This window comes from Bombina bombina, chromosome 3 (genome assembly GCF_027579735.1).
Source record: "Bombina bombina isolate aBomBom1 chromosome 3, aBomBom1.pri, whole genome shotgun sequence".
Taxonomy (NCBI): Eukaryota; Metazoa; Chordata; class Amphibia; order Anura; family Bombinatoridae; genus Bombina; species Bombina bombina.
The window spans coordinates 544417893-544489981 of record NC_069501.1 but is presented as its reverse complement, the minus strand read 5'-3'; the positions used below and the strand labels follow the sequence as shown (position 1 = coordinate 544489981).

The following is a 72089-nucleotide window of genomic DNA, read 5'->3' as shown; positions in this document are numbered from 1 at the left end:
TGTTTTGTCAATATGTAAACAGCTAATGAAACTTTAAAAAATACATCTACATAGACATAACTGGTTTCACTACTTACAACTTAGGTCAAGGGTTCAGACGATTTTACACTCTAAGCTCCCTCACCCCCTAACGAGCTACAAGACAATTTGTCTCTCTAAAACCAAAGGGCACTATTGCCAAGTTATACCCCTCCTTTATATCCTGAACGCTGAGAGCAAAGACCACTTTATGTGCAAATGGGAAACTGATCTTAACATGAACTGGTAATAACTGTATGTTGTTGCATATAAAGGGCAGTGATTGTTTCAAAGTGTTTTCTTCTTTCCCTCCCTTCCTCTCTCCCTTCTTTCCCTTTCTCCCTCCCTCCCTTCCTCCCTCAACTCACTTCCTCCCTTCTCTCTTTCCCTACCTCCCTCCCTTCTTTCTTTCCCTCCATTGCTCCCTCTTTCACTCCTTTCTTTCTCTCCCTTCTTTCCTCCCCCCTTTTCTCTTCTCTCTCCCTCCCTCCCTTCTTTCCTTTCTCTCCCTTTTCTCCCCTCTCCTTCTTTTCTCTCCCTTCTCTCAGGGAGAGCATGGTATGAGATGCATGCAATTCAACCCACATATATGCAAGTGTTTTGCTAGCCCATTTTCTTTTGAATTGTTATGGAAAAAAAAAACATTTTACACATTGACCCAAAAAAATATTAAGGGGGATAAAAGGCCTAAAACCTTTGGGTGTGTGTGTGTGGGAGGGGGGCAACACAAAACCTAAATACGCCACTGCACCACATAGCTGAGAATAGGTTAATACCCCTTGTATAGCAGCCTTTTTAACAGGCAAGCCCATGGCTAAAAATGGATTATTACTATATGTGTTAGGTGCCCGATTGGTGACACTGGTTTAGCTGAGGATGAGTTAAAACATCTTTGATAATTATATTATTCCATGACTGTTAATGTGTTACTATCTAAAGGCAGCAAGGCCTTCATTAACCCCTTAATGACCACAACACTTTTACATTTTCTGTCCGTTTGGGACCAAGGCTATTTTTACATTTTTGCGGTGTTTGTGTTTAGCTGTAATTTTCCTCTTACTCATTTACTGTACCCACACATATTATATACCGTTTTTCTTGCCATTAAATGGACTTTCTAAAGATACCATTATTTTCATCATATCTTATCATTTACTATAAAAAAAATTATAAAATATGAGGAAAAAATGGAAAAAAACACACCTTTTCTCACTTTGACCCCCAAAATCTGTTACATATCTACAACCACCAAAAAACACCCATGCTAAATAGTTTCAAAATTTTATCCTGAGTTTAGAAATACCTAATGTTTACATGTTCTTTGCTTTTTTGTAAGTTATAGGGCCATAAATACAAGTAGCACTTTGCTATTTCCAAACCATTTTTTATCAAAATTAGCGCTAGTTACATTGAAACCCTGATATCTGTCAGGAATACCTGAATATCCATTGACAAGTATATATTTTTTTTTAGAAGACATCCTAAAGTATTGATCTAGACCCATTTTGGCATATTTCATGCCACCATTTCACCGCCAAATGTGATCAAATAAAGAAAATTGTTCACTTTTTCACAAATTTTTTCACAAACTTTAGGTTTCTCACTGAAATTATTTACAAACAACTTATGCAATTATGGCATAAATGATTGTAAATGCTTCTCTGGGATCCCCTTTCTTTAGAAATAGCAGACATGTATGGCTTTTTGGTAATTAGAAGGCTGCTAAATGCCACTGCGCACCACATGTGTATTATGCCTAGCAGTGAATGGGTTAATTAGGGCGTATGTAGGGAGCTTCTAGGGTTAATTTTAGCTGTAGTGTAGTGTAGTAGACAACCCCAAGTATTGATCTAGGCCCATTTTGGTATATTTCATGCCACCATTTCACCGCCAAATGCGATCAAATTAAAAAAAACGTAAATTTTTTCACAATTTTAGGTTTCTTACTGAAATTATTTACAAACAGCTTGTGCAATTATGGCACAAATGTTTGTAAATGCTTCTCTGGGATCCCCTTTGTTCAGAAATAGCAGACATACATGGCTTTGGCGTTGCTTTTTGGTAATAAGAAGGCCGTTAAATGCTGCTGCACATCACACGTGTATTATGGCTAGCAGTGAAGGGGTTAATTAGGTAGTTTGTAGGGAGCTTGCAGGGTTAATTTTAGTTTTAGTGTAGAGATTAGCCTCCCACCTGACACATCACACCCCCTGATCCCTCCCAAACAGCTCCCTTCCCTCCCCCACCCCACAATTGTCCCCGCCATCTTAAGTACTGGCAGAAAGTCTGCCAGTACTAAAATAAAAGGCATCTTTGAATATTCTTTAAAAAAAATTGAGCATATTTACATATGCTGCTATGTAGGATCCCCCCTTAGCCCCAACCTCCCTGATCCCCCCCAAAACAGCTCTCTAACCCCCCTCTCTGCCTTATTGGGGGCCATCTTGGGTACTGGCAGCTGTCTGCCAGTACCCAGTTTGCAACAAAAAAAAGGGTTTTATTATTATTTTTTTTTTTTTTTCTGTAGTGTAGCCTCCCCCCCACAGACTAACACCCCACCATACCGATCTTGCTACCCGATCTTGCTAAATTTTAAATAATATCCCCCTTTTCCCCCACTTCTACATAAAATATTTCTGTAGTGTAGCGGTTCCCACCCGCTCCCTCCCCGTGCACGCTCCCGCCCCCGCCTCCCCGTGCACGCGTCTGTGCGCGCGCCCTGACATCGCCGCCCACGATCCCGCCCCCCTCCGCATCAACCAGGGCCATCGATGGCCGCCACCTGCCTCCCGGTCCTGCTCCCACCCACCAACGGAGTAAGTCACCGATCTCCGGTGCATAGAGGGCCACAGAGTGGCTCTCTCTGCATCGGATGGCTTCAAAAGGTTATTGCAGGATGCCTCCATATCGAGGCATCACTGCAATAACCGGAAAGCAGCTGGAAGCGAGCAGGATCGCTTCCAGCTGCTTTCCACACCGAGGACGTGCAGGGTACGTCCTCAGGCGTTAACTGCCTTTTTCGTTAAGGGGTTAAAGGGACACTGAACCCAAAATTTTTCTTTTGTAATTCAGAAAGAACATACAATTTTAAGCAACTTTCTAATTTACTCCTATTATCAATTTTTCTTCGTTCTCTTGCTATCTTTATTTGAAAAAGAAGGCATCTAAGCTTTTTTTGGTTTCAGTACTCTGGACAGCACTTTTTTATTGGTGGATGAATTTATCCACCAATCAGCAAAGACAACCCAGGTTGTTAGCAAAAAATGGGCCGGCATCTAAACTTACATTCTTGCATTTCAAATAAAGATACCAAGAGAATGAAGAAAATGTGATAATAGGAGTAAATTAGAAAGTTGCTTAAAATGTCATGCTCAATCTGAATCACAAAAGAAACATTTTGGTTACAATGTCCCTTTAAAGAACCCAAAAGAGTTAATAACCTCAACTGACACTATTTCATTAAAGGGACATGAAACCCCAAGTGTTTCTTTTATGACTTAGATAGAGCACACAGTTTTAAAAAACTTTTCAATTGTCTTCTAATATAAAATGTGCTTCGTTCTCTTGGTATCCTTTGTTGAAGGAGCATCAATGCACCACTGAGACCTAGCTGAACACATCTGGTGAGCCAGTGGCAATTTACCAATATTTTTGGCTTTACTGTCCCTTTAACAGATGGCTGTGTATAGGTTAATATCCTTCAACTGCATAGCCTTATTGTACGATTGTGACAAGATAGTAGGTAAAGTAGTACTAATGGTACTGTAAGTACCTATAGGTGCCAAATATTTTTGTAATCAACAAGCACCTGTTAGGGGGGCAATATAGCACTAAGGAAACTCATAGATAAATGAGTTACACAGACTGTAACAAAAAAGAATGCTTTACCCCTGCAATTATTTAGGAAAAATTTTCATTGAATAATACAGGAACGATTTTTAACCATTCATACTTTATATTTATTGGTTTAACTATTCAATCATACATGTTTAGAAACTCTTAAACTCTCTAGATATCAATATATAGCATAGATGTGTGAATACTTCCTCTGATAATCATCTATCTAGATGTGAAACATTGTACTTGGTTTGTATGATATCAAGCAGTCAGATACAAACATTATATTTTGTAGCCGGCTATTAATAAATTCAGAAATATTGCTGTAACAAGAGGACCTGTTAATATGTGGGATGTCAGATTATGAGATTAAAGCTATTTAGCTAATACTCTATCTGTAATTATAAAGTCCTTGCTTGCACAGTTAACTTTAGCACAGCTGTTCAGTGTAATAGATTCTAACTGCTTAAAATCTCTAGATATTAAAGGGACATGCCATCCACATTATTTCTTTTATGATTTAGAAAGAGAATGTAATTTTAAACATCTTTCTAATTTACTTATATTATCTAATTTGTTTTATTCTCTTGCTATTCTTTGATGAAAAGCATATCTAGATATGCTCACTAGCTGCTGATTGGTTGCTGCACATAGAAGCCTCGTGTTATTGGCTCACCATGTGCATTGCTTTTTCTTCAACTAAGGATATTTAAAAAATGAAGCAAAATAAATAATGGAAGTAAATTGTAATGTTGTTTAAATTTCTATTCTCTATCTGAATCATGAAAGAAAGATTTTGGGTTTAGTGGCCCTTTAATATTTAGTATAGGTGTGTGAATAACACCTCTGAGAATCATGTATCTAGATATGAAAAATTGTACTTGGTTTGTGTAATATCAAGCAGTCAGATTCAAACAATATCTTTTTTAGCCGGCTATTAATAAATTAAAAAATAATGCTGTAACAAGAAGACGTGTTAATATGTGGAATGTAAGGTTATGAGATTAAAGCTATCTAGCTAATACTCTATCTGCAATTATAAAGTCCTTGCTTGCACAGTTAACTTTAGCATAGCTGTTCAATGTAAAAGATTCTATCTGCTTGAACTCTCTCAATATCAATATATAGCTTAGGTATGTGAATAATACCTCTGAGAGTCATGTATCTAAATATGAAACATTGTACTTGGTTTGTATAATATCAAGCAGAAACATTGTTAAATACAAACAATTTGTTACAGCCGGCTATTAATGAATTCAGAAATAATGCTGTAGCAAGAGGACCTGTTAATATGTTGGATGTCAGATTGCGAGATTAAAGCTAATAAGCTAATACTCTGTCTGTAATTATAAAGTCCTTGCTTGCACATTTAACTTTAGCACAGCTATTGAGTGTAATAGATTCTGTCTGCAGTTTACTTTTATTACCAATTTTGCTTTGTTCTCTTGGTATTTTTAGTTGAAAGCTTAACCTAGGAGGTTCATATGCTAATTTCTTAGACCTTGAAGACCACCTCTTTTCAGAATGCATTTTAACAGTTTTCACCACTAGAGGGTGTTAGTTCATGTATTTCATATAGATAACACTGTGCTCGTGCACGTGAAGTTATCTGGGAGCAGGCACTGATTGGCTAAACTGCAAGTCTGTCAAAAGAACTGAAATAAAGGGGCAGTTTGCAGAGGCTTAGATACAAGATAATCGCAGAGGTTAAAAGTATATTAATATAACTGTCTTGGGTATGAAAAACTGGAGAATGGGTAATAAAGGGATTATCTATCTTTTAAAACAATAAAAATTCTGGTGAAGACTGTCCCTTTAACGTTTAACTGACTTGTTTCACTAACATAGCACCATATCTGATCACAGAATATAACACACATTTACAAGCTATTGGCAATCAACAGTTATCATAGAGAGTAAGCGGTTAAAAAATGAGAGTATGAACTCTCTGAAGCCAGACCCCTTATTGTATGATTACCTCATGGTACTGTATGGGTTAATATTCCCACGTGCATTGCATTATGGTCAATTCAACCCATGGCAATGTATTGTTTTATACAAGATAGCCCCATGTCACTAAATGAAGTAATTTTAATATCCCAAAGTGCAAAGTTTTATTGTCAGACTGACCTATAGACAGTACCTGTGATCAAATTACTCCATAGCACTACAGGGTTTCATATCTCTACATGCACAGTGTTTATGCCCCCATCACCCCATCACCCATGGTGCTGCAGCATCCTTTCAAAAAGTGATTTGATTGATTTCAGCTGTGTACAGCAATGCACCCCCTATCCCATCAGGAGCTTGCCCTTTATATTGGTTATTGGATCTTTTCATAATACAATATTTGATTTATCCATAGGAGAATAAATTCCATTTGGAGAAAATTCATTTTCAGAGTGAAAAAAACAAACATTTTAGAGTTATATATCTTCAGAAATATTGAACATATTTATTTAGTTTATTTAAAAGGAATTGGCAGCTTTTTGGATCTTCCTCTGTGCCAAATGTCAAACAAAACTGTTATGTTTTTCACACTGTAGATTTCACTAAAGATTCTCATAGTACCATAATAAAAAAAAAACCTTGAAAAAAAGAGCACTTTTTCTTTTCAACTGTGAATATTTACAAAAATATGGAACAGATTTTTTATTATTATTATTTTTTTGAGCAAATGACAATAGATATAAAGACAGAATGAACTTTACAATAAGTTGTCATATCATTTTGAAAAAAACAATTCTAACAGAATAACAAATTTATGATGAAAACAAAGAATTATTGCTCACAACAGTAAATCCAACAGAGTGTGAATCGTACCACAAAATATATCCTTAGAATGAGAAAATGTTCGTAGTAGAGTTAATGTAAAGTTACAGGGACTTAAATTCAACTTTTGAATACTGAGGAAATCATTGATTCAAAAAACGCATAAATATTATAAAGTGATGTTTAAAGAGGAGGGTAAAGGAGTGGAAAGATAAAAGGAAAGAAAATGGGGAGTGGGGAAGAGGTGTGCAATAGAGAGGGTGGGGGAGAGGGCAAGGTGACCCTCTTGACTCCTGGGGAGTTATGGAATAGATTTTATTGATTGGTAATTCTAGACAAATTGGAAATTTCAATCCAGTATTAGTAGCATTTGGGAAATCATGTGAAATTAAAGAGAAATTTTACACTAGATTTTTCTTTGCATAAATGTTTTGTAGATGACCATTTATATGGTCCATCTGGCAGTGTTTTTTGTAACAATGTATAGTTTTGCTTATTTTTGAATAACATTGTGTTGATTTTCAGACTCCTAACCAAACCCAAAAGTGTCAGATGTTTACTTGCGTTTACAGACTCCTGTAGGCTCCTGTTCATGTTTTCTGCGTTTTCATATCCAGGGAAGGGGTGCGAGTTGCGGGAGAGTGTCTGCTCCCAGCACCTTTCATTGGGTGTTCCAGCCTAACCTCATCAACAGAGCTAAATTTGGAGCTTCTAAGTAAGTTTTTTAAATGTTTGATACTGGATTTTTAGATCAGCATCTGTGCATATTATTCTGTATAGTAGTGTCTATTACATGCAGTTATATTAAAATTGTTGTATACTGTCCCTTTAAAGGAAACTAGCACTTCTCTTTGTTAAATCTAAACAAAACTATTTTGAACAGGTAAGCAAAACGTACCTAAGCACCAGATGTACATAAACATGGATTTTCTGTTCGCTTTAATTTAAAGTGACATAATAGTACAGTAATAAAGTGTTCTTTTTGGAGTATTTTGATATTGCACCTATGTGTGCTAGCAGTGTATGTTGTGAACAACGTGCATTAGGAGCAGTGCAGTAGCTTTAAAGGGCCATTAAACCCAAAATTTTTCTTTCATGATTCAGATAGAGAATACAATTTTAAACAACATTCCAATTTACTTTTATTACCTAATTTGCCGCAATCTTTAGATATTGTTTGTTAAAGAAATATCAATGCACATTGGTGAGCCAATCACATGAGGCATCTATAGGCAGCCACCTATCAGAAGCTACTGAGCCTATCTAGATATGCTTTTCAGGAAAGAATATCAAGAGAATGAAGCAAATTAGATAAAAGAAGTAAATTAGAAAGTTGTTTAAAATGGAATTCTCTATTTGGGTTTAATGTCCTTTTAACCACTCTATGGTAAAACCCTATGATACACTAAGTGAACATGTCAACTGCATATTTCGAAGTACTGTTTAATAAAGAAAACTGTATACAAACTGAGAGTTCCTCTGACATAGGAGACACACTAACGTGCAGTAGTAGTGAAGCCAGAGCTGTGGGTGTTATGGAAGATAGCTCTATTTAGTGTGAAAAAAACAACAACTCATAACCAGAGGATAGTAAACTGAATATTCTCCCTCTCAATTTCAGTTATCGGGGCCACATCAAACATCTTAAAAAAAAAAAAAAAAACTAAAACACACAATGCACAGTTCATTTGGATGCTTTATTTATTTAGGAAAAAAATGCAAGTGATAGGGAGAATATGCACAGAACTGTTAAAATAGCCCAAACACTTGCAACCCGCAATCTCACAACATTTCCTGCAGTCCATGTTAAAAACTAACCCAAATGGCAACACTGACTATTCACTGCTGTCACTCAGCACTGTCTGCTGCAGCTAAAGCTTCCTCTATATAATATTACTACACACACTGCTGTGCATAGGGTGACCATATTGCCGCTTTAAAAAGGGACACATATGAAAAATACATATGTCAGGGCGGTTTTCAAGGCTGTTTAAAGAACCCTGACATATGTATTTTTCATATGTGTCCCCTTTTTTTAAAAAATAATTTATTATTGAGGTTTACAAACATGTACAACATCAAGTTTGCACATTACAAATATTCATCCAATAAGTAAAACAAAAAAAGATTGGATGAGTTTACAACATATTGGAATGTCAGCTCACCATCCAAAGCATCAAATATAATAACCCTGAACTGAAGGCGCACCAAGCCTCTAGTCTATATAATGAAGGCACACCATAACTAACTCATTATAATTTTAATAAGCAGTGCCTCATAGAAGATACCTAAAATGAAAGGTGCAAACTAAATATTAAACCTCATTTTCTTTTGAATACTATAGTAGCGGACCCCCCAAAATATGACAGAATAGACATAAGCAACACCCTAGCTAAGTAATAGTGGCCACTCTCGGACCACGGATATAAGATACAAGGAAGGGGTGGGGAGTAGGGGGAATGCTAACATGGCCACTCTTGGGCCCTATATACACCCAAGGAGCTAGTGGTAAACGAGAAATCCCCCTAAATATATAAAAATTAAGGTATAGCGTACCCCATTTAAGCAGTGGTGGCCACATGCAAACCAAAGACGGCAAATATAAGTAAGGGGAAATGCTGGGGGGGGTACCATAATAGGGTGTTGTGCTACATTTCTCAATGTACCTTCTAAAGTGCTATAGGCCTTTATAGGGCCTCAAATTACACAAAGATCAAATATTATACTAACATCAGCATTTAGGATAGGGCGGAGACTCCCTAACTCTGCCTGGAACTGCGTAGAGTATTAAATACCCCTATTCGCACTAATTCCAAATGTGGGGGCGGAGCTCAGGAGAGCAATAGTCAACTAATGCGATAGTGGCGATATGAATAATCATCTGTTAGTGGGACTAAGAGAGGAAGTTATAACTACTCGCTGAGGGGGAGTGACATGGAATTAATTGAAGAGGTCATTCTCCTTTCATGATAAGCTACCTGGACATAGCAAACCCCCATACCTGAGTATAGACACATGGGTAACCATAAACCTTAATTTAACTAAGATAATAACAAGTTGCCTGAAAAGACCTGAATAGTCCCTCTCCCCCCTAGCCTTTACAAGTGGGGGGTCAAGGAAGTTCCCAATGTAGAAAACTGTGACATGGTCTGCCCTCTACTACTAACTAGACAGCATTATCCCCCTTTAATATTCAAATTGAAGATGTGTACAATATATCAATATGAACAGTGCTAAAGAATCTGAAATAGAGTTTAAGCAATATTTATATATGTCTAACCTTCCCCTGGACACATCAGCAGGAATATTTAACAGAAATAACCCTAGGGGCCTAGACTCCATATGGAAATTATCCTTATACAAACTGTACATTATAGCCACGCACCACCCGTAGCTGAGAAGAGCGTACTCAAAATTCTGAAGGGCTTATTAGACTGTAGGTAAGCAGCACAAGTAAAGTGTTCAGACTCCCTGTTTATATAACTGCTCTTGTGGTCATGAGAACATGGTAACATGTGGGGTAAACCATCATATAGAATAGCGTCTATGCTATATCATGGAGCTAAGTATTAAAACCCGTCTTGAGCCCTTACACAATATTCTCAAGCAAGGAAATAAAGTTATTGAACTCCTATTAAGTGTTCCTAGATAATGATTTACTATATAATAATGCCAGAACACCAGTTATTATAGTTTATCATCTTAATGCTAAAAGCTAGGGGGCAAAAAATGAAAGTTCCCCTTAAAGGGACACTCAAGTAAAAATTAAACTTCATGATTCAGATAGAGCATGCAATTTTAAACAACTTTCCAATTTACTTCCATTAACACAATGTGCACAGTCTTTTTATATTTACACTTTTTGAGTCACCAACTCCTACTGAGCATGTGCAAGAATTCACAGCATATAAGTATATGCATTTGTGATTGGCTGATGGCTTTCACATGATACAGTGGGAGTGGAAATAGACATAACTTTGCAATTTATTTAACAAAAATCTACTTCTCATGTGAAGTTCAGACTAAGTGCTATTGCATTGTCTTCTTATCATGCATTTGTTGATTATGCAAATCTACAGTGTTGATTGGTCCTTTAAATAACTGATTTGTTAGTTCTCCACCGTAATCCCAGGAGGCAAGCGATATACTGCGGGTGCGGGCTACTAACTAGGGGAAATATTGCTCCAAAGTGGTATGTGAAATCTTAGGAAAATTTGTGTAAGTACTATACCTTAACCCCATATAAGGACTGCATGTAAGGGACCATCCAATCACCAAATAAACATATTTCTCATCTAACCTGGGCCCACATACTGCAGCCCGTGCATCTAATACATCAGAATTGGTAGAGTGGGAGACACAGAACTGCCATACAAGTAGGCAGAGGAGGGAGAGAAACAAACAAGAAATAACAGTAATGGGCTACTTGTTGCAAGAACCATATAGAGCGGCTATTTTGAGAGACAAGTCTGCCATTAAGTCCCCAATTTAAGGCGTATAAAGGAGGTGGGATACACAACATGTTTAACCAAATCATATCCAACATTTATCCCTCGCCTGAGCCTCTACGCCAGATTGCCATATCCTCACACAGTAAAGTAGGTAAAATGTTCCTCTGACTTTGCAGCGAGTGCAGAACTCTCAAAAAAGAGCACAGCATATGGGGGACCGGGGCAATGGAAAATAAGTAAAAGTCTACAGATAGCGGACAACGGAATGAGGAAAGGAGGGCGGAAGGTGGTATAAGCCACTTAGTAGTTCAGAATGCCCCACTTCTGTGTAATAGAGTCCCCGGCAGGAGAATCACTGCTAGTTGGTGGTGTACAGATCCCATTTGTTTTTCTGCTCGCTCTGACTCTCGGCGGGCCTAGACCACCCTCCGGGAGATCGGCCGCAACTCCCAGGATGTCAGGCCAGGACCCGCCCGTAATACTCTCCTCTTCTGTAGAGGTTTCCATATAACAAGCAGGTAAGTTCTGTCGGGAGGCACAGATTACGTCGCGATCCAGCCGGATAGGCATTAGAGACTCTTGCGATGCAGAGAGCCACACGCAAGCCCGCCATGTGCCTTTCTTTGGCGCAGCTTCGATCAAAGGTTGCGTATTTGAGGCTATCATAATTCTGTCTATTCTCTGGCATTTGATCCATTCCTGCTCCTCCAGGAATCCTTGGAGCACAGCAAGTAGGTCCTCCATATTCTTGATGCCGCTTACAGATCTGAACAGCCGCCAAACTTTGTCCAAGTAATCTCCCTGTAAAGATGGCGCCCTCAGTGCGAGTTACTTTTGCCTCCTGTTCTAATAGGTGCAAAGGGTGCTCTCAGGCTCTCAAAAACTGTAGGTCAGGTCCTCGATTAGGGGTTGGAAAAGTATCTCACAGATATTTCAAGGAATTACAAATAAAAAAAACCCAAACAACTATATATAAGCCCGGAGCTTTTGCTCTGTGCATCCGTCCACCTCGGCAGTCAGCTCTGCCCCCCATGTGTCCCTTTTTAAAGCGGAAATATGGTCACCCTATGCTGTCGTCATATATTGCATATAGGTTAATGCATGCTTCTATGCTTACTTCAGTATGCGCTTATGAACAGTTTCATCAAAGGATATCCCGAGAAGTAGGTAAATGTTATAACAGAAGTAAGATAATAGCATTAAACTGACACTGGGCATTCTATCAAGTTAATCCTGAGCTGGATATTTTAGCTATGTTTATTCCACTCAATATATTAAAAAAAAATTTGCAGCAATTATTTTTTAACTGCCACAGTGCCCCCACCCTTTGTTTTATTTGTAGGAGTCAATCCAGACTTGTTATTGAAGCTTACAAACCTTGCCCCTGTTATTATGTTAGTAAAAACGGCTTTGTTTTGCAGTATTTTACTTAATTTACCCCTAGTGAACCCAATTATGAAGAAACTGGAAACCCCACAAGGTAAATTACAGGAAAAAGGGGAAAAATGGATATTAAAAATATATTTCATTTTTTTTAGTACACATAATTAAAATTTGATATTACAAGTTTAATGGACCTCTAAATACAGTAGAAGTGTATAATCGACAAATACACAATAAAAAGACAAGGCAATAGCACTTATTGAATTTAAAATGAGCAGTAGAATATTTTCTGCCAAATTTCAAACTTAATCCAAATTTTCTTCCCTCTTTATCATGTGACTGCCATGAGCCAATCACAAAATGCATATACTGATATACTGTGCACTTTTAGCACATGCTCGGTAGGTGTTGGAGCCTCAGAAAGTGTGCATATAAAAAGAATGTACAAGTTTTCATAATAAAGTATATTGGAAGGCTTTATCTAAATCATGAAACTTTATTTTTTACTTTAGGGAACTAATGTGTTTTAATATCATGATATAGGCATTGATTATTTAATAATACACAATGAAACGAATATCTTGCAGGAAATTTTTTTTGCAACATTGCAACTCGAAAATTACTAGAGGGCTAGATTAGGAGTGGTGTGCTAACTATCTTGCAAGCGATATGGGGTATTTTGCGTCTCTGTGCACAACGGAAATAGTGCGCGTAATATGAGTTTAAAGCAAATGTGTTCACTTGAGCGCAATCAAATTTAACGCGCATTGGGTTAGAGCGACTTCAAAGCTCTGGTTAAAGGGACAGCCTAGTCAAAATTAAACTTGATTTAGATAGAGCATGTCATTTTTCGTGACAAATAAAGTGAAGATTGGAGTGAGTGCTGAGTACAGTGTACTTCATTTTACATATATATGGGTGTTCGTCTTTTTTGAAGTTTGTGTGCTCCATCAAAAGTCTATAGCAGAAAATGTTTCCCAATTTGCTTCTTTATCTGTGGCTGCCAAGATATAAAGCACAATAGGGAAGGGATACTACTCTCACACACACATTGGTTATACGGCTGTGTTTTCACAAAATTACTTCTGCCTTCCCTCTCACTGACTGTTAGCTTCTCCCAGCACTTCCTGCAGAGGTCTGATGATGTCATCATCTCACTTCAGCTCTGTAGTAAGTGGGCTAGCAGGAGGAGGGGCATTGCAAGCCCTAGGTTAACTGTGAGAGCACCAGCAGGGAAATGCAACTTTATTTGTTATCTGGTTGTAAATAGAGGAGAGTAAAGAAATTAGCTGGGTCCTCCAGTGGCAGATCTCCAGTGGCTGCAAATGGTTGATGCGACATTTGGGACCCTGGACGTTCCGTCACTTTTAAAATGTAAAAAAAATAATATTTTTTTTTTATTTATTTTTTTAAATCACTTATTTTGCCCTGGGGGGCACAGCATTTCATTTGGGGGGGGGGGCATTGACCCCCAATGCCCCCCCTTAGAGCCGACCCTGGTTAGCTATGCGTGTATTTTTCCTCCCGCACCTTTTAAATACTGCTGGTATTTAGAGTTTTCTGAAGGGCTGCGTTAGGCTCCAAAAAGAGAGCGTACAGGCATATCTACCGCCACTTTAACTCTCAATACCAGCGGTGCTTACAGACGCGGCCAGCTTCAAAAACGTGCTCGTGCACGATTCCCCCATAGGAAACAATGGGGCAGTTTGAGCTGAAAAGAAACCTAACACCTGCAAAAAAGCAGCGTTCAGCTCCTAACGCAGCCCCATTGTTTCCTATGGGGAAACTCATCCTAAGTCTGCAAATAACACCCTAACATGTACCCCGGGTCTAAACACCCCTAACCTTACACTTATTAACCCCTAATCTGCTGCCCCCGCTATCGCTGACCCCTGCATATAATTTTTAACCCCTAATCTGCCGCTCCGTACACCGCAGCAACCTACATTATAGCTATGTACCCCTAATCTGCTGCCCCTAACATCGCCGACCCCTATATTATATTTATTAACCCCTAATCTGCCCCCCCAACGTCGCCGCTACCTACCTACACTTATTAACCCCTAATCTGCCGACCGGACCTCGCCGCCACTCTAATAAATGTATTAACCCCTAAACCGCCGCACTCACGCCTCACAAACCCTATAATAAATATAATTAACCCCTAATCTGCCTCCCCCAACCTTACCTACACTTATTAACCCCTAATCTGCCGACCGGACCTCGCCGCTACTCTAATAAATGTATTAACCCCTAAAGCTAAGTTTAACCCTAACACTAACACCCCCTAAGTTAAATATAATTTAAATCTAACGAAATAAAATAAATCTTATTAAATAAATTAATCCTATTTAAAACTAAATACTTACCTGTAAAATAAACCCTAATATAGCTACAATATAACTAATAATTATATTGTAGCTATTTTAGGATTTATATTTATTTTACAGGCAACTTTGTATTTATTTTAACTAGGTACAATAGCTATAAAATAGTTAATAACTATTTAATAGCTGCCTAGTTAAAATAATTACAAAATCACCTGTAAAATAAATCCTAACTTAAGTTATAATTAAACCTAACACTACACTATCATTAAATTAATTAAATAAACTACCTACAATTATCTAAAATTAAATCAACTAAACTAAATTACAAAAACAAACAAACACTAAATTACAAAAAACAAACAAACACTAAATTACAAAAAATAAAAAAAGATTACATGAATTTTAAACTAATTACACCTACTCTAAGCCCCCTAAAAAAATAACAAAGCCCCCCAAAATAAAAAAATGCCCTACCCTATTCTAAAATAAAATTTTTACAGCTCTTTTACCTTACCAGCCCTTAAAAGGGCCTTTTGCGGGGCATGCCCCAAAGGAAACAGCTCTTTTGCATTTAAACAAACATACAATACCCCCCCCAACATTACAACCCACCACCCACATACCCCTAATCTAACCCAAACCCCCCTTAAAAAACCTAACACTAAGCCCCTGAAGATCTTCCTACCTTATCTTCACCACGCCGGGTATCACCGATCCATCCAGAAGAGGGTCCGAAGATTGAACTTGAATCTGATTGGCTGATTCAATCAGCCAATCAGATTTTTCCTACCGTAATTCCGATTGGCTTATAGAATCCTATCAGCCAATCGGAATTTGAGGGACGCCATCTTGGATGACGTCTCTTAAAGGAACCTTCATTCGTCGGGAGTCACCAGAAGAAGAGGATGGATCCGCTTTGGCTGCTTCAAGATGGTCCCGCTCCGCGCCGGATGGAAGAAGATAGAAGATGCTGCCTGGATGAAGATGTCTACCTCTTCTTGCCAGATAGGATGAAGACTTCGGACCCTCTTCTGGACGGATCGGTGATACCCGGCGTGGTGAAGATAAGGTAGGAAGATCAAAGGGGCTTAGTGTTAGGTTTTTTTAAGGGGGGTTTGGGTTAGATTAGGGGTATGTGGGTGGTGGGTTGTAATGTTGGGGGGGTATTGTATGTTTATTTAAATGCAAAAGAGCTGTTTTCTTTGGGGCATGCCCCGCAAAATGCCCTTTAAGGGCTGGTAAGGTAAAAGAGCTGTAAAATTTTTATTTTAGAATAGGGTAGGGCATTTTTTTATTTTGGGGGGCTTTGTTATTTTTTTTAGGGGGCTTAGAGTAGGTGTAATTAGTTTAAAATTCATGTAATCTTTTTTTATTTTTTGTAATTTAGTGTTTTTTTTTTTGTAATTTAGTGTTTGTTTTTTTTGTAATTTAGTTTAGTTGATTTAATTGTAGATAATTGTACGTAGTTTATTTAATTAATTTAATGATAGTGTAGTGTTAGGTTTAATTGTAACTTAGGTTAGGATTTATTTTACAGGTAATTTTGCAATTATTTTAACTAGGTAGCTATTAAATAGTTATTAACTATTTAATAGCTATTGTACCTAGTTAAAATAAATACAAAGTTGCCTGTAAAATAAATATAAATCCTAAAATAGCTACAATATAATTATTAGTTATATTGTAGCTATATTAGGGTTTATTTTACAGGTAAGTATTTAGTTTTAAATAGGATTAATTTATTTAATAAGATTTATTTTATTTCGTTAGATTTAAATTATATTTAACTTAGGGGGGTGTTAGGGTTAGACTTAGCTTTAGGGGTTAATACATTTATTAGAGTATCGGTGAGGTCCGGTTGGCAGATTAGGGGTTAATACTTGAAGTTAGGTGTCGGCGATGTTAGGGAGGGCAGATTAGGGGTTAATAAAATTTATTATAGGGTTTTTGAGGCGGGAGTGAGGCGGTTTAGGGGTTAATACATTTATTATAGTAGCGGCGAGGTCCGGTCGACAGATTAGGGGTTAAAAAGTGTAGGTAGGTAGCGGCGACGTTGGGGGGGGCAGATTAGTGGGTAATTAATATTATGTAGGGGTCGGCGATGTTAGGGGCAGCAGATTAGGGGTACATAGGGATAATGTAGGTTGCAGAGGTGTGCAGTCAGCAGATTAGGGGTTACAAAAATGTAATAGAGTGGCGGCGATGTGGGGGGACCTCGGTTTAGGGGTGCATAGGTAGTTTATGGGTGTTAGTGTACTTTAGAGCACAGTAGTTAAGAGCTTTATGAACCAGCATTAGCCCATAAAGCTCTTAATTCCTGGCTTTTTTTGCAGCTGGAGTTTGGTCGTTAGAGTTCTAACACTCACTTCAGCCAAGACTCTAAATACCGGCATTAGAAAGATCCCATTGAAAAGATAGGATACGCAATTAAGGGGATCTGCGGTATGGAAAAGTCATGGCTGGAAAGTGAGCATTAGACCCTTTCCTGACTGACTCTAAATACCAGCGGGCGGTAAAAACCAGCGTTAGGACCCCCTAACGCTGGTTTGGACGGCTAACGCAGAACTCTAAATCTAGGCGATAGTTAAATCGACGCCTAAAGGGATATAAAATAAAATTCTTTCATGACTCAGATAAATAACATTCTAATTTACTTCTATTATCATTTCTTCGTTATCTCTTCACATCTTTTGTTAAAAAGCAGGGATGTATGCTTAAGTGTTGGTAAACCTTAACTAATCGAATGCCATATATTTAATCTTTGCCATTAAAAAGTAAATATGTGTACCTTTTCTGTTTTTAATCCATCTGTTAAAGGGTTAAATTAGTGCATATAGTAAAGCTTCTATTGCAATGTTATGCCGGCCCACTTGGATGAACTCTTTTTTTTTTTTTTTAAATGACAATTCTAATGAACATCCAATCAGCATGTGTATTATTTGACAATCTTTAAGTCCAGCCCATTTAAAGCCCTTAGAAAGCCTGTGTAGAGAGTGGATTTGACTGCTCTAGTACAGGGCTTCTTAAACTTTTTCCACTTGCGACCCCTTTTCACGCGATACATTTTTACGTGACTCTGGGTATATAAAATAGGTATACAAATCAAACATTTACTGATAATAAATCATACTTGCTCCTTCATGCTTATACTCCCCCTTCCATGCTCACACCCCTGCCCCTTCCATCCCCACTTACATGCTCACTCCCAGGCCCTTCCATACTCCCCCTTCATATTCACACCCCCTTCATACTCCTCCCCTTCATGGTCACTCCCCTGCACCTTCCATACCCCCCTTCATATTCATACCCCCTTCCATGCTCATACCCTCCCTTCCATGCTCATACCCTCCCTTCCATGCTCATACCCTCCCTCCCATGCTCATACCCTCCCTTCCATACTCATACCCTCCCTTCCATACTCATACCCTCCCTTCCATACTCATACCCTTCCTTCCATGCTCATACCCTCCCCTCCATGCTCATACCCTCTCTTCCATACTCATACCCTCCCTTCCATACTCATACCCTCCCCTCCATGTTCATACCCTCCCTTCCATGCTCATACCCTCCCTCCCATGCTCATACCCTCCCTTCCATACTCATACCCTCCCTTCCATACTCATACCCTCCCTTCCATGTTCCTACCCTCCCTTCCATGCACATACCCACCCTTCCATGCTCATACCCTCCCTTCCATACTCATACCCTCCCTTTCATACTCATACCCTCCCTTCCATACTCATACCCTCCCTTCCATACTCATACTCCCCCATGAGTTTCTAACGCACTCATCTTTGCTTGTATATGGATATTCATAAAATCTGGTTTGTTTCCTGCAAGGAAGGAAAGAAAAACTAAAAAGACCTGGTCTGGGAGATTTTGATTAAATATTAAAGTATTTGTCTTCACAGGATCTCTTAAAACCCAAGATTGGAAAACAAAAACTGTAGAAGGCTTTATGAAGTAGATCTGATAACACCTGAAAACAATTTTGCTTACCCAGGGACCAGGTTGATATGGGAGCCATGGTGACAGGGGAAAAAACAAAAAACCTTCATGGGAGTTTGACACTGATTTCTAAGAGTAGCTACCAGTACTCTCCCTTACAATTCCTAAAAATATAGGCTTCCTACCATACCTGCTGAGCAATGACCTTCTCAGCAGGGCTCCCTCTTCTCTCCTGAGCAGCACAGTGCACTGGGAAGAAGTGATATCTGATCACTTCCTCCAAGCGCTACCATGGAGGAGGGAAGAAGGAGTGCTGGGAGGAAGCAGGCAGCCGGCCAGCGCTTGGAGTGTGTGCCCTGTGCAATAGCACAGGTCGCACACCCCCTAAGACCGGCATTACGATCGTGGGATGAAATATATACGAAATATTACACAGGCCTCCCTGAATTTTTTGCGACCCCCACATTAGGGTTATGCGACTCCATATGGGGTCGTGACCCACAGTTTAAGAAGGGCTGCTCTAGTATACATCACAGCCCAGCCAAAAGAGGAAATGAAGGGGGTGAAGTAACAGACAATACCAATTAGGATTATAAATCTTTTATTATAAAATATATATACACTTTAAAAAAACAAAAAAACAATTATTTGGTTTTACTTGCAAACTAATATATTTTTTTATTGCAACATTCTTATAGTCTACCATTTACCATCACTTTAGCCTACCTAGATATGCATTTCAACTGAGGTTACCAGGAGAATGAAGCATAATTATAATAAGCATAATTAAAATAGGCAATTATATAATAGAAATAAATTGGAAAGTTGTTTAAAAGCACATGCTCTGTCTGAATCATGAAAGAAAATGGTGGGGTTTTATATCCCTTTAACAACATTTAAAAGGACATATAACTAAGTCATTTTTTTATGTACGGTTTATTAAAGAGCAGCAGTTAAGCATGTTCAAAATATGATTTTGCATGTGAAAGGTTAGGTTAAAGCTGCGTAACCTATGGCAGAGGTTAGTCTTACATAGTGGGCCTCTGCTTTCGCAAAACTTTTAGGATGAGGCCCTCTGCAATAGATCTTATTACATTTTTTAAAGAATGTGCATACACACACGCACAAACACACGCGTGCGCACCCTCACACGCGCACAAACACACATGCGCGCACACAAACATTTTCATACATACACACAAGCACACATTGGCACATTGTTCATATGGTGGCAGCTGGAATATAAAATATAAGGGGGATAACAGAGAACAGTAGGACCCTAATATAGGTCCAGTATAAGCTATATATTGCTCACAATGGGACAGTGACAGGGCTGCACATGCAATTTAATTATGTGAAATAAAATAAATAGCTTGCCAGTATTACTGTCACTACTGTGACTATTAACACACCTGAGGAACAATTTCTTCAGAGGGCTGCTTTCACATCGTCAATGCTCCTTACACATCTGCCCAGTCTTCTCTGTCAAAGCCCACGCGCTGTAGCACTCACTGTATTGCGGGCAGGCGTTTAGAGAGAAAATAATGCGGAAGTGGAAGAAGTAGTAGCAATGAATGGTAATTTTAAATATGTATATTTATGTATAAAAGTACTTAGGGCCAGATTATAAGTGGTGCATTATTTTGCATTCCCACTTGAACGTAAACTTTGCTAGAAGTAATCTTCTAAAAATATTAATCATAGTGTAATATATATATATATATATATATATATATATATATATATATATATATATACTGTATATTCTATGGATTATTTAGAATTTTCTACAACATGCATAACATTTTTAATAATTATTAAATAAATATATATATATACTGTATATGATAATGTTAATGTAAAATAGATATCTATACCAGGTATAGGTATATACAGATACATATAGAAATATGAATTTACAATAAAAATGACATTTTCCTGTAAGTGAAGAACATTGGAATGTGAATATACAGTAATATACAGTAAAACACATACATACATATGTACATATATATATTATATATATATATATACATACACATATTTAGACAAGTATATGTATGAATATATATCTTATAGCCCTTTGTAGTCAAACACCTTGTCACATACCATATACCTTTAAGCCCATATAACTTTTTATTTTTAATATTTATATGAATAATGTTTATCAGATAGTTTTTATATGGGTGTATATGTAATTTTAAATGTAATTATGCTGTGTCTAGTGCAATGCACTACCCCTTATGCGAAGTTGTCAGTCACGCAAACTTGATGAGCGTAAATCCCGATTGCGATTTTCCGATTGCTTTTACTTTTAACTTTAGTCGACCAACAGTTAGACGATATAGCTTGCGCGCAACAGTTAGCACACCACTTGTAATCTGGCCCATAATAGATAGTATCATAATACAAGGTATACCTTTTTACTACTTATCAGGGACCCTTCATAAACACTGCTAGAGCCAGCAGCAATGTTGCTGGTGACCTTTTGAGCACTGTGATAACCGTTCATGACCCTTCCCGTTAACAGTCTCTCAGGTGTCATGTTCTTCTGTCACTAACAACAACTGTCACCCAGAACTGATGTCTCTCTTAACTAGCATTGGTTTTCTTTAACAAGCGCCTTCTGATGCCTGCAACAATTATCAATAAATGGTTGCTAAGGGCAATGGGTGGCCATTGGTCAGAGGAAAGGACAAGGGAGGGGCTGAGCAAAGGGGATATAAGGAGGGAGCCAACAGGAAGTGGTCACTAACCTTTTTTCTTTTGTTTCCCATTCTCCCACCCTAGAAACGGCAGAGCATGATACAATAATCCGGAGAGGTCACATCGAAAGATCAGTAACAGCACGGCTAAGGGCAGGACGTTAACTAATTGGTTGAGTTGCAGTAAGACCGGCCGTGCTCCTCCATTAGGGGAAGAAAACAGCACAACCGAAGGGCAGCAGGTGACCTGGTGGTCTATGCTGGCTGGAGGATAAGAATACGGCAGCTGTATATATTATCAGGTTATACAATCACAAGCAGGAGGGGAAGTTTTGGTCCGGCACGTGGGTGGGGCAGAATGGGGGCGGGAGGATCCCGTGGCATACTTGGTCCGGAGGGGTGATCCGATGGTCTATCTAGGAGTGGGCTATGCTGTGGGTTCTCCCTCCTCCACCTGCCCTGCCGGGGGGGTATTTGTGGTCACCCGCCCCCTAGGCGTGGGTCCCAGAAAACTTCCTTTGGTTAATGTAGTGGCATTATTTGGTGTTGAATTTGAATTATGGCTGAATTTTGCATAAAGGGAGCAAAATTAATTTAATAAATTGTGACCTTTCCACATTTCGCCATAACAACTGTGTCCGTGTGTTTATTTTAGATAAGAAGGAAATATGGGGACATGAGTTGTGAAGTGGGGTTATGGGTATTGGTAAGAGGAATGCAGCATCCTGACCTCACTGCACCCACAGCACTCTCCTTAGTGCGGCCATGTGCTACTCACTCACAAGACGCGCAGTCGCCAAATAAAATGTTGCACAGTAAAAAAAACAAAAAAAACATAATTGTACTCCCAGGAACATTTATTTTTCAAAAAAAACTAAGTGCTGTAATATGATCTGAAACATTCTCATTTAGATACGATTTTATTTTGAGTATCCTGTTCCTTTAGCTATGTATTTAACGCTTCATCCCCTTTTGCCCACAAGCATTTACAAAAAATAGGAATTAGAGCATTTTATTATTATTGCACAAACCTACCCCTTTAAACATCTTTTACGTCATCTTTATTCATATTAATATTTTTAATTTATGCTCTTTCATATTCATGGAGAATTTGTGCCTCCAATGTATTTATTTTGCTAAACTGCTATATGTTAGGAGATATGGAATAAGATATGGTAATTAGCATTCTGAGAAGAAGAAGAAGTGAGCCTAATTTGCAAACTGATGCTGTTAAAGGTCAAGTTGTTCCTGCAGTGACACTTCAATCTGATCATACCAGAGCAGAAGCCCTCTCTGCTGACACTGCACCTTTATCCTAACAAGTAGCTATTGCTGGTTGCACAATACACCATGACCAGAACCCACTGTTTCTCAGATTTTCCCTCAGCTAATTCTGTTTTTTTTTTCCTGGAATATTGTTATTTCATCTATTTGGTTTCTGCAGCTACACATCTGATAATGTCCATCTTCTGATTTCTGGTGTCATTGACACATGTAAAGGTGAATTAAGGTGAAGACCTGGTTAATTAAGATCCTCTGGGAGTTTCAAATGAGAAAATCATGCAGCGTGACAGCCTGAGGGTCTAAGTAACCCATTATCGGCCATAGAGAGAGCCATGCAATGTGTCATAGGCAGGGCTAGATTTATTGGCTAACTTTGCATAACCAACACAGCTATATTAATATACTTTTAACCTCTGTGATTATCTTGTATCTAAGCCTCTGCAAACTGCCCCTTTATTTCAGTTCTTTTGACAGACTTGCAGTTTAGCCAATCACTGCCTGCTCCCAGATAACTTCACGTGCACGAGCACAGTGTTATCTATATGAAATACGTGAACAAACACCCTCTAGTGGTGAAAAACTGTTCAAATGCATTCTGAAAAGAGGTGGCCTTCAAGGTCTAAGAAATTAGCATATGAACCTCCTAGGTTAAGCTTTCAACTAAGAATACCAAGAGAACAAAGCAAAATTGGTGATAAAAGTAAATTGGATTTTTTTTTTAAAATTACACGCTCTATCTGAATCATGAAAGTTTATTTTGGCCTAGATGTGTTCTATATATTTAGTTAATCAGTTCTGGAGAACATGTATGTTCCTTTTAGGCAGATATATATTTGTGGGCAGGCAATGGTTAGTGTCCATTTTAATGGGGATGTCACTAGGTGCCATATGGACTAAAAAGTTAAAAAGACTCCTTATACATGCAGAATGTGTCCCTTTCCTTATCAGGGAGAGAAAATACCCTTCCTCAGATGCAGGGAGAGAAGAAGCCCTGCAGAGTCATACAGTGTATCCCCTCTCCTGCAAATTATAGAAATGTAATCCCTTCTCTGCCATAGTAAGCCCTGCATTGCATGACAGTCTACTCCCTTTATTGCAGGAGTGATTGGATTGTAGATTGTGCAACTGAAACTCCTTCCAGAGGAAGAGAATCTTGTAGAGTATAACTATAATCCTTTCCCTTTTTTAAAGAGAGAATGAGAGAGAGCCCTGCGGTGTGACAATATAACCCCTTCCCTGCCAGAGGGAGTGCCATGTAGAATGACAGATTATCCCCTTGTTTGCTAGAGAGAGCGTACTGTCGTGTGACTGACAATGTGACAGCATAAACCCCTTCACTGTCAGACAGATAGAGTCTTTAAATGTAACATTGTTACACCACCCCTGCCAAAAAGAGACAGCCCTGCAATATGAGAGAGAGAATTAATATGTAACCTCTTTTTTTGCTGAGAGAGAAAGGCATGTAGATGTAGTGTTCCAATGTAACCCTTTCTCTGTTAAAGAGAGAGCCTTTCTACTCTACTGTGATAATGTAACCCCTTCCCTGTTAGAGGGAGCCGTGCATTGTGACAGTATATACCCTTACCTGCCAAAGAGAGAGAGTCTTGCATTGTGACATTGTTATTCCTTCCCTGTAAAAGACAGTGTGACAATATAACCTCTTCCTTGCCAGAGTGATATAACCCTGTAGTGTGACAATGTAACTCATTCCCTGCCAGAGATAGATAGAGAGAGAGATAGAGAGATAGAGATGATAGAGATAGAGATGATAGAGATAGAGATAGATAGAGAGAGAGAGAGAGAGAGAGCACTGCAGTGTAGCAATGTAATACTTTTCAAGCACAGGGAGAAAATAAACGGTAAATTAACCCCTTCCCTGTCAGAGCGTCCTGTAGTGTGTGACAGTGGAATCCTTTCCCTGCCAAGGATAGAGATAATCCTGCAGTTTGTGACAGTGTAACCTCTTCCCTGCTATAGAGAGAAATAGTGTGTGACAATGTAACCCCTTCCTTGCCAGAGTAAGAAAGCCCTGTAGTGTGACAATGTAAGCATTCTCTGTCAGAGAATGATTCATATAAAAGGACAACACATAATCCTATTTATAACAAATAACAGATACACACAAACATTTTTACACAATGTGCCAAATTTCTTGCCCAGGCAGAGCATATTAGTGTTACCCCTTTCTAGGCAAAAATAATGCCCTGCAGATTGTGCCATTGTATCCTTTCCCTGAAGTAGAAAGCCCTGTAGACCGTGACAGAGTAAACATTTGGCAGCCATAAACAGACTCCTGCAGTGTGACAGAATAACCACTTCCCTGCCAGAAAGCCTGTACTTTAGTGTGTGTCAGGGTAATCCTTTCCTTATCACAGGAAAAGAGAGAGCCCAGCAGAATCTGACTGTTTAACCCCTTCCCTGCCATAGAGAGCCCTAGAGTGAGTGATGGATTAACCCTTTTAAAACTAGAAGGCCCTGCAGTGTGTGCCACTTTAACCCTCCTAAGTGTCACACACTGTAACCCCCTCCCTGCCAAATAAAGCAAAAAAGTGTTAAAGAGTAACACCCTCTAAAAAGCCTTACAGTATGTTCTAGATTAACCCCTAAACTACTAGAAAGTCCTGTTGTGTGTGACAGTAAAATTGAAGAGTCCTGCAGTATCACATTGTAACCCATTTACTACCAAAGTGAGAGCCCTGCCAATTGTATAACTCCTTTGCTGCCAGACTACTGTCCAGCAAGTTTTTAACCACTTCCCCACCAAAGAAAGCTCTGCAGTGCTTTTGTAGAACCCTGCAATGTGTGACAGTGTAACCCTTTCCCCTCCAGAGAGACAGCATGCTGCAATGTGTGACAGAGAAAGCCCTACAGTGTGTGACAGTGTAACCTCTTCCCTGCCAGAAAGAGCCCTAGAGTGTGACAGTGAAACCCTCCCTGCCAGAGAGACAGAGCACTGTAGAGTGTGTCAGTGTAACTCCTAAAGAGAGACATGCACTCTGTAAAAGTGTAACCCCCTACAATACTAAGCCCTGCAGAGAAGCATAGTTGCACTTTGGCAGTGTAACCTTTTCCTGACCATAACAGAGAGTGAACCCTACAGATTTAATTTGTGCAACACCTTCCTTGCCAAACACAACCCTGCAGATTGCAAAGAATGGCTGTACATGAGTACATGACATGAGTCAAATGACATGAGTGGTCATTTTAGGGTTCAGGTCAATAAAGAATAAATATAGACATAAAGGTCCGATTATGGTGAAACTTATAAGTGTATGTGAATCTAATTTGAAATAAATTATCATTTTAAATTAGCCCTAACAGCTTTAGTTGTGGAGATATAATGCATAATTATTTATGCTAATGTATGTTAATTTGTATGTCAGCCCCCCCCCCCAAGAAAAAGGGCAATATCATTACTGTAGAGATATACAGTAACATTTCATATATTTTTTTTAGAATAGATACATAGAAGACAAATTATAATTATTGGCCTATGATAGAGGTAAAGCTTTGCTTTGGCACCCAGATGGGCAAAGATATAGGAGGAAAGGCCCCAGATTAGTGGTCTCTGGGGTAGTGACCAATAAGGTCACTTAATTTAAAAAGAAAGATGTATTTGGTGACCCCCTTAGGATATAGACTATGCAGTCAGCTTTATTGCCTAGTGATTAATCCATCCCTGAATATAACCTCTTCACTACCAGAAAGAGTTATCTTTGTAGAGTGTCAATTTAATAGCTCTGATTCCTTCACAGGGTTAACTCTCTGTCAATTGCTTAAGAAAACTAGCTAAAAAATATTTTAATAACCCTAAACATGTCACTTTTATCTTCCCACGCTCCCACACGGGAAGCAGAGCGTCACTCACTCACTGCAGCACACTGTCTTTTATCTGAGATGTTAAGCGCTCAGGGGGGGAGAAGAAAGAGGGGGGGCTGAAATGAATGAAGGGAGCGTGACCGAGAGAGAGAGGTTTGGGTCTGAGTGGGAGAGAGTATTAGGGGTGAAATGAGATAAAAAGTATGCTGCAGAGAGACAAAGAGGTGTGGGAGAACGATTATAAAAGGCTTAACAAAACACACATTTTTTTTTTTTTTTTACTATAGATAAAAAAAAAAAAAAACAATTGAAAAAGCAAAACCCCTACATGATCTCCTGATTTATTATATTTAGTGTAGACCTTTCTCTAAGCTATTGTCTTCTCTATCTAGTAAAGAGTGATTAACACATAAACACTTGCCAGGAAAGGGGTTATTTACATGCTGTGCTTATACAAAATAGTCAAAGAGAAAATCTAATCACTTCATATGTTTTCCTGAAGAGTGAGGCAGCTCTAAACTTAGAGAATCTTCTGAATAGTCTTAAATAAGATTTGAAGATGTCATGTTCTAACATCAAAGATCATTTAGTGTCAGAGAATTTGGGGGACTGTCACACTAAGCAGGCTTTTTCCTCTAGCAGGGACAGGGTTATATTGGCACACCCTTGAGGGCTTTCTCTGGCAGTGAAAAGCATTATACCATCACATTCATCATGCAAAAAAAGACAAAGTGAATATGTCTCCCAAAGCAGACTAACTAGAGTTTAGGTTGCCAATAAGCTGATCCTGAGACACAAGAATAAAATATTAACCACAGTGCTCAAAATAGGCTTTCCACCCAAGGTTGTGCTGGCAGCAAAAGAGTTAAATGCTGACTTTTGGCATAATTAGATTTACTACTTACTACCTGTTACATGCATAAATATGTTGACAATGTCATCATAGTACTAAAGTGCCACATGCCATCAGACCTCTGATCAGACACCAAGTCCTAAAGACCCTCTAAAAGACATATGGTCATCAGAGCTCATATCAGACTTCTAGCCCTGCAGCCCATCTGTAAGCCACATGCCCTCATCAGTCAGGGATTAGGCCTTGGGCTCTAAAGGACCAATAATTCCCTGAAGGAAGAGAGTTATTTTTAGGTGTACACGCCATATACAAGGATGAGGCATTCATTTATGGTGATTAACTGTCCTTCCAGGAAAAATAGGACTTTAGTTTGACCTACTACCAATATTACAGGGATGAGTCCCAACTATCTATCAATTGACTGTTGCTCAGTCCCTCTCATGGAATTTGGGCAAAGGTTTTGAAGTGCTTCTTTAGCACTATCTGTCATACATATCCAAATATACTATTTAACCATGTTATGATATTTTGCACAAAATAAGGTTACATTAAAGTTTTTTTAAAATTGATATTGAACTAACAGGAAGTGGAACTGGCTAATTAACTCCTGTTGGTGTACATTAAAATCTATTTTAAAAAATACATGTTAACAACCCTTTTATATACACCAAATAAAGCCAATGAAAATTAAATAACATTGTAGATTACATTATTTATTTTGCTTGCTTTTACTGTAAAATACAATTTCTTTGTACTTGTCCCACTCTCCCTAGAAAAGCTGGAAGACAAGTATTCTGCAACATTGTCTGGATCAGCTGCATACTACAGTTTAAACAGTTTAAACATAATTATTTATAGGTAGATTGGTTGTAATCAATATTTTACAGCATACTCGGGCAGCACAGAATGGAACCTCCAGCCTCCCTATGACGAGTGGGACACGTGAAATGCTTAGAGCAAAAAATAAAAATAAAAAAAATATTTTAAAGTAAAAGCAAGCAAAATAAATGATGAAGGTATAAGGCAAAACTGTCTCATTTTCAGCTATTAATCATTTAGTAGGAATTACATTTAGCTTTTAATGTATCTTTAAAGTATATTTAGTGCTGCCATCTAGTGTTCTTGCAAATGAATAACATTCTTGCAAAATTGCTGCTATATAGTGCTCCTGACATATTCCCACTCCTGAGCTTACGTCCCTGATAAAAAAAGAGAATGAAGAAAATGTGATAATACAAGTAAATTGGAAAGTTGTTTAATAAAACGGCATTCTCTATCTGAATCATGAAAGGAAAAAATTGGGTTTCATGCACCCCAAGGTTTTATGCTATACAAGCCTGCTGTAGTATTTCTGAGCTGCCCCTTCCTAAGAAACTTTGCAGTCTGGCATTATTTACAACAAATCTTTATTTGTGCCTTTAAAATTTGACATAACTTGTTGAGGGAAATTAGGATCTATAAACTATGTAAATGACAGACAGAAAAGAAGAGGGGAAAATGAATGGATGAAAGGTGATAGAGACAGAAGATACAGTGAATTGAGGCAAAGTATAGCAGTGCAAAAAGAAAAATAAATGCAGTATGATTGAAAAGCTGAAAAGATATTTAAAAAAGAATCATAGCTGAATGGATTGAAAGATGAAGAGGGGAGGGCTGAGAACGTAGGGAAATAAAATTGTATGAAAGAATGAGAGAGAGAGAGAGAGAGAGAGAGAGAGAGAGAGAGAGAGAGAGAGAGAGAGAGAGAGGGAGATGAAGGGAGCAAAGGGAATTCAGAGTTGGCCTGGAGCAGATCTATGAATCAGTGAAAGCTTAATCTGCAGAGCATCACTCTAAAATAAGTAGCAAGACACAGCTCATTGAAAAAAGCCTCATGGGAACATGGAAAGGAATACAGAGGGAGCGTATATTGGGAGAGGGGTAATTTCTGCCCTGTGGGTATTAGTTAGAAAAAGTGTCTCTAAAGACATCATATAACAGGTTAAATTTGTATTGCATGTAAAAAGCAGAGCAGTCGGTGGCTATGATATAAACAGAATGCAAAATAATCTGCATTATACATATGATTTTTTTTTATATATTTTTATTGAAAATTAAAAAGATGTATGTTCACACATTGAGGAGACACAGCTCCATTTTGCTGAGCAAGTGTAGAGATGACATCCATTTAGCTACAACGGATTCAACAAAACAAATAAAAAACCACATTTGATACAACAAAGAATGTAAAAATTAGTGTGTGTCATATCCACCATGTAATCCAAGACTACTTTTCATTGGGTAGTGTCCGTGTAACATAACCTTAAGAGAATATATTTTAATGAGAAAGAGCAAAGTTAACCAGTTATAAATGAGAGAATCCAATGGGTCGTATTTATTAGAGTATGAAAGTTAAGCTATTTGGACTTGAGGTATTGTTCCCAAGTCGCTAGCATTTCTGCATATATATCCATTTTATCTTGTTTTAAGAAATAGAATTCTTCCAATAACAATAATTCAGAGACTTTGTGAGTCCACATCGTCTCTGTGGGTGGGTCTCTGGTTTTCCAGTTTTTTTGTTATTAAGAATTTAATGCTATTGTTTAGTATATAAAATAATTTAATGCTATTGTTTAGTATATAAAATAATTTCAGAAATATATATATATGGTATATATTTTATCTTGGGGGGTAGATTCAGCAGCCATATTATATGTTCAATCTCAGATATGGTGGATCTCCGAAATTTTGTATCGAGTTACACCACCACCACATGTGAGCCATATCGCTACCCACATGACCACATCGCCAGCATTTATTTTTGGATCTGTTAAGTAAACGGTGTAATCTCCTAGGGGTGTAATACCATCTGTGTAAGATCTTAAGATTAATCTCAAGTGCTGCGGATGATATTGAGATTTTTAAAGAAGCTTGGATAATTGTTGGGTATAATTTTGGGGCAATATTGATTCCAAGGTCCAAGTCCCACCTTTCAAAATATGGCATAGAATGGCCAGGGGGCGCTATGCTTAAGAGTTTATAAATTAATGATAAAGTATGTCGTACTGGGGGTTCTCTCACACACAAGAGTTTAAGTTTTGTTAGTGGTCTAGTCATATTTCTATGGTGTTGATGTGTCAATATGAAGTTGTATGCTCTCCTATATGTGAACCAGTTATTAAAGCATGTAAATCATTTTTGTACCAGGGCATCTCTGGGTTTAATCTGAACCAGAATAAAGGGAACTCTGTCAAATGAGTGGGATATTTATTGATGTGATAGTAGGTGTGTGCCTAGGTTCAATTCCCCATTGTTTGTCAATGATGTTAAAGGAGATGGTCTAGATGACAGGTGAGGGAAGTGAATCATTGTTTTTTCCCAGGTACCATAGGTCTCTAATATAATCAGGTTAGATTGGTGTCGGTATGTATCTGACTTAGTCAGTGACCAACAGGGACTGAACATATTTGTGGAATGTGCTATATGGTGTTCTAAATTAACCCATCTTTTGCGTTGTTTATGTATATTCCAGTCAATTATGCTTTGTAGGAAAATTGCATTTCTATAATTATTTAAGTCTGGTAATCCCAGACACCCCCTGTGTTTTAGGTGTTGAAATTATTTTTTTATTGATTTTGGGATGTTTTTTGTTCCATGTGAAATCGTTAAATGCTTTTTGTAACAAAGGGATGTATTTCTCTGGGAGCGGGATAGGTATTGTTTGTAGGATGTATAATATCCTAGGGAAAGCGTTCATTTTGATTAAATTGATCAAACCTAGCCACGACAATTTTTTGGATCGCCAGCTAGATAAGTCAATGATATATATATATTTTTTAATTTTATCATAATTGAGATGTATCAGACTGTCTATGGATGTGGCCAAGTGAATGCCCAGGTATTTGAGCGATTTAGTTTTCCGTTTAAATGGGGATAATTGTTGTGCAAGAGCAGCATTGTGTTGTGGTAAGGTAATGTTCAGAATTTCAGATTTAGATATGTTGATAAGGAAGTTCGAATGTAAGTGAAATGTATGAAATTCCTGTGTCAGTATAGGTAGGGAGGTCTCCGGATTTGTGAATGTGAAAAGTATATCGTCGGCAAATAAGGAAATAGTATAAGGAAATAGTATAAGTTTGGTCTTCTAAGGTTAATCCCAAAATATCTGGATTTGATCTTATTCTCTCAGGGTCTCAATTACGCAAGTAAAGAGTAGAGGGGATAAAGGGCAGCCCTGTCTGGTTCAATTAGCTATCTGAAATGATTCAGATAGAATCCCATTAATGAGAACTTTGGCGCTAGGTTGGGAGTAGAGGGAGAATATTTGGTCTATAATGTCATGTCTGAATCACATCTCTTCTAAATTTAGTTGGAGGAAGTCCCAGGCCACATGGTCAAAGGCCTTTTCCGCGTCAGTAGAAAGAAGAATTAATGGTATATTGTGCTTTTGAGCATGGAATATTAAGTTTAAGGCCCTGACCGTGTTATCCTTCGCCTCCCAACCTGGCATGAATCCCACTTGATCTAAGTTGATTAGTTCAGGGAGAACGGTGTTGATTCTGTTTGCTAGCATTTTAGAGAAAAGTTTAATGTCAGTGTTAAGTAGTGATATGGGTCTATAGTTTGACGGTAGTTCCGGTATTTTGTTTTGTTTTAATATCACTGTTATGTGAGCTTCTAAAGCTCGTTTCGAGAATGGATGTTTGTCATCAATACTATTAAAATATGTTAGCATGTGGGTCGCTAAATGTTCTATGTGTATTTTGTAATATTTGTATATAAATCCATCTGGGCCTGGGGCTTTTTGTGTTGGGAGGTCTTTAATTACTTTTTGGATATCTTCTAGGGAGAAGGGGTCATCGAGTCTGTCCTTTTGGGTTGAAGATAGTTTGGGTAGTTTTAGTTTAGAAAGGTAATCTATAATGTTTCGTTTTCTGGCCTCGGTTGTATTAGGGTCGGGTGGTCTCGTTTTGTCAATATTATATAGGGTCTGGTAGTATTTGCGGCATGTCTCCGCGATATCTCTAGATGAGTTTTGTGCATTCCCCTTGTGATCTTTTATATGTAAGATATATGAAGAGTTAGTTTTTCTTTTTATGTATCTTGCCATTGATCTCCCTGGTTTATTTTGTTGTATATATGATTGTTGTTTCAAGAAAAGTCGCTGTCGGGCCTGCTCTTTGTTTAGGGAGGTCGCTAGTAGGAATTTCTTGGATTGAAGAAGTTGTAGGGTATCTAAGTTTGTGGGGTTTTGTTTGTGAGATTGTTCGATCTGGGTGATTTCTTGTAATAGGTTAGTTATATTCTCTCTCTATAATTTATTTACATGGGCTTTTTGGGCTATTAAAATTCCCCTTATGACACTTTTATGTGATTCCCAGTAGTTTTGTGGGGAGGTATCTTACGGTCTATTATGTTGGAAGAAGTCTGTTATACTAGTTTGGAGTTTTAGCTGAAATTCTGGGTTAGTTAATAGGTTATCATCGATCTTCCAATTGAAGTTTTTTATGGGTTTGGAAGGCCATGTGAAAGAGCACGTAACTCCAGCATGATCTGACCAAGTAGCTGGTATAATTTGTGCTGATCAGAATAAACTCATGCTAGTAATGTCTGTGAAGATATAATCTATGCTGGTGTATACTTGATGTGGGAATGAGTAGAAAGTTAAGTCTTCAGTTGTAGGGTGGAGGGTTCTCCAGATATCAATACATGCTAAATCTTGTATGGTACGATTGACTTTGTTGATGCAGAATGCTGGCGTGGTGGTTTTTTTTTGTGGAGCAGTCAAGCTTCGGATTCAGGGGCATATTTAGGTCACCTCCTACTATTAATGTACCATTTTGGTGTTCAAGGATTATGTTTGAGAGGTGTTTAAAAAAATTGTATTGTTTGACAGGTGTTGCATATACAGAGACCATGGTAACTGGTCAACCATACAAGAGACCCACAATAAGAATATATCTTCCATCACTATCTTTAACTGTACTTAGTTCATGGAAGGGGATATTCGCTTTAATTATTATTCCTACTCCCTGGATTTTTTTTTTCATATAGGAGGCATAGTATGCTTTCTCATATTTGTAATGGAATGTCTTGGGTTCTCTGCCTTTGAGAAAGTGGGTTTCCAGCAATAACTCTATATCGCCAGATTTGCGTTTTAAGTCTGATAAAGCTGTAGACCTTTTCCTAGGGGAGTTTAAACCTTTGACATTAATAGTAATAATTTTGAAGGCGTTGTTACCTTGCTGGTGAAGTTTGGTGGGAGTCATGGGTATTACTAATAGTAGGACTATGGAATTTATCTATTGGTATGCATACATCTTTATCTGAAGGGTTGTCGTGTGAATACATTGTGTGATGGAAAGACAACACATATAAAGCAGATAATTCAACATTGTAAAACATGAAAAACATTTCAACAACAAAAAACATAACATCATGAAAATGAACAAATAGCATCTCTCGTAGAAAGTGATGCAAAAGGTACATAGGGGGATGCCTCTTCCTCCCATCACCAAGGTAAGGTTGCCTTTATGTATAGAAGACTTAATGTCCAGGTCTTGATGAAGTCTCTTAACATATAAAAATTAGGTTAAGCGAGTCTGTCTTATTATCATGTTAGGTGGAACCTTATAGTCCATGACACTAATAACAATTGTTCCTAAATAACTGGTATTGATAACTAGGACATCATAGGAGGAATATAGGAACATATAGAACATGGAATCTGGAGAGCGTCCGCTGCAGCAGGTATATGACAAAATGGATGGTGAATTTCTATCACTTTTTCCCTCTGGTGACTTTTGTCCAAGAGGATGCTTGGTTAAAGGATGGGGAGTCTGTGGGAACCAGGGTCGGCTCCAGAACAAATTAAATGGGGGGGCATTTTTTTTTCACGAGGGGGCACGCATTTACAAAGCATGTATGAGAGTCAAAATAAGAGCAGCCCTACATATTCTGCAGGAAAGTGTAGCTTCTGAATGGCTTATCCCCCACTATTAACATTTGGAGAATATGTGCTAAATCCCTAGGTAAAAGAATGAAGTCTAAATCCTATGCAGTGCACTAAAACAGAGCCATTAAACTTGAGACCCCCAGTGCAATAGCTCCTTAAAAACAATTCACCCCTTAATCACCATGATCCAAAACCCTTAAACTTATTCTCAAATCTCAATCATGTCCCCTAAACAGCCATGCACTCCAAACCCCCCAATGCAATTAACCCCTTTGTTTGCAATAGCAGTGAGGATACTAGGTTTTCAGGTACTGGAAATTTTGTAGATTAGATATGAGAAATATATATATATATATATATATATATATATACAGGGAGTGCAGAATTATTAGGCAAGTTGTATTTTTGAGGATTAATTTTATTATTGAACAACAACCATGTTCTCAATGAACCCAAAAAACTCATTAATATCAAAGCTGAATATTTTTGGAAGTAGTTTTTAGTTTGTTTTTAGTTTTAGCTATTTTAGGGGGATATCTGTGTGTGCAGGTGACTATTACTGTGCATAATTATTAGGCAACTTAACAAAAAACAAATATATACCCATTTCAATTATTTATTTTTACCAGTGAAACCAATATAACATCTCAACATTCACAAATATACATTTCTGACATTCAAAAACAAAACAAAAACAAATCAGTGACCAATATAGCCACCTTTCTTTGCAAGGACACTCAAAAGCCTGCCATCCATGGATTCTGTCAGTGTTTTGATCTGTTCACCATCAACATTGCGTGCAGCAGCAACCACAGCCTCCCAGACACTGTTCAGAGAGGTGTACTGTTTTCCCTCCTTGTAAATCTCACATTTGATGATGGACCACAGGTTCTCAATGGGGTTCAGATCAGGTGAACAAGGAGGCCATGTCATTAGATTTTCTTCTTTTATACCCTTTCTTGCAAGCCACGCTGTGGTGGAGCATTGTCCTGCATGAAAATCATGTTTTTCTTGAAGGATGCAGACTTCTTCCTGTACCACTGCTTGAAAAAGGTGTCTTCCAGAAACTGGCAGTAGGACTGGGAGTTGAGCTTGACTCCATCCTCAACCTGAAAAGGCCCCACAAGCTCATCTTTGATGATACCAGCCCAAACCAGTACTCCACCTCCACCTTGCTGGCGTCTGAGTCGGACTGGAGCTCTCTGCCCTTTACCAATCCAGCCATGGGCCCATCCATCTGGCCCATCAAGACTCACTCTCATTTCATCAGTCCATAAAACCTTAGAAAAATCAGTCTTGAGATATTTCTTGGCCCAGTCTTGACGTTTCAGCTTGTGTGTCTTGTTCAGTGGTGGTCGTCTTTCAGCCTTTCTTACCTTGGCCATGTCTCTGAGTATTGCACACCTTGTGCTTTTGGACACTCCAGTGATGTTGCAGCTCTGAAATATGGCCAAACTGGTGGCAAGTGGCATCTTGGCAGCTGCACGCTTGACTTTTCTCAGTTCATGGGCAGTTATTTTGCGCCTTGGTTTTTCCACACGCTTCTTGCGACCCTGTTGACTATTTTGAATGAAACGCTTGATTGTTCGATGATCACGCTTCAGAAGCTTTGCAATTTTAAGAGTGCTGCATCCCTCTGCAAGATATCTCACTATTTTTGACTTTTCTGAGCCTGTCAAGTCCTTCTTTTGACCCATTTTGCCAAAGGAAAGGAAGTTGCCTAATAATTATGCACACCTGATATAGGGTGTTGATGTCATTAGACCACACCCCTTCTCATTACAGAGATGCACATCACCTAATATGCTTAATTGGTAGTAGGCTTTCGAGCCTATACAGCTTGGAGTAAGACAACATGCATAAAGAGGATGATGTGGTCAAAATACTAATTTGCCTAATAATTCTGCACTCCCTGTATATATATATATATATATATATATATATATATAAAGACAGTTTATGGCCTTGCAAGACAAATTGTTAGGATGTGTTTATTGTTTATTCAGCTGCATTAAAAGCATTTCCGAGTGTCACTAACAAAACATGTCAAGCAATTCAGACTCTCAATAATAATGAAATGGCATCCAATCCATCAGCTGACAGCACACACAAGCAATAGGACACATGAATAACACAGGTATGTGCAAATACATCCTACAGGCAATATAATGAGCCAAGCTGCACACAGTTATGTATTCAAGCACATACAGTAAATGGCAAATTCCTGATACCTTTAACAAACCTTAGAGCTGGCACGTAACATCCCTATTAGATCACAATGTACTATAGCAATGCTTCTGCTTTTTTATTATTATTATTTAGGAACCAACTTTCTAACCAATAAATACCAGGACAAGACATTAAAATTAAATTCATATAAATGGGATATGGGATGAAGTCAGCCTGCAATGTTTTTATTTTGTTTTTTGAATCAGCCCTAAGCCCTTGCATGTGGGAGGAAAGTTTGCAACAGAGGAGAGGGAGAGCTGGAACTCATTAACTTGCCTTACATAGCTGGGCTGGGGGTAACAGAGACAGCACATAGTGTGATAACAAGAGACTGCCCTGAGCACAGACAGCACATAGTGTGATAACAAGAGACTGCCCTGAGCACAGACAGCACATAGTGTGAAAACAAGAGACTGCCCTGAGCACAGACAGCACATAGTGTGATAACAAGAGACTGCCCTGAGCACAGACAGCACATATGTGATAACAAGAGACTGCCCTGAGCACAGACAGCACATAGTATGATAACAAGAGACTGCCCTGAGCACAGACAGCACATAGTATGATAACAAGAGACTGCCCTGAGCACAGACAGCACATAGTATGATAACAAGAGACTGCCCTGAGCACAGACAGCACATAGACAAAGCAAAGTGAGATCTCCATAATAACATATAGTGATTTCTTGTTAAAAGGAGACTGCAGAGAAGTGAAAGTAACTACTGAAGACAATTAGTACTGAAATTAATAAGTGGATTTACATTATACAGAGGCAGGGGCTGCTTGTAAAAGGCAACACAGTTACCTGACATCAGATGGTCACAGAGAGAGAGAACTATGCCCTGATAGTAATGGGAGAAAAGAACAGCTATACACAGGAAAGAAACAGGACCCACATACCAAAGCTTAGACCTGCTGAGCTCAATACACATGATTCTAGGCAGCACCTCGCTCAGGGCACACCGCCAGCAATACCAGAGAGGACTGGAGTCGGGAGAGCAGTGATAGAGAGGCACTCAGGAACAGAAACCAAATAAAATAAACAAACAGAGGGCGGGGGAGTGGGACAGATACAACAAATATGTGATCAATCACATATTTGTTGTATCTGTCCCACTCCCCCGCCCTCTGTTTGTTTATTTTCTTTGGTTTCCGTGGATCTGTTAGTAAGTGCAGGCAGGGAGGGTGACCGGCTGTGACCCGCACTAAATCAGTAATGACACTGACAGGCACGCATTCAGCTAAGCAGGAGGGAGTAGTAGAGGACTTGGGGAGGGAGGCTAATAATAGCTCTTACCTTATCATCTGCATCTGTTGATGCCTGTTTCCTAAAATTCCTCTGCTCCAGCACGGCTGTCTGCGTGCAGTCAGGGCTCAGACTCAGAGCAAATGTGCGCGCCAAAAGCAGCCAGCCAATAGGAAAAGCTTCTGGCTGAGCTGCACCAATGAATCTATTTTTTGATGAGCTGAAGCAATGGGCTGAGAGTCTGAGACCTGACTGACTGCACATTGTGACATTTGAGCGGGCACAAGTGCCCTGCCCCCAGAAAAGTTGCGGGGCAAAAAAATAAAAAAAATTAAGTAAAACAATTTAAAAAAAATAATTTTAACAAATCCTGTGTTTTGAGGGGTCGCAGCATTCCATTTGGGTGGGCATTGCCCCCCAAAGCCCCCCCTTGGAGCCGACCCTGGTGGGAACTGGTGTTGACACATCTCTAGCGAGATCCGGTGGTGGGGGAAATGAGAGTCCTAGGGATTTTGAGATGTTGCTTAAATCTGAAATATCCTTGTATATCAACATTTTTCTGTCTAGGGGGATAATCAAACTGAAGGGGAAACCCCAACGGTATTTAATTTTTTGGTCTTGGAGCACTGAGGTGATAAATTTCAATGACTTTCTTCTTTCTATTGTTGTTGAGCAGAGGTCTTGGTAGATTTGTAGGTCCTTGTTTAGGAATTGTAAAGGGTGCGTTTTTCTAGCTGCATTCCAGATTGACTCCCTTTCTTTGTAATGGAGTATTTTAACTATGATGTCTCTAGGTGGGGCGTCTGGCTTAGGACGTGGTCGTAGTGCTCTATGAGCACATTCTATTGACAATTCAGGTAATGTAATAGTGTCCGTAATCATATTAAAGAATTGGATGAGATAGGGGTGAAGGGTGTTATTTGTAATCTCTTCGGGAATACCTTGTATTCTCAGGTTCTGTGATCCATAAGTAAGGATTCCATCAGCTTTCATAAGTTGTTTGTGTCGGTATATGCAGGCGACGAGAGAAGGCTGCACGGAGCTTCAGCACAGCATGGCCATGTTCCTTCACGACCAAACTTCGCCCCTCATGATGTATTATATAGATTATTGACATAACTCAGAGGAATTGGTATCCTCACTGTGCAAAGTCATTTATGCATAGATTATATAAACTGTGCATTGCAGTTTTTTTTAATCTATGTAGCACACAGTTGTTGTATCTGTTTTATGTATAGAATGAAAAACAGCTTCATTTTAGATTACACACGGAGTGCTCTGCATTATGTGTGTACAAATACAGAGGGATCTGTATTGTGTATGCTTCAAAGAGGCCTGCATTGTGTGTGTGATCCAAATACTCAGGGGTCAAGTCCTACAAATAAAAGTGTGGGAACTCACCAAGACTTCCAACCCTCACAAGTATTATTGTTTTAAATATATGTATTTATATGTACTGTATATAATTTATATACTTTGGTTAAGGAAAACAAATTAGAGCCAATGAAGGGTTGATTTGTTGCCTTTTGGCCTGGGAAACCTCCTCTGTCACAGAGTCTCAACCACTCAATGTGCAATAGTCCTATTTCTGCTGAGGGGAGCTAAATAACCACAGAGCAAGCCACACAGAAATGTAAGCACCATGTGCTCCACACAGTGAGGGGTGATCACACAGCAGGACTGCTGACAGGCTTGCATTTAGTGTATTGCAGGAAGTGTTACTGCCCATTACTAGAGGATCTCACTATCCCTCTAACCAGACTGTGCTCCAGCTCCTCCCACCAACAGCAGCAGTGTTTACTGAAGCATTTCTGTTCTCTGTCCAGAGGCAACTTAGTTCCTCCAGAAAAAATAGTGCAGGAACTCCGTTCCCATGCGTTCCCGCTCGACTCTTGACCCCTGCAAATACTAATGCCTCTTCATTGTGTGTAATCCAAAGAGGTGTGTATTATGTGCGTAATCCGGATACAAACTGTTCTGCATCATGTGCAAATCCAGTTACAGACTAATCCAGATACAGACTAATCTCATCTGCATTGTGTGTTTAATCAAGATATAAACTATTCTGCATTATGTGGGTAATCCTGATACAAACCGTTCTCCAATATGTGTATTGTGCCAGATACAAACTACACTGCATTATACGGGTAATCTAGATACAAATTTGACTGCATTATGCGGGTGATCCAGATACAAACTGCTCTGCATTATGAGGGTAATCCAGGTACTAAATGCTTTGCTTTAAATTTGTAATCTAGATACAGCGGCCCATTTATCAAGATCTGTATGGAGCTTGTGGGCCCGTGTTTCTGGCGAGTCTTCAGATTCACCAGAAACAGCAGTTATGAAGCAGCGGTCTAAAGAATGCTGCTCCATAACCCTGTCCGCCTGCTCTGAAGAGCCAGACAGAGATCACCACAATTCAACCCCATCGAGTACGATTGGGTTGATTGACACCCCCCTGCTAGCGGCCGCGAGTCTGCAGGGGGCAGCGTTGCACCAGCAGCTCACAAGACATTTGATAAATGGGCCTCACAGACTGCTCCACATTATTTGAGTAATCCAGATTCAAACTGTTCTGCATTATGTGTATAATCCAGATAAACGCTACTGTGCATTATGTGTATACTCCTGATAGAAACTGCTTTGCATTATGTGGTAATCCTAATATAAACTGATAAACGTTTTTTCTCGGTAATTTAGACGGTTCTGAATTATGTGTTTAATCCAGATACGAATTGATCCTTGTTACTCAGTAACACAGGATCAGGCTGCTCTGCATTATGCATATAATCCTGATATAAATTGCTCCGCACCTCCGCTCCCCACCGCCTTCGCTCCGGATGAAGATAGAAGATGATGGAGCCGTCTGGATGACCTTCTCTGCCGGACTTCAGGAACAGTGAGTACCTATTTGGGGTTTAGTGTTAGGATTTTTTTTTATTTTTGTTTCTTTTAATTATTTTTAAGATTAGGGATTTAATTGGCTGGAAAAGAGCCCTTTTAAGGACAGTAAAAGAGTTGAATGCCCTTTTAAGGGCAATGCCCATCCAAATGCCCCTTTAGGGGCAATGGGTACTTTAGGTTTTTTAAGTATTTTTTTGGGGGGGGGGGTTTGGTGGGTGAGGGGTTTTACTGTTAGGGGGGATTTAGTAATTTTTAAATGTGAAACAGCTGTTAAACCTAGGGCAATGCCCTACAAAAGGCAATTTTAAGGGCTATTGGTAGTTTAGGGGGTGTTTTTATTTTGGGGGGCTTTTTATTTTCATAGGGATTAGGCTTAATTTTTTTGATCATTTTGTTTATATTTTTCTGTAATTTTAGATTATTTTTTGTCATTTAATGTTAGGTTTTATTTAAGTGTAACTTAGTATTGGGGTTAATTTAGGGAGTTTTAGGTTAGGTGGCTTAGTAATTTAATTAGTTACTGTATTTGCATTGGGGGGTTGGTGGTTAGGAGTTAATAGGTTAATTAGGCTTATTGCGGTGTGGGGGTTTGGCCATTTAGGGGTTGATAGGTTAATTAGGTTTATTGCGATGTTGGGGGTTGGCGGTTTAGGGGTTAATGGGTTAATTATGTTTATTGCGATGTGGGGGTTTGTCGGTTTAGGGGTTAATAGGTTAATTAGGTTTATTGCGATGTGAGGAGTTGGCAGTTAAGGGGTTAATATTTTAATTATGCTATTTGTGGATTGGGGTTAATTACTTTTTTATTTTGTGATGTGGGGGTTTGCGGTTTAGGTGTTTGTTAATACTTCGTGAGGGAGGTTAGTTTTTTTGTTATACTTTGTGCATAAGTTTACGTGTTTTTTATTCATTTCTTGCGGGGGGTTACGTGTTTTTTCAATATTTTGTGCGGGCGGTTGCGTGTGTTTTTTTAAGCCTTCGGGTTTGCCAACGCTGCATCCAGGTGGATTCCGAAAATGGCAGGGTGGTGAAATTCTTTTGGCTGTGATCGCAGCCAACACTCTTTTGGCTGCCTCACGCAGCCAACATTCCTTTGAGGATGCGTGTGCAACTGGCGATGGCAACGGACACGTTACAAACGTGATTATAGTATAGATATGGATAAACACTGCATTATGTAAGTAATCCAGATGCAAGGTGCTCTGATTATGGGCCAGATTACAAGTGCTAACGTCTGTGCGCAAGTGACAAGGGGTTTAACGTGGGTGTTTGCGCTCGTCAGGCTTACTGCTGGTATTACAAGTTGAAAGTAAATGCGATTGCTTGAGCACAGTCGCGATTTACGCTACAATGATTACCACGTCCTCAGAGGTCTGGTTAACTTTCGCAAAACAAAAAAAGTTGCACAAATACCCTTTAACACTTTTAGCTTGTTATTGCTATTGAAATCACCAGACACTCGGATACTGTTAATTTGTTTAGAATGTTTATTGAAGAGTTTTTCTTTTCAAACAGGATAGTGCCGTTGACAAATATATATATACCAAATATAGATTCCTCTATTAATGTTTCTGTTAAAATGTTTTGAACAGCAACTTTATTCCATTTTGGGACCACAGATACTCCGCTTTCCCGGCAGATGGAGACTACCAAAAAAAATGGACATGGATGAGGAAAGCGAATTGTGTTATTATACACTTAAATACAACAAAACAACTTGATGATATATGATCACAGATTGCTGTAAATTACGACTGATTACCCTCTGTATACCATTACTGTTATTGGATTCATTTTGACATTGTAAACTGGCATTCTATTTACAATAAATGTTTGAAGAAGAAAAATATTGCACAAAAAAGTTATAAGGGCTCAAAGATATGAGATCTCAGGTGTTAGGAAAAAAAAGGCAGTTGAAGGGCTTTAACATTGAGATACATACAGGGAGTGCAGAATTATTAGGCAAATGAGTATTTTGACCACATCATCCTCTTTATGCATGTTGTCTTACTCCAAGCTGTATAGGCTCGAAAGCCTACTACCAATTAAGCATATTAGGTGATGTGCATCTCTGTAATGAGAAGGGGTGTGGTCTAATGACATCAACAACCTATATCAGGTGTGCATAATTATTAGGCAACTTCCTTTCCTTTGGCAAAATGGGTCAAAAGAAGGACTTGACAGGCTCAGAAAAGTCAAAAATAGTGAGATGTCTTGCAGAGGGATGCAGCACTCTTAAAATTGCAAAGCTTCTGAAGCGTGATCATCGAACAATCAAGCGTTTCATTCAAAATAGTCAACAGGGTCGCAAGAAGCGCGTGGAAAAACCAAGGCGCAAAATAACTGCCCATGAACTGAGAAAAGTCAAGCGTGCAGCTGCCAAGATGCCACTTGCCACCAGTTTGGCCATATTTCAGAGCTGCAACATCACTGGAGTGCCCAAAAGCACAAGGTGTGCAATACTCAGAGACATGGCCAAGGTAAGAAAGGCTGAAAGACGACCACCACTGAACAAGACACACAAGCTGAAACGTCAAGACTGGGCCAAGAAATATCTCAAGACTGATTTTTCTAAGGTTTTATGGACTGATGAAATGAGAGTGAGTCTTGATGGGCCAGATGGATGGGCCCGTGGCTGGATTGGTAAAGGGCAGAGAGCTCCAGTCCGACTCAGATGCCAGCAAGGTGGAGGTGGAGTACTGGTTTGGGCTGGTATCATCAAAGATGAGCTTGTGGGGCCTTTTCGGGTTGAGGATGGAGTCAAGCTCAACTCCCAGTCCTACTGCCAGTTTCTGGAAGACACCTTCTTCAAGCAGTGGTACAGGAAGAAGTCTGCATCCTTCAAGAAAAACATGATTTTCATGCAGGACAATGCTCCATCACACGCGTCCAAGTACTCCACAGAGTGGCTGGCAAGAAAGGGTATAAAAGAAGAAAATCTAATGACATGGCCTCCTTGTTCACCTGATCTGAACCCCATTGAGAACCTGTGGTCCATCATCAAATGTGAGATTTACAAGGAGGGAAAACAGTACACCTCTCTGAACAGTGTCTGGGAGGCTGTGGTTGCTGCTGCACGCAATGTTGATGGTGAACAGATCAAAACACTGACAGAATCCATGGATGGAAGGCTTTTGAGTGTCCTTGCAAAGAAAGGTGGCTATATTGGTCACTGATTTGTTTTTGTATGTCAGAAATGTATATTTGTGAATGTTGAGATGTTATATTGGTTTCACTGGTAAAAATAAATCATTGAAATGGGTATATATTTGTTTTTTGTTAAGTTGCCTAATAATTATGCACAGTAATAGTCACCTGCACACACAGATATCCCCCTAAAATAGCTATAACTAAAATCAAACTAAAAACTACTTCCAAAACTATTCAGCTTTGATATTAATGAGTTTTTTGGGTTCATTGAGAACATGGTTGTTGTTCAATAATAAAATTAATCCTCAAAAATACAACTTGCCTAATAATTCTGCACTCCCTGTATATGGTATATACATGTCTAATGATGTTTATGTATGTATGTGTATATGTATATATGTGTACATATGTATTTATGTATTTATATGTGTATATATGTATTTATGTATTTATATGTGTATATATGAATTTACAGACATATAAGTGCATTGGAGCCCTTTGTCGTTAAGTAGATGAAAACATGTAAAGGCCTATTTAATAAAGTGTTATACTGTCTATTTACTGTACATATTTCACATTCCAATGTTCTGCAAATAGCAGAAAATGTTCTAAGTATTTATAAATATATATATATATGAATATATCTATGCCTATACATAGATATACTGTATATATATATATATATATATATATATATATATATATATATATATTTGAGTTAACGTTTTCGGGGTACAACCCCCGTCTTCAGACTCCTGTGAAAAAAGCAAGCTGTTCTAAGTATTTATAAATAGATATTCATATATATCTGAATATATATGTATGCCTATATATACTGTATATAAATATATATATATATATATATATATATATATATACACACTGTATATATATATATATATATATATATATATATATATATATATATATATATATATATAAATATATACATATATTGTACCAAAAACTCATCAGATATATGTAGAAACATGTATTTATGAATAAATAGAACATTGAAATGTGAAATATTTTCATTTTGGGGTAGCGCACATGAGAATATGCAATTGGGTTTGCGTGTGAGTAGGGTGGTTTTTTTCTTCATTGACTTCCATGGGGGAATACGTGAACACAATATTCTAAGTTCGGCTTTTTGTGCTCGCAGGGTTAGCGCACAAGCGAAAACTATTTCAACTCATAGTAGGCGTGCAACCCGACGAGCGCAAAAAGCCGAACATCTAGCACAGTTAAAGGGATAGTAAACACCAAAAATGTTATTGTTTAAAAAGATAGATAATCCCTTTATTTACCATTCCCCAGTTTTGCATAACCAACACTGTTATAGAAATATAATTTTTACCTCTGTGATTTCCTTGTATCTAAGCTTCTGCTGACTGCCTCCTCATCTCAGATCTTTTGACAAACTTGCATTTCAGGCAATCAGAGCTAACTCTTAAATAACTCCACGTGCGTGAGCACAATGTTATTTATATGAAACACATGAACTAACACCCTCTAGCTTTGAAAACTGTTACATGCATTCAGATAAGAGGCGTCCTTCAAGGTCTTAGAAATTAGCATATGAGCCTACCTAGGTTAATCTTTCAACTAAGAATACCAAGAAAACAAATCAAATTTGATGATAAAAGTAAATTATAAACTTGTTTAAAATTACATCTGAATCATGAGAGTTTAATTTGGACTTTACTATCCCTTTAACGCTCGAGTGGGAGCGTTAATTAGTTCTCCACTTGTAATCTTGCCCTATGTGTTAAATCCATATACATAAGTGATCTGTATTATGTGAGTAATCTAAATACAAACTGCTGTGAAGTATGTGTGTAATCCAGATACAAAATGCTCTGCATTAGGTATATTATGCAGATACAAACTGCTATGTATTATGTGGGCAATCCAGATAGAAACTCCTCTGCATTATGTGGGTAATCCAGATACAAACAGCTCTGCATGCATTATGTGGGTAATCCAGATACAAACAGCTCTGCATGCATTATGTGGGTAATCCAGATACAAACAGCTCTGCATGCATTATGTGGGTAATCCAGATACAAACAGCTCTGCATGCATTATGTGGGTAATCCAGATACAAACAGCTCTGCATGCATTATGTGGGTAATCCAGATAGAAATTCCTCTGCATTATGTGGGTAATCCAGATACAAACAGCTCTGCATGCATTATGTGGGTAATCCAGATAGAAATTCCTCTGCATTATGTGGGTAATCCAGATACAAACAGCTCTGCATGCATTATGTGGATAATCAAAAAAACTGCTTTACATTAGGTGTATTATACAGATGCAAACTGCTCTGCATTCTATGCATAATCTAAAAAGTTCTGCATTGCATTTGCAAACCATATACAAACTGCTGTGCATTCTGTGTGTAAAGCCGATACAAATTGCTTTCCACGGACACAATGGGCAGCCTGAAATTGCTATAACACACTGCTCTCTACAGCTGCTAGGTCAGCATATAATAAGGGCATTGGGGGTAATAATGGCTATTATATCATTACAGCAGGAAGCATAGCTGGGCGGTAGTGTGCTTGTTTGTGAGTACTTAACAGATACATGTAATTGCACATAGACACTGTGTGCGGAAGAATAAGATAGCCAAATGACTAAGTGCTTACAGAAAAAAAATACATACATAAAAAAAACTAATGCAACAGCAAGATAGCTGGAATTTATTTTAAAAAATAAGGAGTACTATTCCACTGAATATAAACACTGTGTAATATTCCAGGACCAAGGACAGCAACTGCGTAAAGTACTAAAATACTGTGACATCTTACAATGTAATTCAGTGTTTCACAACTAATTTTAATAGGCTAGTCCATAGCCTTGTATATAGATGCAAATAATCATATAGTAAATATCCAAAACACTAGTTCCAAATAAATTAGTAGTTTAAAAATTAACTAGATATCAGTAGCAGAAAACCTTGACTCTTTTTAACTCCAGATGACACCTGCTTTAATTTTTCTATAACTGTGACGTACCAATGAGCATTTTAAGATAAAATAGTCATAATTAAATACAAGAAATGTTGACTAAAATGTATATATAGTAATGTGTTAAAAATGTGTCATTAAAAACTTTCAATATTAAAGGGACATATAACAGTAAAATAAAAATGCATGGGACATGGGTAGAACATTTTGTTATTGCATTATTGTGTGCATATAACTATGTGTTTAACCCCTGCAAAATTGTTTAAACACCTAGTTGAAGTCAGCTCCTGAGCAGCAATACATTACTGGGAGCTAGCTGAACACATCTGGTGAGTCATTAAGGCATATTAGTGTATGCACCAGATGGCTCCCTGCACTGCTGCTCACAAACCTACCTATATGTGCTATCTATCTATCTATCTATCTATCTATCTATTATCTATCTATCATCTATCTATCTATCTATCTATCTATCTATCTATCTATCTATCTATCTATCTATCTACCTTACCTACTGAATTATACAAACATGTTTAATTATTATTTTTTAGTAAATAGTTGTTAAAATAACAAACATTACTAGATAAAAAGATATTCTTTATAAATGTGAACAACCTGCGCACAAACTATTTATTTTCCTATGCACTGAGCAACATATCAGTAAAGTGCTTATGTGCACACCTCAAATGCCATATATTTGATAAAAGTATGATGGATAGATTGTAAAGTGCACCGGAGTGCTTATGACTGTATGAATGAGCAGTTGTGTTGGGTGAATGACAGGGAGGGCGCAGAAGGGTGTGCTAAGAGTACTGTAGTGTGAGTGGTGAAAGATATGCTGGGTGTGCAGTGAAGTAGTTATTGAGGGTATATTAGGTGTATACGAGGGTGAGTGGGGGAAGGTTTTTTCAGTTTTTGATAGGTTGAGGGGGAGAGGATGTGATAAATATTTGGGGAGTGTTTGATGGGGTATAGAATGCCTTGGCTGTGCAGGTGTTAATGGTAAAAATGTGGAGGGTCTGTCTATGGAGTATGAGAAGAGAAAAAGTGTTTCTGTTGGTGGGAGGTGAGAGGAGGTCTGGCTGCAGAAGGAGGGAGCCTTTTTTCTCTCCCACTCCCTCCTCTTCTCTCAGTTGCTGTAGCTCGTGCATCCTGTCCTCAGCATCCTTCTTATCGTCTCCAAGGCAACACAGACTCGGGGACCACTTGTACTTCTCATCAGGGCAGCAGCTCAGAGAGTGAGAACGAGTATCATTTCATCACCTGGACATGGAGCTGGAGCTATCCACCTCTAGGCTATACTCTGACTACATCTTCTCCAATGCTACACTTGACTTCTCCTCCTCCCCCCCATTAAATGCCAGCCTTAATGCCACTGGGCAAGGAGTGTCAAGGAATCATGCCTCTATTATTATGGCTGTGGCTATCACTGCCCTCTACTCTGTGGTCTGTGTGGTGGGGCTGCTCGGGAACGTCCTGGTCATGTATGGGATTGTGAGGTATGAAAGATATAAAGCAAAGTGATATATATTAACCCCTTCATGTGAGGGATTAACTAATTGCCCTAGTCCATAGTAAACACACCTTTCAAGATATTGTTTATCTTTTCTGAGTCCTAAATAGGTATGCCCTGAAACTAGAAGTGTTAACTGTTTGTATATATTTGTGTTTCTGATTTTGAGCATGTATTTATCTATGTATTTTTGTACACCTCCCACCTTGTTTTTATTATTGTTACCGTATTTATGTGTATGTGTTTAAATAATTATCTGTATGTATATAAACAATGCATACACACATTTTTATGTTTTTATACCCATGCTTTTTTTGACTAATAAATGTATCTCAATATATAAAGATATGTTTGTTTAGGGTTGTTGCTTTGCTAACATGTTTATGTGGGTGATTGTATGTATAGCTGTGCATGATGTGTTCATGTGTAAAACTGCATGTGCATGCATGTGTGGGATTATGTTTCCATACAGTATATCCTTTTGCTTGTATTTCATTTGGTTCCTGTATATTTGTGTGCTTGTCTGATTTATCACGTGTATGTATTTACAGATAGATAGATAGATGATACAGTAATAATAAATATATTGCTGCACATTCATTTATCTAGGTTTGCAAGTTGATGTATGTTATGATATGTATATATGATGAACCTTATTTCTGATTTATAGGTATATGTGCACAGATGTTTGTGTTTATGTATGCACACACAGCTACAGTTCCAGGTGTAGTAGCTGGCGAACCAATTAGGAGCAGAATATTCAAGTAGCTGTCACTCATTTGGCTGCCTCATACTCAGAAACTGCAATGTGTTGCATCTCGCAGATGGGACTCTATCTAACACTTTCCCAGTGGTTCATCAGATAGTGTGAAATGAGCATTTGTTTTATGATATTTTTACAGTAAATTGGTTCAGTCTTAAGATGAAAATTTGACAATATGGCTGTAGGATGATTTTTAGGCAAAGCTACTCAGAAAACTACCATATTGATCTTCAGGAAATTTGACATAGAAATATAACTGTCCTAGTTTTGCTTCATGAAAAAAAGCAGTAGGTCTCATGATTTAAATCTTCAAAGTAATGTCACCTCAATGTTGCTCATGCCTGAGTGGTAGAAAAAAATAATAGCACCGTCTGCTTTTCTATGTGATGTTATTATGATATGGTATTCTGCAAAAAAAGCAAAGCAACAAAAAAATGTGTCATTAGTTTCAGTGATAAAAGTAATGGAACAGAGCTCAGAATGAAATGCCCTCAACTTGCATTTTTGTATTCAGCTGTGCCTTTAGGTAAATTCAGTTCAATTTAAAGATTTTTCACTTTTTGTTGTTCAAGTATGAGCTGGATTAGGTGGTGAGATCATTTAACTAGTTGTTCTTGCATGTGGCATATATGAGGGAGCATAGACTTTAAAGGCACAGTCTACTCCAGAATTTTAGTTTTTTAAAAAGATAGATAATCCCTTTATTACCTATTCCCCAGTTTTGCAAAACCACCACTGTTATATTAATGCACTTTTTACCTCTGTGATTACCTTGTTTCTAAACCTCTGCAGAATGCCCCCTTAGTTCAGTTCTTTTGACAGATATGCAGTTTAGCCAATCAGTCCTGACTCTTAAATAACTCCACGGGAGTGAGCACAATGTTATTTATGTGACACACATAAACCAGCAGGGTCTAACTGTCAAAAAATGTCAAAATGCATTGATATAAGAGGCAGTTCAACACCTTAGAAATTAGCACATAAACCTACCTGGGTTTAGCTTTTGACAAAGAATACCATGAGAGCTAAGCAAATCTAATGATAAAAGTAAATTGGAAAGTTGTTTAAAATTGATGCCCTATTGGAGTCATGAAAGTTTTTTTTTTACTAGACTGTCCCTTTAAGTCACAGTTACTTTAGACTAGAGGAAGCAGCTGAAACTAGGAATTGTATTGCTTTATCACAACTGAGTGAACGTTTAAACTGTCTGGGATGTCATTTTTACCACTGAAAGAAGATAAATAAATAAATAAATATATAAGATTATGCAATTTATATGTATATCAGTTTGAGAGAACTAAATACAACTAGGAAGGACTGGTTTTACATATATTGGAAATGGGTAGCAATCTTAGTGTTATCTTTTCAGTTCACCAATGTATCCAAACCTCCCTATAACACTTCCTGCCTATCTATATATCTACAATTATGATATACTATAAAATCTCCCAGTAATTCTTCCTCTCTCAGTACAAGGATTGTGATCATATTATCTCCTATGTAATTTTACTATATATCTGTTTCATTATTTCCTTAACATCTCAGATTATTGTTCCTTATAACTCCTCCTATCAGTGTTATAAACCTCCACATAAATCACCCTGTCCGTCTATATATCCTGTCCATTCAACTCCTCATATAGCTACACATATCATCTGCCTATGATTGCTCTTCTCTCTCCATATAACCCTACTACATCAAATACCAAAATTGTTTAAAATAACAATAAGAAGTCCTGAAATCCCTCAGCATAACTTTGTCTCCTATAACTGCCTCATATATATCTATTGCTATAATTCACCTTGTTCCTCTGTATATATAAGGTTTCCTATCTTTTCATATAACCTTTTATTTCCACGTGACACCGCCGAGCAATACCCATATGCGCAAATCTGGTAGCGGGAGGTATAGGTGTTTTTGGGAAGCTTGATGATACCTAGCTAAATTATTCACTAATCTAGGACTTCAAGCATGGTCATTTATGTCCTATTGCTCAAACACTCACTGGCATGAAGAGAAATCAAACATAAATGGTTTTGATTTTTTTTGTTTTTGTTTTTTTAGCATTTTATTGTAATTAGTCTCTCTTCACATTCAGAACTCCGCTTAGCGATAATCAACTTTCAAGCTAAAAGTTGTCTTTTTAAATTTCTTTGAGGGACTTGGCAGTGGCACAACTGAAAAGGTATCTTAAATAATCTTGACAGACCACAGAGCTTTAGAGAATGGGTCCTTACTCTTTGGCATGAGATATTTTGGTATTGAAGCTTCTCTTACTAATGAAAAGCAAATAAGTTATTTTTTTAGCCCATTGTGTTCATCTGATTATATTACACAGGCAATCTGCAATGGGACCAAGCAGAGCTAACACTCATTTCCTCCCCTTTAATGATTGTTACTGGGTAATATTTACTAAAAGACCTTATTAGCCTTGTCAGTTTCTCCATAATCACTATTCTGTGCAACTGATTAATTAAATACTGTCAAGATGATGATTTATTAGAGTGGAGGGATGGATGAGCTACAGTGAATCAGCTGCATAGAATAACTAAGGAACTGGTGAAGTTTGTGAGAGTCTGTTGTTCTTTAACGCAAGCTAGGTACAAAAACGGTCTAATGGAAAACTTCTATCAATATTTCACAAGCTAAGCTCTTGAGTCAAGGCCATATTTGGCTTAAAATTATAATAAGGCACCACAATTACCCTTAATTCACATCGGATCCATTCAGGTAGGGAGTACTGAATATGAGTGGGAGAAGCATACTGGATACCATAGCTTTTACATAAGGCAACATAGGCCGGTATATAGAGAATTCCCAACCTAATCCGCCTGTGACAGGAAACAATGCAAGGAAACGTTTACAAACTACTCAATTAGGATTATCAAATTAGGTTAAGACTCCTGCAAAAATGAGAACGACTAAGTTCCAGATTATGGGGACTATCTATCAAGCTCCGAATGTAGCTTGATGGCCCGTGTTTCTGGCGAGCCTCTAGGCTCGCCAGAAACAGCAGTTATGAAGCAGCGGTCACAAAGACCGCTGCTCCATAACCCTGTCCACCTGCTCTGAGCAGGCGGACAGGAATCGCCGGAATTCAACCCGATCGAGTACGATCGGGTTGATTGACACCCCCTGCTGGCAGCCGATTGGCCGCGAGTCTGCAGGGGGCGGCGTTGCACCAGCAGCTCTTGTGAGCTGCTGGTGCAATGGTGAATACGGAGATCGGATTGCTCTCCGCATTCAGCAATGTCTGTCGGACCTGATCCGCACTGTCGGATCAGGTCTGACAGACATTTGTTAAATAGGCCTCTATGAGTTTGAATTCTGAAAGAAAAAAGCGCAAAGAGAGACTCAAGTGCAATAAATAACACAGACGCTGCTGCTCTTAAAAAAATGCACTTACAATGTTTATTAATAATAAAGCAGGTATAAAACAGTTTTCTCCTTCAAGGTAATTAATCCAAATACTCAGCTGCTCCGGTCTGTTTTCACAGCCTTACAATGTCCGCTCCCTTCTGATGTCCACCGGAACTTTCAGTGTAGGGGAAATCCTTGTTGATGGGGCTACGGTAGCCCTGAGAGTCCAAAAAGCAGAGTGTTCTATTCTTAGAACTACGGCTCCTCTGCAGATCCAAAATTCAGTCCTGTGGTACCTCTACGCGTTTCTTCTGCTATCGTGCAGACTTTCTCAAGAGGATGAAGAGTCTAATGCTGAGTGGATTCAATATCCATCCCAATAAAAACCCTCATAGTAAATCCTATTGGTTGAAATTTCCTCTGTGTAATATGGGTAAGAAATGCTCACTGGGTCCTAGAGACCAAGTTATAAAATGCTACGTTCCTTTTGCACATAACAAATAATGTGTACAGTTAATTACAACACATCTATAGTTAATAAAAGCAAAAGACAAGGGACAATTATTTTGCACAAAAAATTATAACAATAATACAAAACTCCTACCACTAGGTAAAATTTAATAAAGCAAAAAATATATTAAAAGTTGATACAACGTGTGTTAATGCATATACTAAAAATCCCTGCAAACTAAACAATATTCATCTATGTATACTTAATATCTACACATCCAAAATTAGTATATGTTGCAATCCCAAAAAACAAATAATTAACCCAACAAATGTAACAACAATACTCTGATCCTACAACTAGGTTTAATTCGATGAAGCAAATATAATTAAAAATTAAAACAAGATATATTTATGCGCATATCCTTGCAGCTTAAGCAAGATTCATCTCTATATATGATGAGCATTCACAATCTGGAAAACACATTTTTATTCTCTATGTATATATATGTGTATACCTTTCCTACTAAAAAGGAGTGATTTAATCCTAAGTATCCAAGTTGATCTGGAGTATAGAGGGATGGATCTACAAAAATGTGTTTAGAAAATTTGATAGTATGTACACTGTCATCTCTATTTAGGTATCATCCAATTAATTCTATACAATTATTAAAGGTTGTTTAAAATTTATTTAAAAGTTGTTTAAAATGGAAGGGAAAAGAGGAGGAAATAATTATTATATAAACAAGAATTATTAAAGGAACCTTAAGAATATCTAAAAAATGTCAGATTTTTTTATATATTAATTACATAAAAGCTGCTATGTCAATGTCTATGTTTAATCCTTTTGGATGTAAACTATTGAGCTTTTGGATCCAAAAAGTTTCTTGTTTTCTTAGGCTCATCAACCTATTGCTACAACTCTTAGGTATCCAATCAATTGCTTGAATTTTTAGAGACCTAGAGTCTCCCCCATGATGTTCCAGAAAATGTAATGGTACACTGTGATTAACTACTTTCTCTTTTATATTATATAGATGTTCTGTCAGTCTACTTCTTATCTTTCTTTTGGTGCGCCCTACATAAATTTTATTACACCCACAAGTTAGGAGGTACACTACATATGTGGTGTCACATGTACACCTACTCTTGATATTAAAAGACTTAATGCCTTCGCTGTCTTTAAAATGACTATCCTTATTGATATGTTTACACATACTGCAAATTTTCTTTCCACACTTGTATGTGCCTGGTTTTAGACTCAGCCAATTACTCTTCCTATCAATTTCTGTTATTTCCAACTTCCTCAATTTACTGGGAGCTAGCAGATTTTTCAAACTTCTCCCTTTCTTAAAAGTAAACACAGGTTCTTCTGTCAAGATAGGGGCCAGTACAGGGTCCGTCTTAAGAACTCCCCAATGTTTTTTAATTACATTCTTGATGATCTTATGACCCTCGTTGTAAGTAGTAATAAACCTTAAAGTATCCTTATTATCTTGAGTTGATTTATCCTTTTTAGGTTTTAAAATAGAGTCTCTATCAGTTTCTTGTGCCCTATTATATGCTTGTTCTATTGTATTTCTGTTATAGCCCTTTTCTATGAACTTAGTACTCATATGTTCAGCCTCTTTTTTAAACATCTCTATATCTGTACAGTTACGTCTGAGTCTTAAGAACTGCCCATAAGGCACATTGTCTTTCCACCTCTTAAGGTGGGCACTTCCATTGTCTATGTAACTATTTCTATCAGTAGGTTTACTAAAATTACTCACCGCTGTTTTTAAGTTGGCATCTACATATAACCAAAGGTCTAAAAATTCAATTCTTGTTCGTGAATGTTTACCTGTAAAATTTAAGTTAAAATCATTATTGTTCATATGTGTTAAAAAGCTATTAATCAATGATTCGTCACCCTCCCAGAGGATGATTACGTCATCTATGTAACGATAATATTTTATAATGTTGTTTATAAACGGATTATTGTTCCAAACCTTCTCAATTTCAAATCTGTGCATATAAATATTAGCATACGATGGGGCAAATGTAGTCCCCATCGCTGTTCCTTTGACCTGTTTATAGAACACATTTTCAAAAATAAAATAATTGTGCTCTAAGATAAATCTCGTGCAATCTAGGATAAAGTTTAATTGCTCTGCTGAAAATTTCCAATTCAACAGTTCCATTTCAAGGGCCTTCAATCCTTTCTCATGGGGGATAGAGGTATAAAGCGCAGACACATCGCACGTTACCCAACAATAATTTTCTTTCCAGTTTAAACCTTCAAATATATTGATGGTTTGTGTGGTGTCCTTGATATATGATTTAGTATTCTTGACTATTGGTTGTAGATAAAAATCAATATATTTAGAAACTTTATCGCTCAGGGAATCAATCCCTGAGATTATAGGTCTCCCAGGTGGCTTATGTATATCTTTATGCACCTTTGGCAGGTGGTAGAATATGGGGATCCTAGGTTCATTTTCCTGTAAGTATCTAAACTCATCATTATCAAGGACTCCTTCTGTTTTTGCTAGCACTAATATTTTATTAAGCTTATTTTGGTATTGTTTCGTGGGATTCCCATTGATAACTTGGTATGTGTCTATATCTTTTAATAGATTATAAGCTTCTGCTAAATAGTCTTCCCTCTTCTGTATAACAATCCCACCCCCCTTATCTGCTGCCCTAAAAATGATATCTTTATTGTCCATCAATTTCTTAAGAGAGTTTCTCTCCTGGGAGGTTAAATTGTCATTATACTTATTAACTAAATTCTTTCTTTTCTTGTGGAATAGATTAAAAACCTCGTCCATAACCATCTTTGTGAAGACTGGAATTTGGTCCCCCTGTGTTCCAACTGGATAAAATGTGGAAGGTCTTTTCAAATTACTATGGTGAATCTTAGATTCTTCCTCATATATGGAAATATTAAACAATTCCTCTATTGTATCGATACTCTCATTAACATCCTGGCTATCAACACCCATATCTTCTAGGGATTTTAGAATGGTTAAAGTTTCTATATCTTTCCCTTCCAAGTGATCTTTATTAACCGCTGATTTTAAATTGCATTCTTTTTTGGCATAAAATCTTTTTAAGACTAGCTTTCTAACAAATTTCTGAATGTCGATGAAAACTTCAAAATCATTCGGTAGTGTTTTGGGTGAAAAGTTGAGACCTTTATTTAAAAGTTTAATATCATTGGCATCTAACTCTATATTAGCCAAGTTAAAGATGTCTAATTCCTGTCTTCTTCTCGCCTCTGCCTTCTGTTTGGTTGTTGTAACTCTGACCCCTCCTCTCTTTCCTCTCCTTGTTCTAAACCTCTTTTGTTTTGTCTTTGTCTGGTTTCCCACGCTCCTTGTTGTGTGTACCTCGGTTCTGGTTCTAATCGTTGGTTGTGGGGTAATGGTGTTTTCCCTAAAAAATGATTCTGATGATTGGTATTTCCCTCTTGTCTTTGATTATTTCTCCATTCATTATTCTCTGATCTATGGTTATAATCTTGATAATCTGATTTAGGGCGAGCCCCCAAAACAGGCCAACTTGATTCATTCTGATGCTGATTAAGCACTTCAAATCTATTTGATGTATTGATATTAAGACCATTTGAATTTTCTCTGGAATTGTCCCTCCTATTAGAATTAGATGGGCCATCTCTTTCCTCTCTCCTTCCCTTCCATTGCTCATTGTTACCATAGTAATTACGGTTTTTATTAGGATATTCATAATGTTTATCCATCCAAAACTGCCTGTTAGTGTTATCATTATAGGGTCTCCTATAGTTCCCATTCCTATTATGGTTGTAATTATCCATATGTACTCTATTAGTTTGTGGAGCCACCCTATTATTATTACTAAAACCCACTTCATTTCTATTCATACCTCCTTCAAGTTTTTCCTCAGCATTATGATAATAAGTACCTATTTGAGTATTCCCTCCTCTTCTAAAATCGTTTCCCTGTGGGTTTTTACCTCTATTTATCAAGCGCATATTCTCTGTCTTCTTTTTAAAATTATAAACCTTGTCCTCCTTAAAATCTTGTATATCCCTAGTTAACTTTTGTTGTTTACTCCTCTTAAGATCTATTTCCAATTGTTTGATTCTATTTTGGATACTGTTATTCCTAGTCACCCATTTCTCTTCAGTTTTAAAAACCTGTATTTTGGGAAGTATCTCATCTAGATCCTTCTTAATCCTATTCAGCTTGAACTCTCTATACTTAATGAGTACCTTAATTAGTTTGAGAGAACATTCCTGTAGAGCCTCCTCCCACTCACTAGTATATTCCACATCCTCCAAATCAAATGCAGGATATTTAAAAATGCGGAGGCCCCTTGGAACAACATTATGAAGTACATAGTTGTCTAGCAGTATTAAATCCTGCCATTCACGGGTATCTTGTTGTAATAACTTCTCTAATTTTTTAAAAAGCATATCAGGTGATTCTGTATTATTGTTAATGGAATTTGGAATGTCATTAGTAAGATCTAAGTCCCGTTTTCTATTATTCCTAGCACTATAATCCCCAAAGGTCTCTGGGGTTTCAACATTATCTATCAGGGTAGTCATGCTGCCTATTTATAAAAAGATTCAAAAAATAACACACACAGAAAATAAATGACAGTGGCGCTAACACCCTCTTTAAATATAATAAAAACACTAATGTCAATTCTTACAACCACATGTATAATTTCTAAAAAATAGATAAAAACCTGTATACAATTATATGATATTTAAAAGACTATAAAAATTAAAAATAGAACAAATGGAATAACAAAAACGTTTTACCACTTTCCAAAGAAATGTCAGTCCATAAACCACTAGAGTCCTCTGCTGCTTGTTAACCAAATGGATCCTTCACACCAAATGAAGTAGGGCAAAAAACTTGAATTCTGAAAGAAAAAAGCGCAAAGAGAGACTCAAGTGCAATAAATAACACAGACGCTGCTGCTCTTAAAAAAATGCACTTACAATGTTTATTAATAATAAAGCAGGTATAAAACAGTTTTCTCCTTCAAGGTAATTAATCCAAATACTCAGCTGCTCCGGTCTGTTTTCACAGCCTTACAATGTCCGCTCCCTTCTGATGTCCACCGGAACTTTCAGTGTAGGGGAAATCCTTGTTGATGGGGCTACGGTAGCCCTGAGAGTCCAAAAAGCAGAGTGTTCTATTCTTAGAACTACGGCTCCTCTGCAGATCCAAAATTCAGTCCTGTGGTACCTCTACGCGTTTCTTCTGCTATCGTGCAGACTTTCTCAAGAGGATGAAGAGTCTAATGCTGAGTGGATTCAATATCCATCCCAATAAAAACCCTCATAGTAAATCCTATTGGTTGAAATTTCCTCTGTGTAATATGGGTAAGAAATGCTCACTGGGTCCTAGAGACCAAGTTATAAAATGCTACGTTCCTTTTGCACATAACAAATAATGTGTACAGTTAATTACAACACATCTATAGTTAATAAAAGCAAAAGACAAGGGACAATTATTTTGCACAAAAAATTATAACAATAATACAAAACTCCTACCACTAGGTAAAATTTAATAAAGCAAAAAATATATTAAAAGTTGATACAACGTGTGTTAATGCATATACTAAAAATCCCTGCAAACTAAACAATATTCATCTATGTATACTTAATATCTACACATCCAAAATTAGTATATGTTGCAATCCCAAAAAACAAATAATTAACCCAACAAATGTAACAACAATACTCTGATCCTACAACTAGGTTTAATTCGATGAAGCAAATATAATTAAAAATTAAAACAAGATATATTTATGCGCATATCCTTGCAGCTTAAGCAAGATTCATCTCTATATATGATGAGCATTCACAATCTGGAAAACACATTTTTATTCTCTATGTATATATATGTGTATACCTTTCCTACTAAAAAGGAGTGATTTAATCCTAAGTATCCAAGTTGATCTGGAGTATAGAGGGATGGATCTACAAAAATGTGTTTAGAAAATTTGATAGTATGTACACTGTCATCTCTATTTAGGTATCATCCAATTAATTCTATACAATTATTAAAGGTTGTTTAAAATTTATTTAAAAGTTGTTTAAAATGGAAGGGAAAAGAGGAGGAAATAATTATTATATAAACAAGAATTATTAAAGGAACCTTAAGAATATCTAAAAAATGTCAGATTTTTTTATATATTAATTACATAAAAGCTGCTATGTCAATGTCTATGTTTAATCCTTTTGGATGTAAACTATTGAGCTTTTGGATCCAAAAAGTTTCTTGTTTTCTTAGGCTCATCAACCTATTGCTACAACTCTTAGGTATCCAATCAATTGCTTGAATTTTTAGAGACCTAGAGTCTCCCCCATGATGTTCCAGAAAATGTAATGGTACACTGTGATTAACTACTTTCTCTTTTATATTATATAGATGTTCTGTCAGTCTACTTCTTATCTTTCTTTTGGTGCGCCCTACATAAATTTTATTACACCCACAAGTTAGGAGGTACACTACATATGTGGTGTCACATGTACACCTACTCTTGATATTAAAAGACTTAATGCCTTCGCTGTCTTTAAAATGACTATCCTTATTGATATGTTTACACATACTGCAAATTTTCTTTCCACACTTGTATGTGCCTGGTTTTAGACTCAGCCAATTACTCTTCCTATCAATTTCTGTTATTTCCAACTTCCTCAATTTACTGGGAGCTAGCAGATTTTTCAAACTTCTCCCTTTCTTAAAAGTAAACACAGGTTCTTCTGTCAAGATAGGGGCCAGTACAGGGTCCGTCTTAAGAACTCCCCAATGTTTTTTAATTACATTCTTGATCTAGGCCTCTATGAGTGGTGAGCAATGTTTGCACGCAAGCGATATAGGGTTTTCACTTTAATTTGCACTCAGGTTAAATTCTGCTGGTATTACAAGTAAACGTGTTTGCTTGAGCGCAATTCAAGTTAAAGCTCATTGGGTTAGCGCGTCCTCGGAGCTGTGGTTAACTGTTTCGCAAAACAAAAAAGTCTCACAAAACACATAAAAAATACATTACAAAACACACTCATAATAACACCATCTAATAAAAATAATTTCTAAACAATATTGCACAAAAAATTTATAAGGGCTCCAAAAAAAATGAGGTTTCAGGAGCAGGAAGGTGACAACAAAAAATGTTTATTCAGTAGTTACTGAGACAAAATAGACAAACGACGTTTCGGGATACTATCCCTTACTCATGCCATCTTTATTTTGACATTGTGATACATACATATACATCTCTAAACAAGTATATGCCTATATATACAGTATATATATTTAATATATATATATTTAGATATGTGTACAGATGTATTTATGTATTTATATGTGTATATATGTATGAGGTTTGTGAGATCGGGTTTGTGCGCGAGTTGGGTATTTTTTTCCATGTGCTATATTCTAAGTTCATCTCTTTGCGTGCGTCGGGTTAGCATGAGAACGATAACTTCTTAATTTAAACTCGTAATAACAGCGCAAAAGTTTACTTCTAGAGCAAACAGTGCTCTAGCGAAAGCACTAAATAGCGCTCCACTGGTAATCTGGCCCTAAATGTGGACAAATACTAGATTGTTAAACTGGGATAAAATAGGGAGCTATAAGCTTCTGTGATACACATTTCTCCATTATATCTCCATATAGCTCCTCCTAGACTTTACCAGAGCTCATTATTACTTCTCTCTCCACCTAAATTCACCCTATAGCCTCACAACTGTCCTATAACTCCTTATATTTCTTTAAATAACCTGTCTGTAAAAGCCCTATTTATCTTCATGTGTCATTAACCCTTTCCTTTAACTCCTCAACATCTAAACTATCATATGATATTTTCCTATAAGTCCTCCTATATTTTAATTAACCTCTCCCTATAAATTATTATATCTCTGCATGCTGTAACGTCTCTCTATAACCCCATCTATCTTATCAATCTTGTAACCTTATCCTTGTAAGATTTTATAATCCATATATTATCCCCCTTGTAACTACACTTGGCTCCAAAATGACAACACACTTTACAATACTTTTTCTCTCGGACATTGAATCCCTAATGTAAACTGGCAGCTGGCAGAGTCCTAGAAGTTGGCACTAGACCCAGATACACAATCATATAGGACGTAAGGCAGTTACACCACTGGGATCCCCTCCAGCCATACAACCTGAGCTCCATACTCTTTGATAGCAAATTGGAGTTCATGATATATTTTCTGTAATCATAATGTAAAGTAATAATATTATCGACCCCTTCAGAGCCAAATAGCCATGTAATGTGTTTCTAAACAATGCACTCTAAATCTCTATGCCAGCCAATACTCTAACTATATCAAGTAGGCATAAAGGTAATGTGTCTACACTCAAAGTATTTTAGATATATCTATTAACTATTAATCTCCACAACTTTCATTATGTATTTTATAGAGCATTTAAACTCCTTCACTTCTGAGCTATCTTGCACCCATGTGCTGAATAGTAGTTTAAGGGGTCTATTTATGAATCAGTGGATACTGCTTCTGACCCTCTTCGCTTCAGTAACGACTGAAGCGGAAGTTAAGAAGCAGCGGTCCTAAGACCGCTGCTCCTTAACTCGTCCGTCAGCTCTGAGGTGGCGAACAGCAATTAGCCCAATCGAATACGATCTGGTTGATTGACACCCCCTGCTAGCGGCCGATTGGCCGCGAATCTGCAGGGGGCGGTATTGCACCAGCAATTCACCAGAACTGCTGGTGCAATTTATCGATGCATTTATCGATGTGCGGCGGACATGATTCGCTATAGCGGATCATGTCTGTCCGCACCTACATAAATATACCCCCATGTCTTTTGTACCCATTACAGTTAAAAAAAAATCGAACACTTTTATAAAAATGACTTTAGTTTCTACAACTAGACATATATAGGAAAAAGTCATCAAACCAAACAAAAAAAGTCTAAGTTTACATTATTTTAATGTAATGTTTTTGGCTGGCCGTAAGGCATTAAAAAGTCTCCCTTCCCCTAAAAAAAGACAAATATGATTCAGCAGTCATTTTGGATTAGGCAAACTAGAACAGTGGAATATTCTTTTTGGTTCCCAAGTCAATGGGATACAAAAAACAATCTAGATAGACAATAGCTAATAGATAGATAGATAGATAGATAGATAGACAGCCTGCACTAATAAAAGTCTCAGCTGCATTAGGATTTTACACATTCTGCACACTCCTATGTACAGACTGGCAGCACCAATGGTAGTTCAGTCCTTGGCATATTTTCTGCTGTCGTTAATGGATTCAATTTTTTATCTACCGCTACTAGGTGTAACGGGTCAACATTTCCTATACAACTAGTATTACAAAATGCAATGTAAAAGACAGAAATATTTAATTAAATCATAGGAATATTTATGAATGATGTATTACTTATATATAATAGTATAATGATATATTAAAGGTACCTCTGTATTAGAATAGGAATGGACAACCGGTGTCCCTCTGCACTAGTTTTTGTGGCCCCTGAGATCAAGCAGAGCCATATGTTTTATGGCTCCAGAAAAAGGCTTTTGCTTTGAATGCTTCTCATGAGTAGGCAAACAAAGCGGCCAAAATTTAAAAGAGCCCTCTGGAGGGGAGAACAGCACACACAGGGGGCTACTTATCAAGCCGTCTACTTTTCTGGCTTCGCCGGTCCAATACGTCCGCCTAAGCTCGCCTACCTTCGCCGCCGCGGACCTTGAATACGTTCGCCTAAGTTATCAAATAAAGCTGTCAAAAAGCCGCGGGGCGATGAGCAGCGGACTGTGACAGTTATCACTCATCCGATCTCGCTGCCCTTCGGCTTTTTCCCAGCTTTATTGCTAGCCTGTCACTAAGCACTCACACTAAACTACACTGTTCTACCCCCTATACCGGCGCCCCCGGAGGCCCCCGCAACTAAATAAAGTTACTAACCCCTAAACCGCCGCTCCTAGACCCCGCCGCAAGTCTTATAAATGTATTAACCCCTAAACCGCCGCTCCTAGACCCCGCCGCAAGTCTTATAAATGTATTAACCCCTAAACCGCCGCTCCTAGACCCCGCCGCAAGTCTTATAAATGTATTAACCCCTAAACCGCCGCTCCCGGACACCGCTGCCACCTACATTATACCTAGTAACCCCTATCCTGCCCCCCCTACACCGTCGCCCTCTATTATAAAATTATTAACCCCTATCCTGCTGATCCCGCACCTCTCCGCAACTAAATAAATAGTTTAACCCCTAAACCGCCGCTCCATGAACCCGCCGCAACCTATAATAAATTTATTAACCCCTATCCTGCCCCCCACTACGCCGCCGCCACTGTAATAAAATGATTAACCCCTAAACCTAAGTCTAACCCTAACGCCCCCCTAACTTAAATATTAATTAAATAAATCTAAATAAATTAACTCTTATTAACTAAATGAATCCTATTTAAAACTAAATACTTACCTTTAAAATAAACCCTAATATAGCTACAATATAAATAATAATTATATTCTAGCTATCTTAGGATTTATATTTATTTTACAGGTACCTTTCAATTTATTTTAACCATGTACAATAGCTATTAAATAGTTATTAACTATTTAATAGCTTACCTAGCTAAAATAAAGAGAAATGTACCTGTGAAATAAATCCTAACCTAAGTTACAATTACACCTAACACTACACTATACTTTAATAAATTATTCCTATTTAAAAATAAATACTTACCTGTAAAATAAACCCTAAGATAGCTACAATATAATTAATAATTATATTATAGCTATCTTAGGATTTATATTTATTTTACAGGTAACTTTGTATTTATTTTAGCTAGTTAGAATAGTTATTAAATAGTTATTAACTATTTAATAACTACCTAGCTAAAAGAAATACAAAATTACCTGTAAAATAAATCCTAGCTTAAGTTACAATTAAACCTAATACTACACTATCATTACATTAATTAAATAAATTAACTACAAATAACTACAATGAAATACAATTACATAAACTAACTAAAGTACAAAAAATAAAAAAAGCTAAGTTACAAAAAATAAAAAATTAAGTTACAAACATGTTAAAAATATTACTACAATTTTAAGCTACTTACACCTAATCTAAGCCCCCTAATAAAATAACAAACCCCCCCAAAATAAAACAAATCCCTACCCTATTCTAAATTACATAAATTTCAAAGCTCTTTTACCTTACCAGCCCTTAAAAGGGCCATTTGTGGGGGCATGCCCCAAAAAGTTCAGCTCTTTTGCCTGTAAAATAAAAATACAACCCCCCCCCCAACATTAAAACCCACCACCCACATACCCCTAATCTAACCCAAACCCCCCTTACAAAAACCTAACACTAATCCCCTGAAGATCATCCTACCTTGAGTCGTCTTCACTCAGCCGAGCCACCGATGGAACTGAAGAGGACATCCGGAGCGGAAGAAGTTAATCCTCCAAGCGGCGCTGAAGAAATCTTCCATCCGATGAAGTCATCATCCAGGCGGCGCTGAAGAAGTCTTCGATCCGGCCGATGTCATCTTCAAAGAGGCGCTGAAGAGGTCTTCTATCCGGGCGAAGTCATCTTCCAAGCCGGGTCTTCAATCTTCCTTCCGCCGACGCGGAACCACCTTCTTCACCGACGGACTACGACGAATGACGGCTCCTTTAAGGGACGTCATCCAAGATGGCGTCCCCTCAATTCCGATTGGCTGATAGGATTCTATCAGCCAATCGGAATTAAGGTAGGAAAATCTGATTGGCTGATGGAATCAGCCAATCAGATTGAGCTCGCATTCTATTGGCTGTTCCGATCAGCCAATAGAATGCGAGCTCAATCTGATTGGCTGATTGGATCAGCCAATCGGATTGAACTTGAATCTGATTGGCTGATTCCATCAGCCAATCAGATTTTCCTACCTTAATTCCGATTGGCTGATAGAATCCTATCAGCCAATCGGAATTGAGGGGACGCCATCTTGGATGACGTCCCTTAAAGGAGCCGTCATTCGTCGTAGTCCGTCGGTGAAGAAGGTGGTTCCGCGTCGGCGGAAGGAAGATTGAAGACCCGGCTTGGAAGATGACTTCGCCCGGATAGAAGACCTCTTCAGCGCCTCTTTGAAGATGACATCGGCCGGATCGAAGACTTCTTCAGCGCCGCCTGGATGATGACTTCATCGGATGGAAGATTTCTTCAGCGCCGCTTGGAGGATTAACTTCTTCCGCTCCGGATGTCCTCTTCAGTTCCATCGGTGGCTCGGCTGAGTGAAGACGACTCAAGGTAGGATGATCTTCAGGGGATTATTGTTAGGTTTTTGTAAGGGGGGTTTGGGTTAGATTAGGGGTATGTGGGTGGTGGGTTTTAATGTTGGGGGGGGGGTTGTATTTTTATTTTACAGGCAAAAGAGCTGAACTTTTTGGGGCATGCCCCCACAAATGGCCCTTTTAAGGGCTGGTAAGGTAAAAGAGCTTTGAAATTTATGTAATTTAGAATAGGGTAGGGATTTGTTTTATTTTGGGGGGGTTTGTTATTTTATTAGGGGGCTTAGATTAGGTGTAAGTAGCTTAAAATTGTTGTAATATTTTTAACATGTTTGTAACTTAATTTTTTATTTTTTGTAACTTAGCTTTTTTTATTTTTTGTACTTTAGTTAGTTTATGTAATTGTATTTCATTGTAGTTCTTTGTAGGTAGTTTATTTAGTTAATTTAATGATAGTGTAGTATTAGGTTTAATTGTAACTTAAGTTAGGATTTATTTTACAGGTAATTTTGTATTTCTTTTAGCTAGGTAGTTATTAAATAGTTAATAACTATTTAATAACTATTCTAACTAGCTAAAATAAATACAAAGTTACCTGTAAAATAAATATAAATCCTAAGATAGCTATAATATAATTATTAATTACATTGTAGCTATCTTAGGGTTTATTTTACAGGTAAGTATTTATTTTTAAATAGGAATAATTTATTAAAGTATAGTGTAGTGTTAGGTGTAATTGTAACTTAGGTTAGGATTTATTTCACAGGTACATTTCTCTTTATTTTAGCTAGGTAAGCTATTAAATAGTTAATAACTATTTAATAGCTATTGTACATGGTTAAAATAAATTGAAAGGTACCTGTAAAATAAAAAAAAATCCTAAGATAGCTAGAATATAATTATTATTTATATTGTAGCTATATTAGGGTTTATTTTAAAGGTAAGTATTTATTTTTAAATAGGATTCATTTAGTTAATAAGAGTTAATTTATTTAGATTTATTTAATTAATATTTAAGTTAGGGGGCGTTAGGGTTAGGGTTAGGTTTAGGGGTTAATCATTTTATTACAGTGGCGGCGGCATAGTGGGGGGCAGGATAGGGGTTAATAAATTTATTATAGGTGGCGACGGTGTAGGGGGGGCAGGATAGGGGTTAATAAATGTATTATAGGTGGCGACGGTGTAGGGGGGGCAGGATAGGGGTTAATACATTTAATATAGGTTGCGGCGGGTTCAGGGAGCGGCGGGTTAGGGGTTAATACATTTATTATAGTTGCGGTGGGCTCCGGGAGCGGCGGTTTAGGGGTTAATATGTATAGAGCAGCTTGCGGTGGGCTCCGGGAGCGGCGGTTTAGGGGGTAATAACTTTATTTAGTTGCGGCGGTGTAGGGGGGGTCAGATTAGTGGTGTTTAGACTCGGGGTACATGTTAGGGTGTTAGGTGTAGACAGCTCCCATAGGAATCAATGGGATGTCTGTCAGCAGCGAACTTGTACTTTCGCTATGGTCAGACTCCCATTGATTCCTATGGGATCCGCCGCCTCCAGGCTGGCGCTTTGAAAACCAGGTACGCTGGGCCGTAAAACTGCTGATCGTACCTGCTAGTTTTTTGATAGCTAGCAAAAGTAGTGAGAATGTGCCGCACTTGTGTGCGGAACATCTGGAGTGACGTAAGAATCGATCTGTGTCGGACTGAGTCCGGCGGATCGAAGCTGACGTCACAAAATTCTACTTTTGCCGGTCTCGAGCCTTTGATAACTAAGGCGTATCAGCCTCGCCACAAATACGCTGCGGAATACGCAGCGTATTTGAGGTTGACGGCTTGATAACTACCCCCCAGAGGGTGATCTAAAGCGTTACCTAAATCTGGCCTTGTGCCACAGAACATTTTTTAGGAAATACATTATTATTTGTGTTTTTTAATATCCTTACATTTATTTGCCTTCTTTAAGAAAACATATTAATATGTGGCCTCATGTGTTAGGAAGATGTTCATCACTAAATTATAAGAGTATAAAACATAAGTAATTATATTATATACAATTTTAAGCAACTTTCTAATTTACTTTTTTTTTTTTAAATCAAATTTTCTTCACTCTCTTGATATCTTTTGTTGAAAAGCAGGTACATAAGCTCAGAAGCGTGTACATGTCTGGAGCACTATATGGCAGCAGTTTTGCAAGAATGTTATCCATTTGTAAGAGCACTAGATGGAAACATATTCTGTGAATTTTGCACATGCTCAGTAGGAGTTAGTGCCTCATAAAGTATGCATATAAAAATAATGTGCATATTTAGATACTAGATTTGAATTGGAAAGTTGTTTAAGTTGTGTGCTCTATCTGAATCATGAAAGCTTAATTTGGACATAAGTGGTTCTTTAACATTCTTTTTTTTTACTGCAATTGGTTTTAAATAGCTAAACTCCACCCCTTACTTGCCTGATTTGGAGGAGCCAATCTGGGCTTGATTCTGCAGACAACAAGGCTAGCCACTGTCATTTTGCAAATATACAGTGCAGTGTTTTGCAGTTTTTATCTGTTAAAGTAAATTAACTACAAATATGCAGCAGGGTAGCCTTGAGAAGTCTGCAGTGTAATTTTTTTCAGTTCTAAGAATTAGAAAATCCTCAGTTTTTAAGAGCTAAATTACAAAAAAGGGGCAAAATATATGATAAAAGTATATTGCAAAGTTATTTTACCATACATAATTAAACATTTATATATTTAAATCTCAAGGTATGTATTATCCCACAACTTTTCAAACTATGTTACACCCATCTCTACTGTCACTGTACCAACACCATTCTCAAACTTAACAGCTATAAATGTGCAAGACAGTCTATTATTTACATTTGAAGTGGACTGTATTCCACACAGTCATTGGTTGAACACTCTAGTAAGCCATTCATAACTGTCCCTAATTGGCCATAGCAGAAAAAGAAACCTAAGTTACAATATGGTGATGCCCACTGCTTTTTGGACATTAAAATGTTACCCTTATTTTTTCAATATTTAAACATAATTTAAAAAAAAAACATGTCTATATTATTATCAGGCTAATCTTTGCTCTGAATACATTATTCTATCAATGATTTATTTAGGGTTATTATGAGTGGAGTGCAAAATTGCGCTTTTCGCGAGCGCAATATTTAAGCTCCACTAATTAAATCCTGGTGCACACAAATGTGCGCTGGTATTACAGGTTCAGCGCAATGCTTCCATTGTGGGGAAGTTTTGCACTCAGGAGAACGTGATTCCATAGGCTCCAATGGGAGCCTCATACTCAAGCCGTGAGACACGGCAGAGAACCTAGCGCACCCATAGGTGTAATATATATATATTATATAAATATATATTTAAAAATAAATAGAACATTTTCTTCTATGTGAAGAACATTGGAATGTAAAACCCTTTCGGGTTAGCACTAGGTTTAACTCCTGTCTAGCATGTGAGCGATAAGTTATTTTTTTTAAATTTGCACTCTCAATTGATTTCTATGGGTAGAAGTTAGAGCATCGGCTTTGGCTCTCATGCAATAATTTTACTTTGAAGTTGTAATATGTGCGCTAACCCACACTCGTTAAAAGTTTACTAAATAGCACGCCACTTGTAATCTGGCCCATAGAAAGCAAAAATTCCATACTATAACAAAGTAGCAAGTTTTGCTTTAGAAAGTCACTTTAATATAAAAAGAGACATTTCCCCCTAAAAAGATCCAGTTATCCAAAGTTTATATCACTGGTTTTCAAACCTGCCCCCAGGCCTCCCTAACAGGCCACATTTTGAGGATATCTGAGCTAGAGCACAGGTGAAATAATCAGCTGATTAGTAAACCTGGTTATTTTATCCGCTCTCATTCAAGGTAATCCTAAAAACCTGGCCTGTTGGGGAGGCCTAACGACAGGTTTGAAAACCAGTGGTCTATATCAAGGTACTGATTACTCTAGGCAAGGTTCTAGGTAGTATTATGAGTATTACCTCCCTAACATGTAATGCTAGATATCAGAATCTAATCAATTGTAGATGTTCCAAATCCAATCTCTGTACTATTATATGAAATTATTTATAAGCATTACCACATGTAGATTAATTGTTATTCTCTTCCCAGATACACAAAGATGAAGACAGCCACCAATATCTACATCTTCAATATGGCCCTTGCTGATGCGCTAGTTACCAGCACACTCCCCTTTCAGAGTGCTAAATACCTTATGGAGACATGGCCATTTGGGGAGGTCCTCTGCAAAGTGGTTCTTTCAATAGACTACTATAATATGTTTACAAGCATCTTCACATTGACCATGATGAGCGTAGACCGATATGTGGCAGTGTGTCATCCGGTGCGGGCGCTAGATTTCCGTACCCCTTCCAAGGCTAAAGCCATTAATGTCTGCATTTGGATACTATCATCTGTAATTGGTATCCCAATTATGGTTATGGCAGTCACCAAGCGCAATGAAGGTAAGTTGCAGGGATTTGTGTAGTAACTAAGTGTTCTTTGCAGAATTAAAGGGATATAACATTTTCTTTTGTGATTCAGACAGAGTATTCCATTTTAAAAAAGGTTTCAGTTTACTTATATTATCAAATTTGCTTACTTTCCATGATATTCTATATTGAAGAGATATCTAGGTAGGCATCTGGACCACTGCGTGGCAGGAAATAGTGCTGCCATTTAGTGCTCTTGCAAATGGATAGCATTCTTGTAAAACTGCTGCCATATAGTGCTGAAATGGGCCGGCTTCTAAGCATATGTCCCTGCTTTTCAGCAAAAGATACCAATAGAGCAAAGAAAAAACATGCTCTATCTGAATCATGAAAGAAAAAAAATTGGGTTTCATATCCCTTCAAATTGGGTTACAAGCTTTGTATATTTAGATTTTGAAAAAAACAGTAGGTATTAAAGTCCCCTAGATGTGCTATGCATTGAAATATTACAGTGGGTAACAGTGATAGTGACAGTCATAACCTACAGAATCCTGTCTATTCCACTACAGAGTCACAGAGACCGGCACAAGGAAATAAATACATTTAGTTGACTTTTTCCACTATTAGATGATACAGTGATATAAAGCTTCATTTGGGGATAAAACAGTGACAAATATTTTTCTTATATCTTTCTCCAGCTTCCGGAGCCATCACCTGTACCCTTCAGTTTCCTCGTCCAGATTGGTATTGGGATACTGTCACAAAGATCTGTGTGTTCATTTTTGCCTTTGTGGTGCCGGTCCTAGTAATTACTATTTGTTATGGCTTAATGGTACTACGTCTGCGCAGTGTTCGCCTCCTCTCTGGGTCTAGAGAAAAAGACAGAAATTTGCGCCGTATCACCCGCATGGTTTTGGTAATTGTGGCTGCCTTTATCATCTGCTGGACCCCTATTCATATATTTGTCATTGTGTGGACCATGGTGGAAATTGATAAGAGAAATCCATATGTGGTGGCCAGCTTGCATTTCTGCATTGCCCTTGGATACACCAATAGCAGCCTGAACCCTGTCCTTTATGCCTTTCTGGATGAAAACTTCAAGAGGTGTTTTAGAGAATTTTGTCTTCCCTTCCGTTCACACTCAGAGCAGAACAGCTTTAGCCGAGCACGTAATACCACTCGGGACCAGGTGTCCACTTGCACCCAATCTCATGCACCAGACAAGCCGGTATGACTAGACATGGATGGCCGAAGGAGGGGATCCAAAGGCCGTACAAGAGAAGATCTGAACTCTGAAGTAACTCAGGTCACCAGTACAACAGAGTTTTAGCAGGAAGAGAGTGTGGTATTGCTTTCTTTTTTGTATGGAAGCTCCTGGATGTCTTCTTGTTGTATTCCGTTCCTTTGGGCCTAAACGTACAAGTTAAGACTTGAACATGCACTTTTGTAACACAGCTGACAATCAAAGCAACTTTTTTTATAAAGATGATTTGCTGTCTGCTGGCTTCATATCAATATTATGTACTTAAACATCATCCTCCCATCTAATTTAAGTGTTTAGGATTTTTTATGGGATTGTTGTCTACCTTGAACTCTCTCTACAAACTATTTCTGTACAGAAGCTTACTTAATGGTGTAAGGGACATGGGGAAACTTGTGGTTTTATGTGACCACTTATGTCCTGAACTTAACTCTTTATCTTCCAGAGGACCTCTCTATAGCTTCCCTATACCTAGAAGTGAAATATTTCTGATTAAACTTCAAGACATTTGAGAATACACATATCCCAATTTTAGGAAAAGAGAAGACAAAGCTAAGTTTGTTCTCCAAAAGACTGAGCAAAATCAGATCTTTACAATCAGAATACCACAAAATGTATTGGGCATGTTCCATTGAAACATCGGAAATGCCCAAACTTTCCTGGAACAGAAGCAATAAACAACTTGTACAAAAGCTTGCAGATACATTTGCAAGACATTTAAGTGAAGATATAAATTACACTATAATATCAGTATCAAGATTTATGAATGTGTTCTCCTATACTGTGGGGTATATACCAATAATATTTAAGTGTAGTTTTAAGGAATACTCAGATAATATTTGGACATTTATGATTAGATATAAATATTTATTTTTAATAAAACATGTCCATAAGGCACCTCAATTGGGCTACAGAAAGTAAAAATAAAAAATGGCTCCATTGCTCCAGATCACGTTTAATTGCTCAGGTGAGACTGCTCCGATAAATCACCTTTTGATGCCAAGAACTGGTGAGCTGCAGTAAATTCCTTTTTTGTACGCCATACAAAATTCATAACATAGATTGACGACCACTGTAATTTCTGTTTGCCTATAATTTACTAATGAACTAGCATTAGCCTTTGTGAGTGATTATATAATTAGATAATACATGCACATATGTATAAGAATATAATATCATTATGAGACCAAATGCTGAGCCAGCTCTAGACAGTTCT

General features: G+C 37.8%; 1 protein-coding gene across 1 annotated transcript; it reads left to right on the top strand.

The window, feature by feature from the left end:
• Positions 1-48107: 48107 nt before the first annotated feature.
• On the top strand, positions 48108-70846 carry OPRD1 (opioid receptor delta 1). The gene is made up of 3 exons (XM_053704773.1): positions 48108-48337; positions 69293-69645; positions 70311-70846. The coding sequence occupies exons 1-3, from the start codon at positions 48108-48110 to the stop codon at positions 70844-70846; spliced, it is 1119 nt and encodes a 372-aa protein (XP_053560748.1).
• Positions 70847-72089: the final 1243 nt, after the last annotated feature.

Coding starts and splice junctions, on each gene's coding strand:
- OPRD1 (XM_053704773.1), top strand. CDS start 48,108: ATGGAGCTGGAGCTATCCACCTCTAGGCTATACTCTGACTACATCTTC. Junction 48,338..69,292: donor GTCATGTATGGGATTGTGAG/GTATGAAAGATA, acceptor TTCTCTTCCCAG/ATACACAAAGATGAAGACAG. Junction 69,646..70,310: donor AGTCACCAAGCGCAATGAAG/GTAAGTTGCAGG, acceptor ATCTTTCTCCAG/CTTCCGGAGCCATCACCTGT.